The 72,089-nt window shown below is 46.8% G+C and overlaps 3 protein-coding genes across 4 annotated transcripts; all 3 read left to right on the top strand.

The window, feature by feature from the left end:
• Nucleotides 1–30,873: 30,873 nt before the first annotated feature.
• PELP1 (proline, glutamate and leucine rich protein 1) lies at nucleotides 30,874–48,801 on the top strand. Its single transcript, XM_075272484.1, has 17 exons — nucleotides 30,874–31,026; nucleotides 34,571–34,638; nucleotides 34,928–35,033; nucleotides 35,397–35,546; nucleotides 35,629–35,700; nucleotides 37,737–37,796; nucleotides 38,792–38,942; nucleotides 40,168–40,297; nucleotides 40,470–40,557; nucleotides 40,677–40,765; nucleotides 41,043–41,165; nucleotides 41,764–41,914; nucleotides 41,990–42,116; nucleotides 44,067–44,122; nucleotides 45,400–45,606; nucleotides 45,682–46,980; nucleotides 48,283–48,801. Exons 1-17 carry the CDS (start codon nucleotides 30,874–30,876, stop codon nucleotides 48,370–48,372), a joined length of 3,120 nt encoding a protein of 1,039 aa, XP_075128585.1. The 3' UTR covers nucleotides 48,373–48,801.
• A 3,183-nt stretch (nucleotides 48,802–51,984) lies between these two features.
• On the top strand, nucleotides 51,985–55,467 carry RNASEK (ribonuclease K). Its single transcript, XM_075276034.1, has 3 exons — nucleotides 51,985–52,138; nucleotides 53,417–53,499; nucleotides 54,845–55,467. Exons 1-3 carry the CDS (start codon nucleotides 52,061–52,063, stop codon nucleotides 54,987–54,989), a joined length of 306 nt encoding a protein of 101 aa, XP_075132135.1. The 5' UTR covers nucleotides 51,985–52,060; the 3' UTR covers nucleotides 54,990–55,467.
• Nucleotides 55,468–57,279: 1,812 nt separating this feature from the next.
• On the top strand, nucleotides 57,280–62,043 carry BACC1 (BPTF associated chromatin complex component 1). Of its 2 annotated transcripts, XM_075276032.1 has the most exons (6): nucleotides 57,280–57,509; nucleotides 57,956–58,050; nucleotides 59,558–59,659; nucleotides 59,812–60,011; nucleotides 60,096–60,200; nucleotides 61,892–62,043. In XM_075276032.1, the coding sequence occupies exons 1-6, from the start codon at nucleotides 57,489–57,491 to the stop codon at nucleotides 61,954–61,956; spliced, it is 588 nt and encodes a 195-aa protein (XP_075132133.1). In that variant the 5' UTR covers nucleotides 57,280–57,488; the 3' UTR covers nucleotides 61,957–62,043. The 2 variants fall into 2 exon arrangements, with proteins under 2 accessions (XP_075132133.1, XP_075132134.1); XM_075276033.1 differs by lacking the exon at nucleotides 59,558–59,659.
• Nucleotides 62,044–72,089: the final 10,046 nt, after the last annotated feature.

Below are 72,089 nucleotides of genomic sequence, written 5' to 3'. Positions count from 1 at the left end.
ACAGTGCTCCATAACAGTGACATCCACAGTGCCCCATAACAGTGACACCCACAGTGCCCCATAACAGTGACACCCACAGTGCCCCATAACAGTGACATCCACAGTGCTCCATAACAGTGACATCCACAGTGCTCCCATAACAGTGACACCCACAGTGCTCCATAACAGTGACATCCACAGTGCTCCATAACAGTGACATCCACAGTGCCCCATAACAGTGACACCCACAGTGCCCCATAACAGTGACACCCACAGTGCCCCATAACAGTGACATCCACAGTGCTCCATAACAGTGACATCCACAGTGCTCCCATAACAGTGACATCCACAGTGCTCCCATAACAGTGACATCCACAGTGCTCCCATAACAGTGACATCCACAGTGCTCCATAACAGTGACATCCACAGTGCCCCCATAACAGTGACATCCACAGTGCTCCATAACAGTGATATCCACAGTGCCGCCATAACAGTGACATCCACAGTGCTCCATAACAGTGACATCCACAGTGCCCCCATAACAGTGACACCCACAGTGCCCCATAACAGTGACACCCACAGTGCCCCATAACAGTGACATCCACAGTGCCCCATAACAGTGACACCCACAGTGCCCCATAGCAGTGACACCCACAGTGCCCCATAACAGTGACATCCACAGTGCCCCATAACAGTGACACCCACAGTGCTCCATAACAGTGACATCCACAGTGCTCCCATAACAGTGACATCCACAGTGCTCCCATAACAGTGACATCCACAGTGCTCCATAACAGTGACATCCACAGTGCCCCATAACAGTGACATCCACAGTGCCCCATAACAGTGACATCCACAGTGCCCCATAACAGTGACATCCACAGTGCCCCATAACAGTGACATCCACAGTGCCGCCATAACAGTGACATCCACAGTGCCCCATAACAGTGACATCCACAGTGCCCCATAACAGTGACACCCACAGTGCCCCATAACAGTGACATCCTCAGTGCCTCCATAACAGTGACACCCACAGTGCCCCATAACAGTGACACCCACAGTGCCCCATAACAGTAATATACACAGTGCCCCATGACAGTCACATCCACAGTGCCCCCATAACAGTGACACTGGTAATCTGACATTATTATATATTATACATTTAGCTCCGCAGACTGTATCCCACATGTTAGGCTTAGATACAGCAGGGTCTGCCAAGCCCAGACATTAGTGGTCAGGGAAGTTCTGAGCTTTGTGGTTTCTTCTTCCTCTTCTGTGTTGATTACAAGACTGATTCTATGTGTAACATGACAGGAAGTCGCACAACTGCGCAAGTGACAGCCCTGTGCCGCCATCCATACACTACTACACAAGTGACAGCCCTGTGCCGCCATCCATACACTACTACACAAGTGACAGTCCTGTGCCGCCATCCACACACTACTACACAAGTGACAGCCCTGCGCCGCCATCCACACACTACTACACAAGTGACAGCCCTGTGCCGCCATCCACACACTACTACACAAGTGACAGCCCTGTGCCGCCATCCACACACTACTACACAAGTGACAGCCCTGTGCCACCATCCACACACTACTACACAAGTGACAGCCCTGTGCCGCCATCCACACACTACTACACAAGTGACAGCCCTGCGCCGCCATCCACACACTACTACACAAGTGACAGCCCTGCGCCGCCATCCACACACTACTACACAAGTGACAGCCCTGTGCCGCCATCCACACACTACTACACAAGTGACAGCCCTGTGCCGCCATCCACACACTACTACAAAAGTGACAGTCCTGTGCCGCCATCCACACACTACTACACAAGTGACAGCCCTGCGCCGCCATCCATACACTACTACACAAGTGACAGCCCTGTGCCGCCATCCACACACTACTACACAAGTGACAGCCCTGCGCCGCCATCCATACACTACTACACAAGTGACAGCCCTGTGCCGCCATCCACACACTACTACACAAGTGACAGCCCTGCGCCGCCATCCACACACTACTACACAAGTGACAGTCTTGTGCCGCCATCCATACACTACTACACAAGTGACAGCCCTGTGCCGCCATCCAAACACTACTACACAAGTGACAGCCCTGTGCCGCCATCCACACACTACTACACAAGTGACAGCCCTGCGCCGCCATCCACACACTACTACACAAGTGACAGCCCTGCTCCGCCATCCACACACTACTACACAAGTGACAGCCCTGTGCCGCCATCCACACACTACTACACAAGTGACAGCCCTGTGCCGCCATCCACACACTACTACACAAGTGACAGCCCTGTGCCGCCATCCACACACTACTACACAAGTGACAGTCCTGTGCCGCCATCCACTCACTACTACACAAGTGACAGTCCTGTGCCGCCATCCACACACTACTACACAAGTGACAGCCCTGTCCCGCCATCCACACACTACTACACAAGTGACAGCCCTGCGCCGCCATCCACACACTACTACACAAGTGACAGTCCTGTGCCGCCATCCACACACTACTACACAAGTGACAGTCCTGTGCCGCCATCCACACACTACTACACAAGTGACAGCCCTGCGCCGCCATCCACACACTACTACACAAGTGACAGCCCTGTGCCGCCATCCACACACTACTACACAAGTGACAGTCCTGTGCCGCCATCCACACACTACTACACAAGTGACAGCCCTGCGCCGCCATCCACACACTACTACACAAGTGACAGTCTTGTGCCGCCATCCATACACTACTACACAAGTGACAGCCCTGTGCCGCCATCCAAACACTACTACACAAGTGACAGCCCTGTGCCGCCATCCACACACTACTACACAAGTGACAGCCCTGTGCCGCCATCCACACACTACTACACAAGTGACAGCCCTGTGCCACCATCCACACACTACTACAAAAGTGACAGTCCTGTGCCGCCATCCACACACTACTACACAAGTGACAGCCCTGTGCCGCCATCCACACACTACTACAAAAGTGACAGTCCTGTGCCGCCATCCACACACTACTACACAAGTGACAGCCCTGTGCCGCCATCCACACTCTACTACAAAAGTGACAGTCCTGTGCCGCCATCCACACACTACTACACAAGTGACAGCCCTGTGCCGCCATCCACACACTACTACACAAGTGACAGCCCTGTGCTGCCATCCACACACACAACAGACTGCTCTGTCTCCAACCCAGGGCCACCCTCCATCAAGTCCACTGTACATATCACCAGTACGGTGTCATAGTTATTAGTGATCATTCCATGAGAAGTACAGCATGGTGATAAGTGACCGGACACAGTCACCGCCATATGCTTTTCTGCTGCACCCTTGAGGGCCAGCACATCCCTCAACTGTTATAATCTCTCTGCCATGTGATTAGATCTACCACAGCCTGCAGTACTACGCCTCGTCTTCTTATAGACCTCGCAGTAGCCACCTAATGGTCACCACCCGCTTCCTGCATGTTCTATCCTACACTCAGTATAGCAATTTTAGGTGTGAAATCTTAAACGGATGTGGTGAGAGGAAACTACGCAAGTACTTTACATGTCAAAAGTAATATAAAGATAAATCCGCATCAATAAATAACATATACACTCACCGGTCACTTTATTAGGTACACCTGTCCAACTGCTCGTTAACACTTAATTTCTAATCAGCCAATCACATGGCGGCAACTCAGTGCATTTAGGCATGTAGACATGGTCAAGACAATCTCCTGCAGTTCAAACCGAGCATCAGTATGGGGAAGAAAGGTGATTTGAGTGCCTTTGAACGTGGCATGGTTGTTGGTGCCAGAAGGGCTGGTCTGAGTATTTCAGAAACTGCTGATCTACTGGGATTTTCACGCACAACCATCTCTAGGGTTTACAGAGAATGGTCCGAAAAAGAAAAAACATCCAGTGAGCGGCAGTTCTGTGGGCGGAAATGCGTTGTTGATGCCAGAGGTCAGAGGAGAATGGCCAGACTGGTTCGAGCTGATAGAAAGGCAACAGTGACTCAAATAGCCACCCGTTACAACCAAGGTAGCCAGAAGAGCATCTCTGAATGCACAGTACGTCGAACTTTGAGGCAGATGGGCTACAGCAGCAGAAGACCACACCGGGTGCCACTCCTTTCAGCTAAGAACAGGAAACTGAGGCTACAATTTGCACAAGCTCATCGAAATTGGACAATTGAAGATTGGAAAAACGTTGCCTGGTCTGATGAGCCTCGATTTCTGCTGCGACATTCGGATGGTAGGGTCAGAATTTGGCGTCAACAACATGAAAGCATGGATCCATCCTGCCTTGTATCAACGGTTCAGGCTGGTGGTGGTGGTGTCATGGTGTGGGGAATATTTTCTTGGCACTCTTTGGGCCCCTTGGTACCAATTGAGCATCGTTGCAACGCCAAAGCCTACCTGAGTATTGTTGCTGACCATGTCCATCCCTTTATGACCACAATGTACCCAACATCTGATGGCTACTTTCAGCAGGATAATGCAATGCCGTGTCATAAAGCTGGAATCATCTCAGACTGGTTTCTTGAACATGACAATGAGTTCACTGTACTCCAATGGCCTCCACAGTCACCAGATCTCAATCCAATAGAGCATCTTTGGGATGTGGTGGAACGGGAGATTCGCATCATGGATGTGCAGCCGACAAATCTGCGGCAACTGTGTGATGCCATCATGTCAATATGGACCAAAATCTCTGAGGAATGCTTCCAGCACCTTGTTGAATCTATGCCACGAAGAATTGAGGCAGTTCTGAAGGCAAAAGGGGGTCCAACCCGTTACTAGCATGGTGTACCTAATAAAGTGGGTATATAACTGATATAGCAGAAACTTCACAAATCAGCAACTTCATTACCATAAGAATATAACTACTATAATACTGCTCCTATGTACAAGAATATAACTACTATAATACTGCCCCCTATGTACAAGAATATAACTACTATAATACTGCTCCTATGTACAAGAATATAACTACTATAATACTGCCCCTATGTACAAGAATATAACTACTATAATACTGCTCCTATGTACAAGAATATAACTACTATAATACTGCTCCTATCTACAAGAATATAACTACTATAATACTGCTCCTATGTACAAGAATATAACTACTATAATACTACCCCTATGAACAAGAATATAACTACTATAATACTACTCCTATGTACAAGAATATAACTACTATAATACTGCTCCTATGTGCAAGAATATAACTACTATAATACTACTCCTATGTACAAGAATATAACTACTATAATACTACTCCTATGTACAAGAATATAACTACTATAATACTACTCCTATGTACAAGAATATAACTACTATAATACTACTCCTATGTACAAGAATATAACTACTATAATACTGCTCCTATGTACAAGAATATAACTACTATAATACTGCTCCTATGTACAAGAATATAACTACTATAATACTGCTCCTATGTACAAGAATATAACTACTATAATACTGCTCCTATGTACAAGAATATAACTACTATAATACTGTAAGAGGGTGAAACAGCCCCTGTGTAGTGAATGTGCAATGTGTAATTGAGTTGGTGTTTTCATAACCTGACATTTTGTTGTTTGACCACGAGAGGTCGCTGTTGCAAGATAACAAGTAAAAGGAAAAAGGCTGCATGCCCCTGGAAGATTGATGTGGAGACCCTGATCGTTGGAGGAAGGTTCTAGGAGCCATTTTGAGTCAGAGTGTGCTGGACTCTAGAGGAGAAGAGAGAGCTGTGGAGACATCACTGTGCAGAGAGGGTCCTTGGAGGGAGAAGCCACAGCAAGAATAGCTGAGGATTTGAGACTTTCAGAGTCTGTCCAGACACCATCCTAAGGAGAAGATTACTGTCAGAGACTTGGCTGAGAAGTGAGACTGCCAGTGAGACCGCATGCTGTCCGAGGAGCTCCTCTTCACCCTGATGCTAACAGAGACTAAAAGGTACCCAACAGAAGTAAGCGTGCACGCACCACACTGCAAGTTTTGCACCATATTGCTGGGACTGAGTAAAAAGCCTGTAGTTAGTTAGTTAGGTATAATCATCACCCCAGGCTACAATACTGGTGAACTATCTACCTGTCTGGTAAAAGGACTAAGTCACAGAGGATTTCTACAGAGTTATATCTCCCAGAGAGGGACTTGTAAGGAAGTCTGGGAGCAACATTTAGTTTAACTTTACACTGTTTGGCTTGCAAGCTAACTAACCATTATACTTGCTTAGTTGTACTTGGTTTGGGGGGAATTTAGTAGTATTGTGATAAGATTGTAAACCCTGGTGTTACACCGCCGGATGCCTGTGTCACACACACTGAATTGTTCCTGTGTAATAGGGTAATAACAGGTAACAGGCAGCTGCATAGGCGCAGCCTGCAGGTAGGTAAAAGCTTGGAGTATATTGAAGGCCACACTAGTGGGCACCGTGCTGTATAACACCAGGGTCCCAGCCTCTAGGCTGTGTAAATGTAATACCTGGGAGTGTTCTTTTGGACAAAAGAGGTTATCTAAACTAAGTAAAGTCCTATCTTGGTTAAATTGAATTGGACTCACTTCCTTTGTTCGTGACTTCGCTGTATCCTGGGGAGCCCACCTCGGTACACGGCTTACAACTTGGCGTAGTCGGCAGGATACAGCGACCCTCATGGACGGGAATGTGGTGGGAGAGAATCCCCTGGCACCAGCTGTGGTGGTCCAGGGTGCCCCTGCACAGCAAGCCCCAGCGCTGGTAATGCCGGTCCAAGTGGGGTACTTATCGGCCGGGGCACTAATGCAGCATCTGCCAAAGTTTGATGGTAATAATATGACGTTGCAGGACTGGACTGAAAGGGTACGAAGTATAGTTAGACTGAGCAACCTGATACCGGAACTGCGTGCAGAGATAGCATTAGGGGCCCTAGAAGGTGACGCTAGACGGACAGTGATGGTACGGCCCGAATCGGAAAGAGACACTTTAGAAAAAATATTTGCTCTGCTAGAGGGAGCTCAGGGAGGGCGTGCCAAGGTAGCGCAGTTGCGGAGCAACTTCTTCAATCGGTCACAGAGGGAGGGTGAGACTTTAACGCAATACTCTAACGCCTTACAAGAGATGCTGAATGAAGTGCAGCGACGGGACTCAGAGGCTATGGGAGCCTTCAAAGAAGTGGACCGGCTGCTACGAGATCAATTCATCCTAGGGTTATCCAATAAGTTGTTACAGGATAAACTGCAAGAGATGATCCGGGCAGATGCCAACCTGACATTCTATAATGTTTACCTGTCTGCTGTAGAGAGGGAAGAAGCGCCCGTGGCTGTGAATGTGAAGGCTGTGAGTAGCACCCAAGTGACAGGGACCCGAGGAGGTCCTGAAGACCCAGGGTCCTTAAAGGATGTAGTCCAGGCTCTACGGGCAGAAATGAGAGAACTCCGACTGGAGGTGTCCCAGATGCGAGCAGGTCAATCCATGGTTCCAGAAATGACCGCATCGTCCTACTCTCCCCCGCTGAGAGTACACCGTGGCCGAGGACCCACCAACCGAGGCTCATCAGCTGGGCAGGGATCAAGGGGACCCCTCTGCTGGAGTTGCAGACAGTATGGCCATATCGCCAGAGAGTGTAAGGGGGAGGTGGAACCCGAGCCGGCTTTAAACTCCCGACCACCGCAGTAACGGGGCGTCCTGTGGCGGTTCACCAACAATCAAGCCCCATACGTGATGAATGCGACCTATATGCTAGCAGCCCCGTTATGGAAGCTGAGCTGGAGGGCCAGAAGGTACGCTGCTTAGTTGATACTGGATCGGAGTGCACCCTGATGCCCCTGGAGTTCTTCGAGAGACACTTCGGACATATGATGGAGCCAGAGGATGGAAGTGTCATCCGGTTGATAGCTGCCAACAATGGTGCGATGGACGTACAAGGGATCGTCTGGATGCGGGTCCGGCTGTTTGGGCAAGACATTGGCAAAAAGGGGATCGTGCTGATAGACCATCCGTCCAGGAGAGGACTCGATGTGACGCTGGGCATGAACATGCTGAGAGACCTAGATCATCACCTTTATGCAAAGGAAGGACCTAAATACTGGCAGCGGGCCACCACACATCGGCCGACTCAGAAGGTCCTACAGCAGATGGTGAGGAGCTGTAGTTTGCAGAAGAGCACCATGGCAGGGCGCTCCATTGGATACGTGAAGGTGCCGCTGAGTGCCCCAATGAAGATTCCACCGCGACAGGAAAATATTGTGATGCTTCCGGTGGGGGCTGGACGACCATTAAATGGACTAGAGGTCTTGATAGAGCCTGCCCTGCAGGGAGAAACGCAGACCCGCCCTCTGGTAGCCCGAGCACTTGCCACTGTGAAGGATGGGTGTGTGCCTATACGCTGTCTCAACGTTCTGGACAGTGAGTTGTTCGTGCCTGGGAATACCCTGCTGGCTGAAGTTCACGTGCCCGGGGGTGACATCCTTCGCCGGAAGAGCTTCACGTTGCAGCCTGATGCGAGGTCGTCTTGGACCTATGCTGTGAAGATCCAGCAAAGGCAGCCTCCAACGGCAGAGTGGAATGGCCAAGTGATCATGTCTCTGATGGGAGTAGATCGCCGGTCTCTGACCCCGGGACAACAGAAGCTTCTGGAGGACACTCTGTGGGAATTCCAGGAGGCGTTTTCAAGACACGATGAAGACTTCGGGTGTGCTACCGCCATTGAACACGAAATCCCCACTGGCGACGCTGCGCCTATTCGGGAGCGGTATAGGCAGATTCCCCCCAAGATGTATCAGGAGGTGAAAGAAATGGTGGCTAGCATGCTGGAGAATCAAGTGATCCAGGAGAGTAAGAGCCCATGGGCTGCTCCGGTGGTCTTGGTGCGGAAGAAAGACGGAAGTCTCCGTTTCTGCGTAGATTACCGGAAACTAAATGCTAAGACCGTCCGTGATGCATACCCCCTTCCACGGATTGAAGAGTCACTATCCTCCCTCGGTCATGCCAAGTATTTCTCAACGCTTGACTTGGCCAGTGGATATTGGCAAGTGCCAGTGGCCGAGAAGGACAAGGCCAAGACAGCGTTTATCTTACCCATGGGACTCTATGAGTTTAACAGAATGCCTTTCGGTCTGTCCAATGCCCCAGGGACATTTCAGCGGTTGATGGAGCTCTGTTTGGGTGACCTAAACTTTGAGTCGGTATTGATATATTTGGATGACGTTGTAGTGTTTGGGTCCTCATTTGAAGATCATCTCGAAAAGCTGCGGCAGGTCCTAGGGCGATTGCGTGATCATGGGCTAAAAATCAAGCCCAAGAAGTGTCAACTATTCCAGCAGCGAATAGAGTACTTGGGACATGTAGTCACTCCGGAAGGGGTACAACCTGCGCCCAGCAAGGTGGAGGCCGTCCAGAAGTGGCCCCAACCAAGAACCCTGCGTGAAGTACAAGCCTTTCTAGGGTTGGCCGGTTATTACAGGAGATTCATACCCAAGTTCTCTCATCGGGCTGGCCCCCTAAATGAACTACTAAGAGGCACAGCTGGTGGACCCAAGAATCACCCCATTGAGTGGGGGCCACGACAGCAAGAAGCCTTTGAGGGGTTAAAGAAAGCTCTGACCAGTACCCCGATCCTGGCCTATGCACAGTTTGATAAGCCATTCCTGTTGTACACCGATGGAAGTCTACATGGTCTGGGAGCTGTGCTATCTCAAGTTCAAGATGGACGTGAGAGGGTGATTGCCTATGGCAGCCGGTCCTTAAGGGAGTCAGAGCGTAACCCCGACAACTACAGCTCCTTTAAGTTGGAGCTTTTGGCACTTGTATGGGCCATGACTGAAAGATTCACAGAGTATCTGACGGGTGCAGAAGTGATTGTGATGACGGACAATAACCCTTTAGCACACTTAGAGAACGCTAAGTTAGGTGCCCTTGAGCAGAGGTGGATGTCCCGCCTTTCCAAGTATCAATACCGTATCCAGTTCCGATCAGGGAGAGAGAATGGCAATGCTGATGCCCTCTCCCGAGTCCCTGTGGGGTTGCCAACCAAGAGTGGAGAGGAAGGGCTAGAAGACAGTGAAATCCCACACCTCGGCAGAATACCGCCATTCCAGAACATAACCCATTCAAGTGGGGTGGCTTCAGGGATGCCGATGGTGCTGGGGAAGACATTGGAAGATTGGGAAAGGGTTCAAAATAGCTGTCCGGACCTATGTAAAGTGAAAGAGTGGATCCGGACTAAGATCTGGCCACGGCCGAATGAGCGGGCTAGCTTAACCCAAGAGGGTCAGAAGTTACTGAGACAGTGGGATAAGCTGGTTGTCATCCAAGGACTCCTATGTCGGACCATATACATACAGTCAGAGCTGCAGCACCGGCAACAGATTGTCATCCCGATGTCATTGGGACCAGTAGCCGCTCAGGAAGCCCATGAGAGTGGGGCCCATTTTGGGAGTGCCAAAACGTACCAATGGCTCCAACGATTTGTGTATTGTCCAGATTTGGGAAAGATGGTGTCCAAGGCATGTCTTCAATGTCGGTCCTGCGGGCTGAGTAAAAGTCCCGAACAACGTGCCCCTGTACAAACTATTCAAACATCTGCCCCCCTGCAAATTCTAATGATTGATTATGTACAGATTGGGTACTCTACCTCAGGACATTCTTACTGTTTGGTTATGACGGACCATTTTACAAAGTATGCAGTAGCTGTACCCACCAGAGATCAGACGGCTGAATCCGCTGCCGAAGCGGTCTGCAAACACTTTATACAAGTGTTTGGGTGTCCACAGAAAATCCATTCAGATCAGGGGGCGTGCTTTCAGGGGGCTTTGATGAGTGAATTGTATCAACTCTATGGGATCGAACGTTCTCGCACGACCCCATATCATCCACAGGGGAACGGGGCATGCGAGCGGTTCAACCGCACCTTGATACAGATGTTGTGGACGCTAGAGGATAGTCAAAAAGCTCGGTGGCCAGAGTATCTACCTGAACTGATGTGGGCCTATAACAATAGAGTACACAACACCACTGGTTACTCTCCACACATGTTGATGTTTGGGAGGGCAGGTCAAGAGATTGAGGATCTCCACATGCCAGATCCAATGCAGCCTCCTCCAAGGAGCACTACTGCATGGGCGCAAGAACACAGTCGCCGACTGAGAGCAGTACATAAGGTTGTGGGCGAACGCATGAGACAAATAGTACACCCCAACCCAGGGCCGGTGCAGAGGGATGAGTACGCCCCAGGTGATCGTGTGATTGTCAGGGCCAAGAGGCCAAAGGGAAAATTGGATGGGCGGTGGGAGGCGGTACCATATGTTGTGAAGCAAAAGGTAGACCCTGATATTCCAGTGTATGAGGTACAGCCAGTAGGGACTGGAGGACCCTCAAGGAACCTTCACCGTAACATGTTAAGACGCTGCAATTTTGAACACTCGGTGGCCGACCAGGTGGTACAGGCTCCTAGTATTGTTACCAGGGAAACCCCCTTAGACGATGAGTGGTGGGTTGTCCCTGCCCCAGCCGATCCAGGGAACCAAGTCGAGTCTAGTTTGCCGCCCAGGGAGGGAGTTGTACAACCTGCAGAACAGCCATAATTGGGTGTGCCGGGTGCCCCTGATTCTGTGACTCTGCGTAGGACAGCCAGGTCCAATGCTGGGGTACCCCCACAGCGCTATGCACAAGATGAGTTTATATGGGAAAGGTTGCCAGGGACGTCAACCTCTAGTGGGGTGGCATGTAAGAGGGTGAAACAGCCCCTGTGTAGTGAATGTGCAATGTGTAATTGAGTTGGTGTTTTCATAACCTGACATTTTGTTGTTTGACCACGAGAGGTCGCTGTTGCAAGATAACAAGTAAAAGGAAAAAGGCTGCATGCCCCTGGAAGATTGATGTGGAGACCCTGATCGTTGTAGGAAGGTTCTAGGAGCCATTTTGAGTCAGAGTGTGCTGGACTCTAGAGGAGAAGAGAGAGCTGTGGAGACATCACTGTGCAGAGAGGGTCCTTGGAGGGAGAAGCCACAGCAAGAATAGCTGAGGATTTGAGACTTTCAGAGTCTGTCCAGACACCATCCTAAGGAGAAGATTACTGTCAGAGACTTGGCTGAGAAGTGAGACTGCCAGTGAGACCGCATGCTGTCCGAGGAGCTCCTCTTCACCCTGATGCTAACAGAGACTAAAAGGTACCCAACAGAAGTAAGCGTGCACGCACCACACTGCAAGTTTTGCACCATATTGCTGGGACTGAGTAAAAAGCCTGTAGTTAGTTAGTTAGGTATAATCATCACCCCAGGCTACAATACTGGTGAACTATCTACCTGTCTGGTAAAAGGACTAAGTCACAGAGGATTTCTACAGAGTTATATCTCCCAGAGAGGGACTTGTAAGGAAGTCTGGGAGCAACATTTAGTTTAACTTTACACTGTTTGGCTTGCAAGCTAACTAACCATTATACTTGCTTAGTTGTACTTGGTTTGGGGGGAATTTAGTAGTATTGTGATAAGATTGTAAACCCTGGTGTTACACCGCCGGATGCCTGTGTCACACACACTGAATTGTTCCTGTGTAATAGGGTAATAACAGGTAACAGGCAGCTGCATAGGCGCAGCCTGCAGGTAGGTAAAAGCTTGGAGTATATTGAAGGCCACACTAGTGGGCACCGTGCTGTATAACACCAGGGTCCCAGCCTCTAGGCTGTGTAAATGTAATACCTGGGAGTGTTCTTTTGGACAAAAGAGGTTATCTAAACTAAGTAAAGTCCTATCTTGGTTAAATTGAATTGGACTCACTTCCTTTGTTCGTGACTTCGCTGTATCCTGGGGAGCCCACCTCGGTACACGGCTTACAATACTACCTCCTATGTACAAGAATATAACTACTATAATACTACTCCTATGTACAAGAATATAACTACTATAATACTGCTCCTATGTACAATATAACTACTATAATACTGCTCCTATGTGCAAGAATAAAACTACTATAATACTACTCCTATGTACAAGAATATAACTACTATAATACTGATCCTATGTACAAGAATATAACTACTATAATACTGCCCCCTATGTATAAGAATATAACTGCCATAATACTGCCCCTATGTACAAGAATATAACTACTATAATACTGCTCCTATGTACAAGAATATAACTACTATAATACTACCTCCTATGTACAAGAATATAACTACTATAATACTGCCCCCTATGTACAAGAATATAACTACTATAATACTGCTCCTATGTACAAGACTATAACTACTATAATACTGCTCCTATGTACAAGAATATAACTACTATAATACTGTGCCTATGTACAAGAATATAACTACTATAATACTGAGCCTATGTACAAGAATATAACTACTATAATACTGCCCCCTATGTATAAGAATATAACTGCCATAATACTGCCCCCTATGTACAAGAATATAACTACTATAATACTGCTCCTATGTACAAGAATATAACTACTATAATACTACCTCCTATGTACAAGAATATAACTACTATAATACTGCTCCTATGTACAAGAATATAACTACTATAATACTGCGCCTATGTACAAGAATATAACTACTATAATACTGCCCCCTATGTATAAGAATATAACTGCCATAATACTGCCCCCTATGTACAAGAATATAACTACTATAATACTGCTCCTATGTACAAGAATATAACTACTATAATACTACCTCCTGTGTACAAGAATATAACTACTATAATACTGCTCCTATGTACAAGAATATAACTACTATAATACTGCGCCTATGTACAAGAACATAACTACTATAATACTGCCCCCTATGTATAAGAATATAACTGCCATAATACTGCCCCCTATGTACAAGAATATAACTACTATAATACTGCTCCTATGTACAAGAATATAACTACTATAATACTGCGCCTATGTACAAGAATATAACTACTATAATACTGCCCCCTATGTATAAGAATATAACTGCCATAATACTGCCCCCTATGTACAAGAATATAACTACTATAATACTGCTCCTATGTACAAGTATATAACTACTATAATACTACTCCTATGTACAAGAATATAACTACTATAATACTGCGCCTATGTACAAGAATATAACTACTATAATACTGCTCCTATGTACAAGTATATAACTACTATAATACTACTCCTACGTACGAGAATATAACTACTATAATACTACTCCTATGTACAAGTATATAACTACTATAATACTACTCCTATGTACAAGAATATAACTACTATAATACTACTCCTATGTACAAGAATATAACTACTATAATACTGCGCCTATGTACAAGAATATAACTACTATAATACTGCCCCCTATGTATAAGAATATAACTACTATAATACTGCCTCCTATGTACAAGAATATAACTACTATAATACTGCCCCCTATGTATAAGAATATAACTACTATAATACTGCCCCCTATGTATAAGAATATAACTACTATAATACTACCTCCTATGTACAAGAATATAACTGCCATAATACTGCCCCCTATGTACAAGAATATAACTACTATAATACTGCTCCTATGTACAAGAATATAACTACTATAATACTACTCCTATGTACAAGAATATAACTACTATAATACTGCTCCTATGTACAAGAATATAACTACTATAATACTACTCCTATGTACAAGAATATAACTACTATAATACTGCTCCTATGTACAAGAATATAACTACTATAAAACTACCTCCTATGTACAAGAGTATAACTACTATAATACTACCTCCTATGTACAAGAATATAACTACTATAATACTGCCTCCTATGTACAAGAATATAACTACTATAATACTGCTCCTATGTACAAGAATATAACTACTATAATACTACTCCTATGTACAAGAATATAACTACTATAATACTACTCCTATGTACAAGAATATAACTACTATAATACTGCGCCTATGTACAAGAATATAACTACTATAATACTGCTCCTATGTACAAGTATATAACTACTATAATACTACTCCTATGTACAAGAATATAACTACTATAATACTACTCCTACGTACGAGAATATAACTACTATAATACTGCCTCCTATGTACAAGAATATAACTACTATAATACTGCCCCCTATGTATAAGAATATAACTACTATAATACTGCCTCCTATGTACAAGAATATAACTACTATAATACTACTCCTATGTACAAGAATATAACTACTATAATACTACTCCTATGTACAAGAATATAACTACTATAATACTACTCCTATGTACAAGAATATAACTACTATAATACTACTCCTATGTACAAGAATATAACTACTATAATACTGCGCCTATGTACAAGAATATAACTACTATAATACTGCTCCTATGTACAAGAATATAACTACTATAATACTACTCCTATGTACTAGAATATAACTACTATAATACTACTCCTATGTACAAGAATATAACTACTATAATACTACTCCTATGTACAAGAATATAACTACTATAATACTACTCCTATGTACAAGAATATAACTACTATAATACTGCGCCTATGTACAAGAATATAACTACTATAATACTGCCCCCTATGTATAAGAATATAACTACTATAATACTGCCTCCTATGTACAAGAATATAACTACTATAATACTGCCCCCTATGTATAAGAATATAACTACTATAATACTACCTCCTATGTACAAGAATATAACTGCCATAATACTGCCCCCTATGTACAAGAATATAACTACTATAATACTGCTCCTATGTACAAGAATATAACTACTATAATACTACTCCTATGTACAAGAATATAACTACTATAATACTACTCCTATGTACAAGAATATAACTACTATAATACTACTCCTATGTACAAGAATATAACTACTATAATACTACCTCCTATGTACAAGAGTATAACTACTATAATACTGCTCCTATGTACAAGAATATAACTATTATAATACTACTCCTATGTACAAGAATATAACTACTATAATACTACCTCCTATGTACAAGAGTATAACTACTATAATACTGCTCCTATGTACAAGAATATAACTACTATAATACTACCTCCTATGTACAAGAGTATAACTACTATAATACTACTCCTATGTACAAGAGTATAACTACTATAATACTACCTCCTATGTACAAGAATATAACTACTATAATACTGCCCCCTATGTATAAGAATATAACCACTGTGACACTTCCTCATACAGCCATGTATCAGAATACTTTCTTTTTGGTACAGTATATACAGATGGTCAGGCAGGCGGTATAATTTCACTGTGTAAATATGTGTGTCCGGGTTATTTTCTGATTATTACCATGGCGAGGTCAGGACTCGTGTCTTGTGTATATACTGCAGTAATGAAATGTTTCTCCTTGATTCATCCTCAGTATTGTCCTCGGTACAGTCTTAGATCTGTGTTCTGAAGAATATGGATAATAACCAGTATTATAGGAGTACTACGGGGCTGAGGTGCGGTACTAGACACAGCCACAATAGTAATAGTGTGCACAGTGGTGTAACTACCACCATAGCAGCGGTAGCAGCTGCCACAGGGCCCGGGACATTAGGGGCCCGGTGACAGCCGCTACCGCTGCTATCATTATTCTCGGAGGTCTTTTCGGACCCCCGAGTATAATGATCGGGGCCCCCTGTTGGTGGAATACTTTCCACCAACAGGGGGCCCCGAAGCTGCAGCAACGGCTGAGACACAGGAGCTGCAGCTCTGGCTCCTGTCAGCGCTGCAGGACGCTCCCCCCTCTCTCCCCCCTCCCTTTCTCTGCTGTCCTCTGCCCACCAATGAGAGGAGGAGGCGGGGCTTATCCCTGCCGTCCAGCACAGAAGAGAAGAGGAAGAAGCTGCTCCAGGAAAATGAAACTGAAGCTACACAGGTACGTACTGGGGTTACTTATTACTATCAGGCATTTGGGGGATTACTTGTGTTTTAGTAACTCCATGTGCCTCATAGTAATAGCAGTTAACCCCATCATCTCCCTCACATTAACCCCTGTGTGCCTCACCATAAGAGTTACTGATATGGGAGGGAGGGAGATGATGGGGTTAACTGCTATTAATATGAGGCACATGGAGTTACTAAATTGTAATGCACAGGGCCAGATTTTTTATCCACAATTTGTCCTGGTATAGCAGTCAGCGGGTGACGTGACAGTATTTAGTCCTGTAGGGGCCACTAAGGGACATAATACTGTGTGCAGTGGCCACTATTGGGTATAATACTGTGTGCAGGGGCCACTATGGGACATAATACTGTGTGCAGGGGCCACTATGGGGGATAATACTGTGTGCAGGGGCCACTATGGGGGATAATACTGTGTGCAGTGGCCACTATTGGGTATAATACTGTGTGCAGGGGCCACTATGGGGGATAATACTGTGTGCAGGGGCCACTATTGGGTATAATACTGTGTGCAGGGGCCACTATGGGACATAATACTGTGTGCAGGGGCCACTATGGGGGATAATACTGTGTGCAGGGGCCACTATGGGGGATAATACTGTGTGCAGTGGCCACTATTGGGTATAATACTGTGTGCAGGGGCCACTATGGGGGATAATACTGTGTGCAGGGGCCACTATTGGGTATAATACTGTGTGCAGGGGCCACTATGGGACATAATACTGTGTGCAGGGGCCACTATTGGGTATAATACTGTGTGCAGGGGCCACTATGGGGGATAATACTGTGTGCAGGGGCCACTATGGGACATAATACTGTGTGCAGGGGCCACTATGGAACATAATAGAGCGCGCAGGAATGCGTAGGAGGGACTCGGTCGAGATCTTCGGTGTCGGGGGGGCCCCATGTCAAAAGTTCGCCACGGGGCCCCGCCATTCCTAGTTACGCCACTGAGTGTGCACAAGGTGTAGAGACGGCAAGAAACTAAGATTTTTGTCAAAATATATTTCAATGCAAAGCCCCTATAAGCCGTATTAACTGAAATCTACTGAACTAGAAAATCTGTCGGTCACTCCATATACTCCACTCTGCCATTCCCTCTTATCAGGAATATGGAGAGGTGGGTGTCTGAACTTGTGGTCTGAGATTTGATAAAGGTAATTTGAGGTCTGAGTTCAATACATATGCGACTAAAGCAAGGAGCTGTCACAGCTCAGTTCCTTGCTTTGCCGCGGCGCTCCGGCTAGTGGCTGTGTAAGCGCAATGTGATGACATCACATCGCACCTACAACTCTGTTAGTGAGACTGCGGAGAGAGCGGCGGGGGGAGCGAGGAAAAGGTGAGTATACGTGTTTTTTTTATATGTTAAACATTGAGTTGAAACATAATGAAGGGGGCCCATGAAACTGGGGGCAGATGAAGGAGGTGGGGGGGGGGAATGGAATGAAACTATGCAGAGATGGGGGGACATGAATCTGGGGGCAGAGATTGGGAGACATGAATCCATGAATCTGGGGGAAGAGATGGGGGACATGAATCTGGGGGCAGAGATGGGGGGACATGAATCTGGGGCAGAGATGGAGGGGACATGAATCTGGGGGCAGATATGGGGGGACATGATTCTGGGGGCAGAGATGAGGGGACATGAATCTGGGGGCAGAGATGGGGGGACATGAATCTGGGGCAGAGATGGGGGGACATTAATCTGGGGGAAGAGATGGGGTGAAATTATTCTGGGGGCAGAGATGGGGGACATGAATCTGGGGGCAGAGATGGGGGGACATGAATCCATGAATCTGGGGGCAGAGATGGGGGACATGAAACTGAGGGCAGAGATGGGGGGACATGAATCTGGAGGCAGAGACGGGGGGACATGAATCTGGGGACAGAGATGGGGGGACATGAATCTGGGGGCAGAGATGGGGTGAAATTATTCTGGGGGCAGAGATGGGGGACATGAATCCATGAATCTGGGGGCAGAGATGGGGGGGACATGAATCTGGAGGCAGAGACGGGGGGACATGAATCTGGGGACAGAGATGGGGGACATGAATCTGGGGCAGAGATGGGGGACATGAATCTGAGGGCAGAGATGGGGGGACATGAATCTGGGGGCAGAGATGGGGGGACATGAATCTGGGGGCAGAGATGGGGGACATGAATCTGGGGCAGAGATGGGGGACATGAATCTGAGGGCAGAGATGGGGGGACATGAATCTGGGGGCAGAGATGGGGGGACATGAATCTGGGGGCAGAGATGGGGTGAAATTATTCTGGGGGCAGAGATGGAGGGGGGGACATGAATCTGGGGGCAGAGATGGGGGACATTAATCTGGGGGAAGAGATGGGGTGAAATTATTCTGGGGGCAGAGATGGGGGACATGAATCTGGGGGCAGAGATGGGGGGACATGAATCCATGAATCTGGGGGCAGAGATGGGGGACATGAAACTGAGGGAAGAGATTGGGGGACATGAATCTGGAGGCAGAGACGGGGGGACATGAATCTGGGGACAGAGATGGGGGGACATGAATCTGGGGACAGAGATGGGGGGACATGAATCTGGGTGCAGAGATGGGGTGAAATTATTCTGGGGGCAGAGATGGGGGACATGAATCCATGAATCTGGGGGCAGAGATGGGGGACATGAAACTGGGGGCAGAGATGAGGGAACATGATGGTCTGAGGTCTGTATACAGGGACTGGTCTGAGGTCTGTTCCAGGCCCCTGCCCCCAGGGGTTACAGTGTGGACAGATAGCAGATGGAGTGACTCTTAAAGAAGAATTTAATGACCCATTAAACCACTGGTGTGGACAGATAGAAGATAAACAGGTGTGGCCGCGGGGACATGACAGCAAACATCCCTTTTATTGCCTCCATATGCTCTCAAAACCAGTGAGCAGCGCCCACATAACTGTATACAAGAGGGGCCTCCTAGAAAATGTCCGCACATGGTCAGGCAAGGACAAGGGGTCTTTTTGGTGCCCCCAACCCCACCTTCCCCACAAGAAGATGTACTGATCTTAAAGATGTTGCCAGGCAGGGCAGTCGGGTGGTGGCTCCAGCACAACAGGAGTATGGACCATGTCAAAGGGCGGCATAACCAAGAACATGGCCAAAAATGGGCGCCAGAAGACAACTGGGCACCAAGCCACGTGAAGAACTGGAACTAGAAACAAGTCAAGAAGTGGGACCAGGAGACGCCCCAGGAGTAGTCACTGAAGCTCAGGTAAGGCGTGCCCGTGGTGATCGGCAGAAGGAAGGTGTGGGAGCATATCTGTGCAGACCACACTAACCCCATCTTCTGCCCTACAGTTTTATGACTATGGACCTGTAGGTTTGCAGAGCATAGTCGTTTTACCTTAGAATAGCACATAAACTATAGCTAACACCGCCGCATGAAGTCTTGAGTTTGAGCTGGTCTTACACATCTGCCGATCCGGCCAAGTTCATGGGAATGGGCAAATTGTCTAATGTGAATGAGGCAAAGGACGAGGAAGGGTCAGGCTGTTCAATTTCAACATGCCTGATCCCTTTAGTAGATGTCCTCAGATAACCAGACACCCATATGCCGGTATTGTGGATTTATTAGTCCTCGTGAGCACCTGGTTGGCCCAATCCGGGCGTAGCCTCAGAACTACCCAGTGTCCTTTCCCCCACTGATGAGGTTCACGAGGCCGAACCAGGACCGTCCAGCCAACCCGGACAGCTTCTCCATAGACTTCTAGTGTGACCCATTCAAGGTGGTTTTTGTTGTGGATTTCGGCAGGTTTCTCGACAAATTTACACGTTAGATTTTTCGTGTAGGTGTTTTTTCGTGTGTATTTATGCCCTGTAAACATACCCTGCGTAGAGGCAGCTGTGGCCCTTGTGGAGGAACACGACCGTATATACATGGAACCCGCTGCTAAAGCCATGTCAAAATTTTTACTCATCGTGACCTTTCGAAACACAAATGTGAGAAGACAGAAGCCATTAGTCTCCTCCTCGTAGGGAAGCCTTACTCAATGAGGCCCCATGACCAGAAATACAACTCGGTGCCTATTGTTGTAACTGATATAGTGATGTAATAGTGCGCCTCCTACTGACAGCAAGGAGACAGAGTCAGAGAGGAAGACAAAATGTGCGCCGTGCTATGCACACCGCAGGAAATTTCATACCTCCCAACCGTCCCGATTTCCGCGGGACATTCACGATTTGGGTGACATGTCCCGCGGTCCCGGTTGGAGGGAGGTATGTCCTGATTTCAACTCAGATCTGCGTCCAGAGGACGCAGATCTGAGTTGAACACATATGCGGCTGAAGCAAGGAGCTGACACAGGTCAGCTCCTCACTTCGCCGCTGCGCGCCTCTCTCGCTGACACATATGAGGCTGAAGCGAGGAGCTGACCTGTGTCAGCTACTCGCTTCGCCGCTGCCGCCGGCTCCTGGCTTGTAGAGGAGCTGGCGGCAGCGGCGAAGCGAGGAGCTGACACAGGTCAGCTCCTCACTTCAGCCGCATATGTGTCAGCGAGAGAGGCGCGCAGCGGCGAAGTGAGGAGCTGACCTGTGTCAGCTCCTTCCTTCAGCCGCATGTGTCAGCGAGAGAGGCGCGCAGAGAGCGACGAGGGAGCGGAGGAGAAGGTAAGTTTAATGTGGAGGTGGAACGTGAATCTGGGGGCAGATGAAGGAGAGGACGGCATGACACTGGGGGCAGAGATGGGGGGACAGGAATCTGCGGGCAGAGATGGAAGAGGGACATGACACTGGGGGCAGATGAAGGGTGTATATGAAGCTGGGGGAGAGATAGAGGGGGGACATATAATTTACAGGTGACTGTAGGAGGATTATACTGTGTGCGGGCATATGAAAAATTTAAGAGTGGACGGAGTCAACACAAAAGTGGGCGGGGCTAAATTTTGTCCCTCTTTTGGTTCTTCAAAAGTTGGGAGGTATGTGCTATACTTATCCTCTGGTTGCCATGTGATTAGCAGCGGTTGCTATGGTTATGCACTTGTTGCTATGGTTTTCGTCCGGCGCTCATGTGACTACCGTTGGTTTCTATGGTTATACTCTGATTGTCATGTGGTTGCTATGGTATTGTACCAGCGGTCGTGAGATTTGCACGGTTGCTATGGTTATGGTCTGGTTGCCATGGTTATGTTCTGGTTGCTATGGTTATGTTCTGGTTGCTATGGTTATGGTCTGGTTGCTATAGTCATGTTCTGGTTGCTATGGTCATGTTCTTGTTGCTATGGTTACGTTCTGGTTGCTATGGTTCTGTTCTGGTTGCCATGGTTCTGTTCTGGTTGCCATGGTCATGTTCTGGTTGCTATGGTTATGTTCTGGTTGCTATGGTTACGTTCTGGTTGCTATGGTTCTGTTCTGGTTGCCATGGTTCTGTTCTGGTTGCTATGGTTACATTCTGGTTGCCATGGTTATGTTGTGGTTGCTATGGTTATGTTCTGGTTGCTATGGTTATGGTCTGGTTGCTATGGTTATGTTCTGGTTGCCATGGTTATGGTCTGGTTGCTATGGTTATGTTCTGGTTGCTATGGTTACGTTCTAGTTGCTATGGTTATGTTCTGGTTGCCATGGTTATGTTCTGGTTGCTATGGTTACATTCTGGTTGCCATGGTTATGTTGTGGTTGCTATGGTTATGTTCTGGTTGCTATGGTTATGGTCTGGTTGCTATGGTTATGTTCTGGTTGCCATGGTTATGGTCTGGTTGCTATGGTTATGTTCTGGTTGCTATGGTTACGTTCTAGTTGCTATGGTTATGTTCTGGTTGCCATGGTTATGTTCTGGTTGCTATGGTTACGTTGTGGTTGCCATGGTTATGTTCTGGTTGCCATGGTTATGTTCTGGTTGCCATGGTTATGTTCTGGTTGCCATGGTCATGTTCTGGTTGCTATGGTTACGTTCTGGTTGCTATGGTTATGTTGTGGTTGCCATGGTCATGTTCTGGTTGCTATGGTTACGTTCTGGTTGCCATGGTTATGTTCTGGTTGCCATGGTCATGTTCTGGTTGCCATGGTTACGTTCTGGTTGCTATGGTTACGTTCTGGTTGCTATGGTTACGTTCTGGTTGCCATGGTCATGTTCTGGTTGCCATGGTTACGTTCTGGTTGCTATGGTTACGTTCTGGTTGCCATGGTCATGTTCTGGTTGCTATGGTTACGTTCTGGTTGCCATGGTTATGTTGTGGTTGCCATGGTCATGTTCTGGTTGCCATGGTTACGTTCTGGTTGCCATGGTTACGTTCTGGTTGCCATGGTCATGTTCTGGTTGCTATGGTTACGTTCTGGTTGCCATGGTCATGTTCTGGTTGCCATGGTTACGTTCTGGTTGCCATGGTCATGTTCTGGTTGCTATGGTTACGTTCTGGTTGCTATGGTTACGGTCTGGTTGCTATGGTTACGTTCTGGTTGCTATCGTTATGGTCTGGTTGCTATGGTTACGTTCTGGTTGCCATGGTTATGTTCTGGTTGCTATGGTTATGTTCTGGTTGCTATGGTTACGTTCTGGTTGCCATGGTTACGTTCTGGTTGCCATGGTTACGTTCTGGTTGCCATGGTTACGTTCTGGTTGCTATGGTTACGTTCTGGTTGCTATGGTTATGTTCTGGTTGCTATGGTTACGTTCTGGTTGCCATGGTTATGTTCTGGTTGCCATGGTTACGTTCTGGTTGCTATGGTTATGTTCTGGTTGCTATGGTCATGTTCTGGTTGCTATGGTTATGGTCTGGTTGCTATGGTTACGTTCTGGTTGCCATGGTTACGTTCTGGTTGCCATGGTTACGTTCTGGTTGCCATGGTTACGTTCTGGTTGCCATGGTTACGTTCTGGTTGCTATGGTTACGTTCTGGTTGCTATGGTTACGTTCTGGTTGCTATCGTTATGGTCTGGTTGCTATGGTTACGGTCTGGTTGCCATGGTTACGTTCTGGTTGCCATGGTTACGTTCTGGTTGCTATGGTTATGTTCTGGTTGCTATGGTTACGGTCTGGTTGCCATGGTTACGTTCTGGTTGCCATGGTTACGTTCTGGTTGCCATGGTTACGTTCTGGTTGCTATGGTTACGTTCTGGTTGCTATGGTTATGTTCTGGTTGCTATGGTTACGTTCTGGTTGCTATGGTTATGGTCTGGTTGCTATGGTTATGTTCTGGTTGCTATGGTTACGTTCTGGTTGCCATGGTTACGTTCTGGTTGCCATGGTTACGTTCTGGTTGCCATGGTTACGTTCTGGTTGCTATGGTTACGTTCTGGTTGCTATGGTTACGTTCTGGTTGCTATGGTTACGTTGTGGTTGCTATGGTTATGTTCTGGTTGCTATGGTTATGGTCTGGTTGCTATGGTTATGTTCTGGTTGCTATGGTTATGGTCTGGTTGCTATGGTTATGTTCTGGTTGCTATGGTTACGTTGTGGTTGCTATGGTTACGTTCTGGTTGCTATGGTTATGGTCTGGTTGCCATGGTTATGGTCTGGTTGCCATGGTCATGTTCTGGTTGCTATGGTTACGTTCTGGTTGCCATAGTTATGTTGTGGTTGCCATGGTCATGTTCTGGTTGCTATGGTTATGTTCTGGTTGCCATGGTTATGTTCTGGTTGCTATGGTTACGTTCTGGTTGCTATGGTTACGTTCTGGTTGCCATGGTTATGTTCTGGTTGCTATGGTTATGTTCTGGTTGCTATGGTTATGTTCTGGTTGCTATGGTCATGTTCTGGTTGCTATGGTTATGTTCTGGTTGCTATGGTTATGTTCTGGTTGCCATGGTTATGTTCTGGTTGCTATGGTTATGTTCTGGTTGCCATGGTTATGTTCTGGTTGCTATGGTTATGTTCTGGTTGCCATGGTTATGTTCTGGTTGCCATGGTTATGTTCTGGTTGCCATGGTTATGTTCTGGTTGCTATGGTTATGTTCTGGTTGCCATGGTTATGTTCTGGTTGCCATGGTTATATTCTGGTTGCCATGGTTACGTTCTGGTTGCCATGGTTACGTTCTGGTTGCCATGGTTACGTTCTGGTCGCCATGGTTACGTTCTGGTTGCTATGGTTACGTTGTGGTTGCTATGGTTACGTTCTGGTTGCCATGGTTACGTTCTGGTTGCTATGGTTATGTTCTGGTTGCTATGGTTACGGTCTGGTTGCTATGGTTACGTTCTGGTTGCTATGGTTACGTTGTGGTTGCTATGGTTACGTTCTGGTTGCCATGGTTACGTTCTGGTTGCTATGGTTACGTTCTGGTTGCTATGGTTATGTTCTGGTTGCCATGGTTATGGTCTGGTTGCTATGGTTACGTTCTGGTTGCTATGGTTACGTTCTGGTTGCTATGGTTACGTTCTGGTTGCCATGGTTACGTTCTGGTTGCTATGGTTACGTTCTGGTTGCTATGGTTACGTTGTGGTTGCTATGGTTATGTTCTGGTTGCCATGGTTATGTTCTGGTTGCCATGGTTATGTTCCGGTTGCCATGGTCATGTTCTGGTTGCTATGGTTACGTTCTGGTTGCCATGGTTATGTTGTGGTTGCCATGGTTACGTTCTGGTTGCTATGGTTACGTTCTGGTTGCTATGGTTACGTTCTGGTTGCCATGGTCATGTTCTGGTTGCTATGGTTACGTTCTGGTTGCCATGGTCATGTTCTGGTTGCCATGGTCATGTTCTGGTTGCTATGGTTACGTTCTGGTTGCCATGGTCATGTTCTGGTTGCCATGGTCATGTTCTGGTTGCCATGGTTACGTTCTGGTTGCTATGGTTACGTTCTGGTTGCCATGGTCATGTTCTGGTTGCTATGGTCATGTTCTGGTTGCTATGGTTATGGTCTGGTTGCTATGGTTATGTTCTGGTTGCTATGGTTACGTTCTGGTTGCCATGGTTACGTTCTGGTTGCTATGGTCATGTTCTGGTTGCTATGGTTATGGTCTGGTTGCTATGGTTATGTTCTGGTTGCTATGGTTATGTTCTGGTTGCCATGGTTACGTTCTGGTTGCCATGGTTACGTTCTGGTTGCCATGGTTACGTTCTGGTTGCTATGGTTACGTTCTGGTTGCTATGGTTACGTTCTGGTTGCTATGGTTACGTTCTGGTTGCTATGGTTATGGTCTGGTTGCTATGGTTATGGTCTGGTTGCCATGGTTACGTTGTGGTTGCTATGGTTATGTTCTGGTTGCTATGGTTATGGTCTGGTTGCCATGGTTATGGTCTGGTTGCTATGGTTATGGTCTGGTTGCTATGGTTATGGTCTGGTTGCTATGGTTATGGTCTGGTTGCTATGGTTATGGTCTGGTTGCCATGGTTACGTTGTGGTTGCTATGGTTATGTTCTGGTTGCCATGGTTATGTTCTGGTTGCTATGGTTACGTTCTGGTTGCCATGGTTATGTTCTGGTTGCTATGGTTACGTTCTGGTTGCTATGTTTACGTTCTGGTTGCTATGGTTACGTTCTGGTTGCTATGGTTACGTTCTGGTTGCTATGGTTATGGTCTGGTTGCCATGGTTACGTTCTGGTTGCTATGGTTATGGTCTGGTTGCTATGGTTATGGTCTGGTTGCTATGGTCATGTTCTGGTTGCTATGGTTACGTTCTGGTTGCTATGGTTACGTTCTGGTTGCCATGGTTCTGTTCTGGTTGCTATGGTTATGTTCTGGTTGCTATGGTTATGGTCTGGTTGCTATGGTTATGTTGTGGTTGCTATGGTTACGTTCTGGTTGCTATGGTTACGTTCTGGTTGCCATGGTTACGTTCTGGTTGCCATGGTTACGTTGTGGTTGCCATGGTTACGTTCTGGTTGCTATGGTTACGTTCTGGTTGCCATGGTTACGTTCTGGTTGCTATGGTTACGTTCTGGTTGCTATGGTTACGTTCTGGTTGCCATGGTTACGTTCTAGTTGCTATGGTTACGTTCTGGTTGCCATGGTTATGTTCTGGTTGCTATGGTTACGTTCTGGTTGCTATGGTTACATTCTGGTTGCTATGGTTACGTTCTGGTTGCTATGGTTACGTTCTGGTTGCTATGGTCATGTTCTGGTTGCCATGGTTATGGTCTGGTTGCTATGGTTATGGTCTGGTTGCTATGGTTACGTTCTGGTTGCCATGGTTACGTTCTGGTTGCCATGGTTATGGTCTGGTTGCTATGGTTACGTTCTGGTTGCCATGGTTATGTTCTGGTTGCCATGGTTATGTTCTGGTTGCTATGGTTATGGTCTGGTTGCTATGGTTATGTTCTGGTTGCTATGGTTATGGTCTGGTTGCTATGGTCATGTTCTGGTTGCTATGGTTACGTTCTGGTTGCTATGGTTATTTTCTGGTTGCTATGGTTACGTTCTGGTTGCTATGGTTACGTTCTGGTTGCTATGGTTACGTTCTGGTTGCTATGGTTACGTTCTGGTTGCCATGGTTATGTTCTGGTTGCTATGGTTATGTTCTGGTTGCTATGGTTATGGTCTGGTTGCTATGGTTATGGTCTGGTTGCTATGGTTTTGTTCTGGTTGCTATGGTTATGGTCTGGTTGCTATGGTTATGTTCTGGTTGCCATGGTTACGTTCTGGTTGCTATGGTTATGTTCTGGTTGCTATGGTTACGTTCTGGTTGCCATGGTTACGTTCTGGTTGCCATGGTTACGTTCTGGTTGCTATGGTTACGTTCTGGTTGCTATGGTTATGGTCTGGTTGCCATGGTTACGTTCTGGTTGCCATGGTTATGTTCTGGTTGCTATGGTTATGTTCTGGTTGCCATGGTTATGTTCTGGTTGCCATGGTTATGTTCTGGTTGCCATGGTTATGGTCTGGTTGCTATGGTTATGTTCTGGTTGCTATGGTTATGTTCTGGTTGCTATGGTTATGTTCTGGTTGCTATGGTTATGTTCTGGTTGCTATGGTTACATTCTGGTTGCTATGGTTACGTTCTGGTTGCTATGGTTACGTTCTGGTTGCTATGGTCATGTTCTGGTTGCTATGGTTACGTTGTGGTTGCTATGGTTACGTTGTGGTTGCCATGGTTACGTTTTGGTTGCCATGGTTACGTTGTGGTTGCTATGTTTACGTTCTGGTTGCCATGGTTATGTTCTGGTTGCCATGGTTATGGTCTGGTTGCTATGGTTACGTTCTGGTTGCCATGGTTACGTTCTGGTTGCCATGGTTATGGTCTGGTTGCTATGGTTACGTTCTGGTTGCCATGGTTATGTTCTGGTTGCCATGGTTATGTTCTGGTTGCCATGGTTATGTTCTGGTTGCTATGGTTATGGTCTGGTTGCTATGGTTATGGTCTGGTTGCTATGGTTTTGTTCTGGTTGCTATGGTTATGGTCTGGTTGCTATGGTTATGTTCTGGTTGCCATGGTTACGTTCTGGTTGCTATGGGTATGTTCTGGTTGCTATGGTTACGTTCTGGTTGCCATGGTTACGTTCTGGTTGCTATGGTTATGGTCTGGTTGCCATGGTTATGTTCTGGTTGCCATGGTTATGGTCTGGTTGCTATGGTTATGTTCTGGTTGCTATGGTTACGTTCTGGTTGCTATGGTTATGGTCTGGTTGCCATGGTTACGTTCTGGTTGCTATGGTTATGGTCTGGTTGCCATGGTTACGTTCTGGTTGCCATGGTTACGTTCTGGTTGCCATGGTTATGTTCTGGTTGCCATGGTTACGTTCTGGTTGCCATGGTTATGTTCTGGTTGCTATGGTTATGTTCTGGTTGCCATGGTTATGTTCTGGTTGCCATGGTTATGTTCTGGTTGCTATGTTTACGTTCTGGTTGCCATGGTTACGTTCTGGTTGCTATGGTTACGTTCTGGTTGCTATGGTTACGTTCTGGTTGCTATGGTTATGTTCTGGTTGCTATGGTTACGTTCTGGTTGCTATGGTTATGGTCTGGTTGCTATGGTTATGGTCTGGTTGCCATGGTTATGTTCTGGTTGCCATGGTTATGGTCTGGTTGCTATGGTTATGTTCTGGTTGCTATGGTTATGGTCTGGTTGCTATGGTTACGTTCTGGTTGCTATGGTTATGTTCTGGTTGCCATGGTTACGTTCTGGTTGCTATGGTTATGGTCTGGTTGCCATGGTTATGTTCTGGTTGCCATGGTTACGTTCTGGTTGCTATGGTTACGTTCTGGTTGCCATGGTTACGTTCTGGTTGCCATGGTTATGGTCTGGTTGCTATGGTTATGGTCTGGTTGCTATGGTTATGGTCTGGTTGCCATGGTTACGTTCTGGTTGCTATGGTTATGGTCTGGTTGCTATGGTTACGTTCTGGTTGCCATGGTTACGTTCCGATTGCCATGGTTATGGTCTGGTTGCTATGGTTATGGTCTGGTTGCTATGGTTTTGTTCTGGTTGCTATGGTTATGGTCTGGTTGCCATGGTTACGTTCTGGTTGCTATGGTTACGTTCTGGTTGCCATGGTTATGTTGTGGTTGCTATGGTTACGTTCTGGTTGCTATGGTTATGGTCTGGTTGCTATGGTTACGTTCTGGTTGCCATGGTTACGTTCTGGTTGCTATGGTTATGTTCTGGTTGCCATGGTTATGTTCTGGTTGCAATGGTTACGTTCTGGTTGCTATGGTTACGTTCTGGTTGCTATGGTTACGTTCTGGTTGCCATGGTTATGTTCTGGTTGCCATGGTTACGTTCTGGTTGCTATGGTTACGTTCTGGTTGCCATGGTTATGTTCTGGTTGCTATGGTTATGTTCTGGTTGCTATGGTTATGTTCTGGTTGCTATGGTTATGTTCTGGTTGCTATGGTTATGTTCTGGTTGCTATAGTTACGTTCTGGTTGCCATGGTTACGTTCTGGTTGCCATGGTTATGGTCTGGTTGCTATGGTTATGGTCTGGTTGCCATGGTTACGTTCTGGTTGCTATGGTTATGGTCTGGTTGCCATGGTTATGTTCTGGTTGCCATGGTTATGGTCTGGTTGCTATGGTTATGTTCTGGTTGCTATGGTTATGGTCTGGTTGCTATGGTTACGTTCTGGTTGCCATGGTTACGTTCTGGTTGCCATGGTTATGTTCTGGTTGCCATGGTTACGTTCTGGTTGCCATGGTTATGTTCTGGTTGCCATGGTTACGTTCTGGTTGCTATGGTTATGGTCTGGTTGCTATGGTTATGTTCTGGTTGCCATGGTTACGTTCTGGTTGCCATGGTTATGTTCTGGTTGCCATGGTTATGTTCTGGTTGCCATGGTTATGTTCTGGTTGCCATGGTTATGTTCTGGTTGCTATGGTTACGTTCTGGTTGCCATGGTTACGTTCTGGTTGCTATGGTTACGTTCTGGTTGCCATGGTTATGTTCTGGTTGCTATGGTTATGTTGTGGTTGCCATGGTTACGTTCTGGTTGCTATGGTTATGTTCTGGTTGCTATGGTTTTGTTCTGGTTGCCATGGTTACGTTCTGGTTGCTATGGTTATGTTCTGGTTGCTATGGTTACGTTCTGGTTGCTATGGTTATGGTCTGGTTGCCATGGTTACGTTCTGGTTGCCATGGTTATGTTGTGGTTGCTATGGTTACGTTCTGGTTGCTATGGTTACGTTCTGGTTGCTATGGTTATGTTCTGGTTGCTATGGTTTTGTTCTGGTTGCCATGGTTACGTTCTGGTTGCTATGGTTATGTTCTGGTTGCTATGGTTACGTTCTGGTTGCTATGGTTATGGTCTGGTTGCCATGGTTACGTTCTGGTTGCCATGGTTATGTTGTGGTTGCTATGGTTACGTTCTGGTTGCTATGGTTACGTTCTGGTTGCTATGGTTATGGTCTGGTTGCCATGGTTACGTTCTGGTTGCTATGGTTATGGTCTGGTTGCCATGGTTATGTTCTGGTTGCTATGGTTATGCTCTGGTTGCCATGTGATTAGCAGCGGTTGCTATGGTGATGGTCTCCGGTTGTCATAGTTATTGTCTCGTTGCCATGCGATGATCCCCGGTCGCTAAGGCTCTCTGTCTGTTACCAGGGATACGGCAGGCGGCGCATACAGGTGACGTCACGAGGAGACGCGCCGGCTGATGACGTGCGGTGGCGGGAAGATGGCGGCGGCGTGTGTCGGGCTGCGGGTGATGGAGGCGGCGGTGAGCGGGCTGCTGGAGCGGGAGCTGAGTGCGGGGGAGCTGAGCGAGACTATCCGGGCGCTGCGGGAGCATGGAGGCCTGCGGGGAGAGGTGAGGAGAGGACAGCGCCCCCTGCAGGAGCCCACACTGCCGGCCTGTACTGTGCGGGGTGTAGTGCTGATGTCATATACCTGCCCCGGGTGTAAGACTGCTGACTAATACCGGTACTGCTGCTGCTACTACTGCCCCCAGTGTACCCCCAGATGTACTACTACTACTGCCCTCACCATAGACACTGCCCCGGGTGTACTACTACTGCCCCAATGTACCCCCAGCTGTACTACTACTACTGCCCCCAGTGTACCCCCAGCTGTACTACTACTGCTGCTACTACTGCCCTCATCATAGCCCCCAGCTGTACTACTACTACTGCCCTCATCATAGACACTGACCCGGGTGTAAGACTACTGACTACTACTACTCCCCTCATCATAGCCCCCAGATGTACTGCTACTGCTGCTACTACTGCCCCCCTCATAGCCTCCAGATGTACAACTACTACTGCCCTCATCATAGACACTGACCCGGGTGTAAGACTGCTGACTAATACCGGTACTGCTGCTACTACTGCCCCCCTCATAGCCTCCAGATGTACTGCTACTACTCCCCTCATCATAGACACTGACCCGGGTGTACTACTACTACTCCCAGTGTACCCCCAGCTATACTACTACTACTCCCCTCATCATAGACCCCCCCCCCCCCAGGTGTAAGACTACCCCCCCCCAGGTGTAAGACTACTGACTACTACCAGTACTACTACTACTGCCCTCACCATAGACACTGACCCGTGTGTAAGACTGCTGACTAATACCGGTACTACTGACTACTGCCCCCCTCATAGCCTCCAGATGTACTACTACTACTGCCCTCATCATAAACACTGACCCGGGTGTAAGACTACTACTCCCAGTGTACCCCCAGCTATACTACTACTACTCCCCTCATCATAGACCCCCCCCCCCCCCCAGGTGTAAGACTACTGACTACTACCAGTACTACTACTACTGCCCTCATCATAGACACTGACCCGGGTGTAAGACTGCTGACTAATACCGGTACTACTGACTACTACTACTGCCCTCATCATAGCCCCCCCCAGGTGTACTACCACTGATCCCCTCATCATAGCCCCCCCCAGGTGTAAGACTACTAACTACTACTCCCCTCATCATAGCCCCCAGGTGTACTACTACTGCTCCCAGTGTACCCCCAGCTGTGCTGCTGCTACTACTACTACTCCCCCCCCCCCCCCCCCCCCCCCGGTGTATGACTACTACTTCCCTCATCATACCCCCAGGGGTACTATTACCACTACCACCACTACTACTCCCATTGTATTTTTAGGTGTACTACTACTGCCCCCCTCATTGTCACCCCAGGTGATCGTAACATCAGGTGTCCCCCCATCCCCTTCTACTGACCCACCTGTAACCTCAGGTTTACCACAACCTGGTTGTCCTGTACATATCAGTATATTCCCGCCACCCCCTCCCCTTACTGTTACACCTACAATAACCCATTTTATTATTATTTATTATATAGCAACATTACTTCACTGCTGATATACGTAACAGATCTGTCCCTGATATATCCATTGCAGTCTCAGGCCTTACTATAACTCCTAGGCAGCAGGCCCGCTGCCTCGGGGTCATGTGTGACGCAGACCTTTCCTTCACCCCTCATATTGAATCACTCGCACGTTCATGTCACCTCCACCTCAAAAACATCTCCAGAATACGCCCTTTCCTTACCAGAGATACACTAAAGACACTTATTGTCTCTCTGATTCATTCTCGCCTTGACTACTGTAACTCCTTACTAATCGGTCTTCCCCTCACTAAACTCTCCCCTCTACAATCTATTCTGAATGCAGCGGCCAGGCTCATCTATCAGGCTAGACGCTACAGCGATGCCTCTGGTCTCTGCCAGTCACTACATTGGCTGCCTATTCATTATAGAATAAAATATAAAGTTATTACTCTCATCCACAAGGCTCTCCATAATGCCGCACCTCCCTACATCTCCTCCCTCATCTCTGTCTACCGCCCAACCCGTGCTCTCCGCTCACTCAATGACCTAACACTTACATCCTCTATTATCAGAACCTCCCACGCTTGTATACAAGACTTCTCCCGAGCTGCACCACTTCTCTGGAATGCTCTACCCCGGACAATCAGATTAACTCCCAATTTCTACAGCTTCAAATGCAAACTAAAGACACATCTTATCAGACAGGCCGATCACAATGTCTAACGTAAATCCTTCCGTACTATAATTAGAATCCCCAAAATCTAACCCTCCTCTGTCTCCGCTCCCACATGATACGATGTCATCAACTTCATAGGTCCAAGCTCCATCCACATGTTACAGGACACGACTGCTGACGGCTCATAAAGTCTTATGTCTGTGTAATGACAGTCACCTCTATTACAACAGTGTCTGACCTCTGTATAAGTAATACCGCCCCTGCTACCTCTTGTGTCACCCCCTCTACCTCATAGATTGTAAGCTCTTGCGAGCAGGGCCCTCAGTCCCATTGTGTGAAATGACATTCTTTGTTATGTATCTGTCTGTATTTGAACCCTGCAAATTGTACAGCGCTGCGGAATATGTTGGCGCTATATAAACAAAATTTTGTATTATTATTATTATACATTATACATTATATTCATTCATGGTGCTGTACATTATTATATTAATTCCATGGTGCTGTACATTATTATATTAATTCCATGGTGCTGTACATTATTATAGTAATTCCATGGTGCTGTACATTATTATATTAATTCCATGGTGCTGTACATTATTATATTACTTCCATGGTGCTTTACATTTGGGGGTTACATACAATACACAGAATATACAGGTAGATATAATACTAACAGTGATCGGCTGGCACAGTGGGGTAGAGGGCCCTGCCCGCGAGGGCTTACAATCTATGAGGGAAGGGGGTAGACACAGAAGGAGAGGGGGAGACTGTACAGATGGCACTGCGGTGATAGTGTTATTGGAGGTTGTAGGCCTTCCTGAATAGATGAGTCTTCAGGGCCTTCTTGAATCCTGTGATTGTGGGGGTCAGTCTTATGTGTCATGGTAAGGAGTTCCAGAGTATGGGGGATGGACGGAAGAAATCTTGGAGACGGTTGTGTGAGGAGCGGATGAGAGCAGAGCGGAGTAGGAGGTCATTGGAGGATCTGAGGTTACGTGTGGGCAGGTAGCGGGAGATTAGGTCAGAGATATATGGAGGGGACAGGGTGTGGATGGCTTTGTATGTTAGCGTTAGTAGCTTGAACTCAATTCGCTGGGCTATAGGTAGCCAGTGGAGGGACTGACAGAGGGGAGCAGCCGATGAAGATCGGGGGGTGAGGTGGATTAAGCGAGCAGCGCAGTTTAGGGTGGACTGGAGGGGGACGAGGGTGTTAGCCGGGAGTCCATGGAGGAGGGTGTTGCAGTAGTCTAGGCGGGAGATTATGAGGGCATGCTCCTCTTACTTTCTCTGTAGGGCACAGCCCTCAATATTCACGTCATTCTCTTCTCCTGTCAGTGTCACGTTGTGCTGGTGTTTGATCTGCTCCTTTGTCCTTCCTTTCAGGCCTCCTTGGGTGCAATCTCAGGTCTCCTCAGCTGTTGTAACGCTCGCCTGTCATCTGCAGATACGCGGTATGTGCCCAGTGATTCTCTCTTATATTGTTCAGTCCTCTAGGCGGCGCTGTGTCTCTGTGGTAGCGCTCTCTCTCTCTGGGTGACACTCAGCCTCTAGGTGGCACTGTCTCTCTCTGGGTGACACTCAGCCTCTAGGCGGCGCTGTCTCTCTCTGGGTGACACTCAGCCTCTAGGCGGCGCTGTCTCTCTCTGGGTGACACTCAGCCTCTAGGCGGCACTGTATCTCTCTGGGTGACACTCAGCCTCTAGGCGGCGCTGTCCCTGTGTGACGGTCTCTCTCTTGCAGGATGGAGGGTCTGTCGCTGCTCTCGCTGGTAGTAGAGGAGTCCTCCACAGACGTGTTCCAGCAGCACTGTGTCTCCTGGATCCGCAACGTCCTGCAGGTCATACAGGTGAGTGCCAGCGTGTGCCCGCTGGAGGAGACCCTGCGGTATAATCCTAATCGTAGTTCCCATGTCCAAACAAAACCGCCAGACGACTGTAGTTACTGTAACACAAGTAGGTCTCTGCACCCTCTTCCTGAAATGCTCTGTGCTGCTGTGACTGTCTCCATGATGAGGTCGGCTCATTCTGTTTTCAGACTAGAACGGATACAGATGAAGAGGAGGCAAAGAAAAGTAACATACAGGTCCCCCTGCCTGAATCTGACCCCTTTGTACCTCCCTGCACCCTGTTGGGCCCCCGCCACGTTTCTTAGACCACCACTGGGTGTCTGTATTGTCCCTGTATTACCATGTGCCATCTCCTTCCCACAGTCTCAGGACCCTCCGCGGGTGATCAGCCTGGCCGTGTTTGTGCTCCGCTCCCTTCTCGCCCATTCCTCTGCACTTCCCGAATTATCCCGAGAGATCTCCACCAACCAGATCCCAGGACTCCTCACCTCCTTACTGGGCCTGAGACGCCAGGTAAGTCTGATGCCTGTGGTGCCGTACGGGGGGCTGCGGCTGTACGTCTGCTCCGTAGCTTCAATGCTCCATTCTCTTCTAGTGTCTGATGCCTGCGCTGGAAGGAATCCGCTCGTGTCTGATCTCCTACCCCCGAGCCTGCGGGTCACTGCGGGTAAGAGATCCCTGAGGTGTACATGGTGTCTGTATTATGTATATATGTCCAAACCCTCTCAGTACATATACCACAGATGTACAAGATGAGGTACGGCAGGACATGGAGGTATATACAGGCTGTGTATGGTATATAGCAGTACATTTACCACAGATGTTACACCTGTAGTCTGGATACAAGATGAGATACGTCAGGACATGGAGGTATATACAGACTGTGTATGGTATATAGCAGTACATTTACCACACATGTTACAGGGCCTGTAGTCTGGATACAGGATGAGATACGGCAGGACATGGAGGTATATACAGGCTGTGTATGGTATATAGCAGTACATTTACCACAGATGTTACAGGGCCTGTAGTCTGGATACAGGATGAGATACGGCAGGACATGGAGGTATATACAGGCTGTGTATGGTATATAGCAGTACATTTACCACAGATGTTACACCTGTAGTCTGGATACAAGATGAGATACGTCAGGACATGGAGGTATATACAGGCTGTGTATGGTATATAGCAGTACATTTACCACAGATGTTACACCTGTAGTCTGGATACAGGATGAGATACGGCAGGACATGGAGGTATATACAGGCTGTGTATGGTATATAGCAGTACATTTACCACAGATGTTACACCTGTAGTCTGGATACAGGATGAGATACAGCAGGACATGGAGGTATATACAGGCTGTGTATGGTATATAGCAGTACATTTACCACAGATGTTACACCTGTAGTCTGGATACAAGATGAGATACGGCAGGACATGGAGGTATATACAGGCTCTGTATGGTATATAGCAGTACATTTACCACAGATGTTACACCTGTAGTCTGGATACAAGATGAGGTACGGCAGGACATGGAGGTATATACAGGCTGTGTATGGTATATAGCAGTACATTTACCACAGATGTTACAGGGCCTGTAGTCTGGATACAGGATGAGATACGGCAGGACATGGAGGTATATACAGGCTGTGTATGGTATATAGCAGTACATTTACCACAGATGTTACACCTGCAGTCTGGATACAAGATGAGGTACGGCAGGACATGGAGGTATATACAGGCTGTGTATGGTATATAGCAGTACATTTACCACAGATGTTACACCTGTAGTCTGGATACAAGATGAGGTACGGCAGCGCATGGAGGTATATACAGGCTGTGTATGGTATATAGCAGTACACTTACCACAGATGTTACACCTGTAGTCTGGATACAAGATGAGATACAGCAGGACATGGAGGTATATACAGGCTGTGTATGGTATATAGCAGTACATTTACCACAGATGTTACACCTGTAGTCTGGATACAAGATGAGATACAGCAGGACATGGAGGTATATACAGGCTCTGTATGGTATATAGCAGTACATTTACCACAGATGTTAGCACTACTAGTCCTATGTGATGGCTTCCCAGGTCATCGCACTAGCAGGGGGAAATGTGTTGCTCCACGGCAAATGCAGGATTGAACATGCCACTATGAGGCCGCCATACTTCATCCTGACAGTCATCATACACATAGTGAAGAGGCTCTGGACAGCCCAAGTAGTCCACTAGTCTGTCCTAGCGTAACCACTGTCCCCCGAATACCACCTAGACGGTGGATAGTTTGTCAAAAAGACCATCCTCCTTCTCTGTCACATGATGCGCCCCCTTGCATTATAGAGGCATGTATAGCCATCATTGATCTCTCATCAAGAGATACACTACCCAAAAGTAACCTCTGAAAGTCCTTTTTTATATGGCAGTGGGGGAAATGCTTTTACTTATTCTTGTGGCAAAGACCCAAACCTGGACTTTTATATAAGCCACAAATCTGTGCGTCAGGCAGATCTGTAAGGGACTACAGGACAGTATTACTAGGGATGTCCCGCTGGAGCGCCCCCTGTCTATATAGGAGAACAGCGCCTCCTCCTGCACTGTGTATTATATAATGTGACATGCCATGTTCTCCAATGACAGCCACTGATGGTTTCCAGTCCGATGTATTATGATCAGGGTTTCGGTCTCTCTTACAGGGGAAGCTTACGGCGTTTTTCCTCAGTCTCCTGGATGAAGAAAATGTGCAAATCCAAGAGGTAACTCAGATCTCCATGGTGGGGTTAAGAACTATGATGCTGGCCACTTGAGAGTAACATTTAAAGGAACATTTTTGCAGCTGGTCTCCATTTAAAGGGGATGTTCAGGAATTTGACAACTCGCAGAGGAAGCTAGTGAAGGGGAAACATTGAGGGAAAAATCTCCTGACCCCGACACTTCAGTTGTTTGTTCAGCTGCATGCTGTGAAGTGGCCACAGGAAAGGACCTGGTGGCCCTATGTGAGTTGTGTCAGCAGGTCCTTTCCAGCCACCGATTGACCTCATTGGTCATGTGATATGAAGGACTTCAAGCGGCAGCTTCACAATACTAGCCTGAATGAGGGGGGCAACATGGTGGCTCAGTGGTTAGCACTGCAGCCTTGCAGCGCTGGAGTCCTGGGTTCGAATCCTGCCAGAGACAGCATCTGCAAGGAGTTTGTATGTTCTCCCTGTGTTTGCGTGGATTTCCTCCCATACTCCAAAGACATACTGATAGATAGATATATATAATGTATGTTTCACCTTCCCTGGCCACCTCTGTGAGCTGTCAAATAAATGGAGTTTAAGCTGCAGTACATCAATGTGGCCTCTATACAGGGGATGGCGTCGTCTGCCTCCAGCTATGTCCACTGTATATAGCTCAGGCATCGGTGACTCTCCAGACCAGCTGATCAGTGAAGGTGCCGAGTGTCAGAACTTTACTAATACGATATTGTTGACCCGTCCGAAGGATAAGCCATCAATATCAACCACGTTGGATCGTGTCAGTGATGGGAGCAGCTGCCCCTGAAGGTTTGGTTTTCATTGGAGCCGTTCCGCCATGGGCAGCTGAGAGATATGAGAGGCTGGTTACTGCTCGCCCTGTAGCACAGACCACTCCTCACATCTCCACTTCCATTACCGATGTGAGTGTGACATGCACAGGGCTTCTCTGGGCTCCGGTCACCAGGTCTTTATTATTGACTTTCTGCTTTGGACCCCTCTGTCCCCCACAGCTGGCCTGTCAGTGCTTCTCCCTCCTGCCGTCCCTGGGCTCCGGCTTCTCACAAGGCGTCAAACACACAGAGAACTGGGAGCGACAGATCCAGAGCGTCCTCTGCTCCCTGCACGTTGTCTTCCAGCAGCTTTACCAGGCGGCCGAGACAGGTAAGTGTCCCCTGAAGTTGTAGTACACTGCTTGTAAGGAGGAGGAGGAGGACAGTTTTTGTATTGTTGTTTTTTGTTGTTGTTGTTGTTGTTGTTTTTATTAAATTACAGGAATAATTAAAAAATCCTATAGCTTTTAATATTTCCCACTGTTGACCACAAGAGGGCGCCTCTGCTATGTACTGTCAGTGCACACAGTCCATAGGGTTGGCTCCCTCCCATCTCTATCTCCTATGCTGCTGTATATTTAGTTGTGTAAGGACCTTCTTTGATGTCATCACAGGTCCTTAAGCAACAGTGACACACATACAGCTCTGCTACACTGGAGCTTGTAAAAGGCAGCTGCAGCAATCACATCAGTGTTTTTTTTTTTTTTTTTTAAGGTCTGCGACTAAAATCCCTTCTTCATAAGGACCTTGTTAGTCCCAACCACCTGGCATTGATCCAGTAGGTGGCACTGTCTCGGCCCTAGATGGGTTTGCTGCCTGATCTGACTGGTGAAGTCACCATCGTCAGTTGTTGCTAAAGCATGGTCCTGGGTAAACATGGCTACCCTAAGTGCAGCCCTCACCCACCTGGTTTTATGTGACACGGATATTACCTAAGGGGAACAGTCACAGGAGGGGGGGCGGGCACAGGGAGTGGTGCCTGAGCAAAGTTGCAGCAGCGGAGTGCTGTATAGGAGCCACTGTGATGGCTTAAGGACCTGTGATGTCATCGTCAAAGGTCCTTTAACAGCTAGAAATTATCTTTGCGGTGCATTGACATTACGCAGATGATGCCTCTAGTGGCCAACGGTGGGAATGTGACAAAACAATAATTTCGATGACATTTTTTTCTTTTGAAATGCACATTCCTGGGAGTGAATGGATGACCTTAATATCATCCTGATTGTGTGTCTGATGCCAAGACGATCTAGAAATACTTACATAAGTGCCCCCTCTTGCTGGCCCTAATAATCTTTGTGATCAAGGGAGTAAATGGTTAAGGGGATATCCTGGGACTTTAATACTTTTGCTGCAGCCCCTTTACCACTTGCCAAGCACAGCGCCCTCCATTGTATAGTTGCAGTGATTGGTATTGCAGCTCAGCTCCATGGCCATGTGACCAATGGATTTACTGGCATTGGTCTGAGAAGAGGAAGTGGAGCTCGGTATCATGGAATAACCAAAGTAGTTGTTAGATCTCCTCCATGTTGTCCATTTCCATCCTCTTTCTTGCACAGACATCACCCGCTATGAAGGTCCCGGCACAGAGCTGGATCTGCCTGTCCTGGAGGATGACGAGGCCTCCAGTATCCTTCAGCTGGTCCGGAGATTCAGTGCCTTGGGGCAGTGCGTCCGCCTGCTGTTGAGGTAATGGTATGACCCATTTCTTAAAGGCACAGTGTCAGCATTTAAAAGCATAACTATAGATAGAATTACACAATCCCTGAATCCGGACGAGATCATGTTTGTTGTGTTCTGTAATAAGGTTTCCCATGATCCTCCTTGCCCCACATAATAAGTTCAATCCTGTGTGTTGCAGGGAACACTTCCCAGCTCCTGTGCGGGTCCCGGCCTCCGACATCCTCAATCTGGTCTGTCGAGTGGTCAATATGAGCGCCAAGAACTTGGTAAGTCGCAGAAGATGCTGATGGCGGAGCCATTATCACGATCTGGGAGGGGCTTTGTGCAAGTGGGTGTGGCTTGTGGAGGCTGCCGGTTGCTGATCCTTCTGTTCTGCCGGTTATAGAGCTGGCAGGGAGAGGAGGCGCTGAAGCTGCTGCTGCTGCCCAGAGTACACAGGACCGCCCTGGACATCCTGGAGGCCGCCATCTTAGCGTAAGACTGACTCATTGTTTTATGTGGGGCAGCGTGTAGGTATCGCCTTTACCCTGTGTGTAAGTGTGGAGGTCATGCCTGGCCTTGTGCCATTGTGTGGGGAGGACAAGCCTCGTCCTGTGACTGCACGTCCTCTTCATCTCCCGCCGTGTGCATGGCTGTGAGTCTGTCTGGAATCGAGCCTGAGCCAGTGTGTTAGGGGGAATAATTCTTGAAGATTTATCCTATTTCCTCTTAAGAGATTTGCTCCTGATCCCCTCTCGTCTTCCTCTCACAGGTGCGGCTCTCGTCTCTTGCCCTTTTCTTCAGTCATCTGCAGGTTGTTTCCACAACTCCTCAGCTCCTGGGCATCTGTAAGAAGTGCAGGCGGGTTCCCATCTGGGCAGGAAAAGCCGTATAGGTGAGCAGTACCAGCCAGAGTCAGAGACTGGCTCGTATCTTATAGGACAGTGCTGTCAGATCCTTATGGGCGTCCTATTGATCACCTACCCGTGCTGTAGGTGATCGATAGTGTTGAGCGAGTAGTATTTGATTGAATACCTCGCTCCCATAGCAGTGCGTGTAACCAGCCGAACACCAAAGGGTTAAGCGCATTGAATATTCACTGCGCTTAACTGCTTGGCGTTCGCCCACTTACTCCTATGGGGGCGAGGTATTCGATGGAATATTACTCGCTCATCTCTAGGCATCAATATGCGATCATTGCATGTCCGGGACCCCCACAGATTAGCTGAATGAATATAATGCAGAGCGGCGACTGTGCTTGATTTTGCCATCCGGCCACATTCAGTTGCCTTTGTACCTTATGACCGATGGGCATGTCTTCAGCACAGGGAAGAGCTGAGCGCTGCAGTCTCCGCACACTGCTGTTCCCAGATATCTGATCACATATTAATGAGCGACCCAAGTCCTGGCAAATCCATTGAAAGGGCCAGACATTGGAAACACAGGCAGGGATACTGAATAATTTTTTTTTCAATTTTCTAATTCTCTCACAGCTCGCTCCGAGGGGCGGTGTACCAAGTTCTAGAGCGCTGGGTGACCATGTGTGGCGTCTCCTCCGGCGTCTTACAAGGCATGTCGCACCATTCGGATATCCTGCTGGCACATCTGCTCAGTGACATCACTCCGCCCGCAGACTCTGTGAAGGTAAGCTGGACCTGTGCCCCTCCCTCGCCCCTACTTTTTACCCCCGGGATCTTTAATTTCCGTCTCTCTCGGCAGATGTCCAGTTTTGTACAACTGGGAGCCAAGAAGCAGAAGGTCTCCGAGGTCGGGAACGGAGAATTTCAGAGTCACAGAAAGAGAGATAACAGTGCAAATACGGAGTTATGTACGGCAGCTCTGCGGGGTAAGATGGAGGGGCCCCTGTTTAGAAACTGACATCATATTAGTGAAGACGTACAATGTCCTGGTCTGCCAGAACATTAGATTGTGTAGGCGACTCCCCCAACCCCCCCTTGTGCCCCTAGGAAAAGCCGTGACCCTTCAAGGTGTCCTGTGGTTTCAAGACATTAGTAGCAGATTCATTGTAGAGTCTGTCAATGAACCCAAAGCATTCTGGATTAGTTGTGACCTTCGGTCTCGAGTTTGGAACCACCACAGGGCCCCCGAGTCACTCATTCACCTGCTGTGTCACTTACCGGTATCATAGCGGCTGGCTTCACTGATGTTATGATGTATCCAGCAGCCCCCTCCCCTCGTAATACAGGTAACTGTAGGTGACGTGAGAGGCAGATGATGGTTCCAGTCTCAAGACCTGGGGTCGGAACCTTTCTGGAATCCCTGGGTTTGTTGCATACAAGAAGTGATGACTGACTCCCTGGAGATCCCCTTTAAAGGGATTCTATCACTCAGACAACATTTTTTCTAAGTATCATGTCGGAATAGCCTTAAGAAAGGCTATTCGTCTCGTACCTTTCGTTGTCTTCTCCGCGCTGCCGTTTGCCTACAATCCCAATTCTTGTCAGTATGTAAATTGGCTCTCTCGCAGCACTGGGGGCGGGCCCCAGTGCTCAGACAGCACTGAGGGCGTCCCCAATGCTGCCAGAGAACTCTTCAGCGCCGCTTCTTCTTCAGCAGTATCATCTTCAGCCTCTTCTTCCGATGGTGGTTTATAACTTCTAGGCCTTGGACAGAACAGACTGCGCATGCCCACAGGCCACGAGAAAATGGCTGCTTGCATAGTATTGTAAGCGGCCTTTTTCTCGGGGCTTGTGGCCATGCGCAGTCTGCTCTGCCGGAGACCCAAGGCCTAGAAGTAAGAAGACACCGCCGGAGGAAGAGAATGAAGAGGCCGTTCGTAAGTCTGAGCGCCAGGGCCCGCCCCCAGTGCTGCGAGAGAGCTAATTTCATACCGACAAGAAACGGGATTGTAGGCGAATGATGGCGTGGAGAAGACTACAAAAGGTAGGAGAAGAATAGCCTTTCTTAAGGCTATTCCGACGTGGTACTTAGAAAAAAAATGTCGTCTGATTGGATCCCTTTAAATAAATGTAATGCTAACCACAGGACACCATCAAGGATCTTTTGGAGCCTGCATGCGCTCCCAGTCTGGAGATGGTTGTTCTGTGTCTGACCCCATGTATCACATAGTGATGACCTATCCTATGGGTTATTAGCATGAAATCTCCATTTGAGAACACCCCTTTAAGTCAGTGCAGCCTCCTTGGATTGGACTTCCCTCCGGCGATCGATGAGATCTGGGGGGGGGGATTTGGAGCCAAGTCCTCACCATCCTCTTTGTTGTATTTCTCTGCCATGGGTGGCAAGGTTGTTATCGTGCTGGAGGAGGCCACTGCCATTAGGGGTGCTGTTGCTGTGAAGGGGGCACTTGGTCTCTAGGTGGCCCAGAATTTGTAGGAGACCATTGCCCAGAGTATCACATTGTCTCCACCTGTAGTGCCCCCGGTGCCATCTCTTCCCCCATACCAGGTCGTCCACATGTTGCACCACACGATTCCTCAGAGCTAGCAGCTCCTTCCATTGCTCCATGGTCTGGATCTAATGCTCACATACCCATTGTAGGCGCTATTGGTGGTAGACATGGGTCCACTTAGGCGCTCTGACCCAGTCGCCATCACATTGACCCTTGTTGTGGCCGATCATATTGTACTAGTCCGTTCTTCCCGTTGCCAAGACCTTCACTTCTAGGACTGCCTGTTCACTCGCTGCCTCATATATCACACCTCACACAGTGGTATTCATTTTGCTGGTTTTAATGTTATGGCTTGTGGCTGTGGCTATAGAATAGGTGACTCCTGACCACAGGAGCTGACGCTTTTCTTTCTTTCCCGTATAGCCCTTTCCTCCATTATTCTGTACGGGGGATCCCTCATCAAGGAGGAGACCCATCGGGTGAGTAGATTTCTGGGGTCACTGGAGAGGGAGGCGTCTACTGTGTATTTTAAGGGGTTGTCCTGGGAGTGTTATTAGCAGTATAATTACCTGGATTGGGCAGGAAGGGGGCGGAGTAACCTGGGGGGGTCAGAGAATTAGGTTATTTCCCACAGGGGAATCTGAGGCAGTTTTTTGGTTCACCATGGAAACCTTGGCGCATATTCTCCCGCTCGATTGTCGCATTCTATATGAGACTAATCGCACATGCAAACTTATGGCGGAAAATGAAAAGGAGTCTGAGGCGGATTTTCCACTTCAAAATACTCTTCATTTTAAGTGTGAACGAACCCTAAACATTCTAGCTAAAGGTTTCGTTACACTGTATCAGGTAACAGATATTTTTCCTGGGAGGTCTTAGGGCCCGTTCACACGGGCACAGAGGGGGTGGATTATGGCGTGTAATCCACGTCATAATCCGCCCCCTCACAAAAGTGGTCTATGGAAACCATCAGGTTGCTTTTTTTCGTGAGTGGGCTGCCCTTTCTTTAGGCGGATTCTGCGGCTCGGTGAGCCCTGGCGGCAGCAACCTCTGGAGTTGGCCCATTCATTTGAGCTGGCTCCGGGGGGAAGCTGCGACAGTCTTGGCAGGCGGGTTTTGACCCGAGAGTGACGCGGCTCCCCATGTCACTCTTGGTGCCAAGATCCGCTATACCGCCCCCCCCGTGTGAACGAGCCCTTACCTGAACTGATACATTAAAACAACCTGTTACCTCTAAACAAGGGGAGGATTGTTCAGGCTCACAGTAAGCAGGGGTCCCAAACATGGTGAGGGTAGAAAATTATATTTACTGAATACGAAATCCTGTCAATTCACTCACACCTTTTGGGATAGTGGATTTGGGCAGGATTGTATCCTCTTCTGGGCTCTGCAGGGTGTATGTCTGGGTTGGTAGTACCAAAACTTATACAAAAATCACAAACGGTACCCCTCATTTCTAGTGATAACAGGCTAATACATAGCTTTTATTTCTAAAGGGTAAAATAAGGTCTTATGTCCCCCCCCCCCCATTAAAAACAGGACTCCATATGAACACCTGGGTTTCCCAATCCTTTTAGCATTGGACGGACCCCTACTATGATTGGAGGCTCCAGACTACACAACTCAGACCAGATCTCATAAACGGGACCCATCAAACTGTTTAGAGAACCCTTAGTGCATGCGACTGGTGCCACCTGCTGGATATATACAGTATTGCACATAATGAGGCTTCTTACACCCTGTTTGTCCCCCCCAGCGTCTCCAGGAGCTGTCCATCCCTCTTCTGCTTCGTCTCCAGCAAGGTCCAGAGCAGTGGATCGGTCCCTACGTCAGCAGCGAGTGTCGCAAGCATCTTTATCGGCTACTCCTGTCTCTAACGCTGTCCCCCAGCCCTCGTCTCCCTCCCCCGCTCCACTGTGCCATCAGGATCTTCAGACTGGGGTTGACCGAGGAGAATTTGCAGGTAATACGGCGGCCATGATGAATATTGGGGCCAACTGGTAACTGTAGGAGGACTCATCGGTATGTTTTATTGCAGGTGTCCATGTTCTGCACCGAGGCTCTTGCTATCTGTAGGCTTATCATACACCCCCGTGTGCCCACCCTCCAGCGCCCGCTGCCACAGCACGCCCCCCGACCTCCTATGCAAACAGATATTCCAGTCCAGCGCCCTCCGGCACCTCCACTGACCTTCCCTGCCCCGTTACCTGTAAATCACCTTCCCGTCAGGACCCCCCTCCCTCCACAGCCCACCGAGCCTCCAGCTTCTCTACCGGTCCCATCGCCTCAAGAGACTTTTGGTGGGAAGACCCCACGTCCCATCTTCATCCACTATGAGAAGGAAGAGACCTCCGATGTGGAGATCTCTTTGGAGAGCGACTCTGACGACAGCGTGGTCATCGTCCCTGAAGGTCTCCTACAGAAGCCCGCGCCAAACTCTGAACCTTCCCCGCCCTCCGCCAAACCTCCTGTCGAAGAACCCTCAGCAGCAGAGGTCCCTGCCCAATCTGTAGCCCCATCACCCACAACAGCAGCGGCGGCGGCAGTGCCACCCCCACCACCCGCCTGCCCTGGTCCCTCCCCTGCTCAGATGCCAGTAGCTGTAGAACTACCTCCACCACCACCGGCTCCGCCATCTTCTGCTCCATCAGAGGGCGACATGGTCATCAACATTAACAGCACCGATGAAGAGGAGGAAGATGATGACGAAGAAGGCATGTATGATGAGGAGGAAGAGGAATACTACGACGACGATGAGGAAGACTTGGAGGGACTGGATGAAGAGGAAGAAGAATTTGATGACGATGAAGGACTGACGGATGACGAGGATGAAGAGGAAGACCTGGATGCTGAGGTGGAAGAGGAGGAGGATGACGGAGAGGAGGATGATGGCTTAATCGCTGATGATGATCTGCAGATGGCTCCCTCCATGGACACCATGCCTGAGCCGGCCCAACCTGTCATGCACAATTCCGAGCCGGAGGAGGGTCCCCCATGTCTGTCGCCCGTCCAGGAGGATGACGGTGGTGACACGGAGGATCTCCTGATGCTGGTGGAGAGTGAAGATCGAGATACGCCTGTGGATGCGTCTCAGGACCAGCTGTCAGAGCCAGAAGTGACAGCCAGCCCCTCCCCGCCCCCTATACTGAGCCCACCACCAGCCGCCCCAACACACGAGGAAGAGTCTGCCGAACCCGATGTCATAGAAAGTGAAGCCATCCCCGAACCTGAACCCCCTGCTGTGGAGGAAGAACCAAGGAAAGAGGTGGAAGAGGAGAAGAGGCTGAAGCCACAAGTGATGGTGGAAGAGGAGGAGGATGGCCTGGACGATACAGAGGTGAGTGGTCGTCTTCTCCTCCTGTGAGCCTACAAGTGATGCTTCATAGGGTAGCCTCTACTTAAAGGGGTTGTCCAGGACTATGATATTGCACTCCACTTCCTCTTAGTCCTATGACATCACCTCCATGGTCACATGTCTGCTACAGCTCGAATGAGTCTGAGCTGCAATACCAAGCACAGCAAGTATCCTCTGTAGGGGCGCTGTGTTCTGTAAGTAGTGAAGAGGCTCAGTCATAGTCCTGGTTAATTCTTTGAACTCTTACACGACTGCGCCTCCTGGTGGTTTAGTGGTGCGATGTTTAACCCTTTCAATGCCACAGTGGTAGAATCCCCATGATACGATAGAGGCCAAGACAAGTGTGCGTGAAGTAGTAGCCGATTACTGGAGAAGTCTTTTATATTGTGTCTGCTTCAGAGCTGCACTCGTATTTCTGCTGGCAGCCGGACAGATTCACCCCGAACAGATAGATTCTATTCTACAGTCCTGGAACAAACTCTATATCTCACAGTGTACTATGGCAGAACATGCCCATACAGTGATACAAGAAGCAGAGTTATGAATGCAGCTCCGGCTGTGACTGAGGTGTAAGATGGGGTGTACAGAACTGCAATACGGATCGATATAGTCCAGTCCCTCCCGGTCCCCCTCAAATACTGTTAATCTGATTGCTGTGGCCTTAATGAGGACCTTTTGCCTCCTCCACCAATTCTAGTTCTTGGCATCTGTTAATAGTCGCTGCTCCACTGATTCCTGCTCAGTTGGAATTCTCTCTAGTCCCTACCCTTCCTGAGCAACAAGCGCAGGTAGTTTTGATGCCTGATGTGCGTTTTAAGCTCTGTAATGTCAGGTGGGCGGTGTCAGGCAGGGGGCGTGGTACAGAGCTCCAGTGTCAGAGCTCAGAATCCCACCCCCTTGTCTGCTCCTGCCTGACACCGCTCTCCTGACAATAAAGGACCTAAATAGTATATCAGGCACCAAAACTAACAGCACTGATATTGCTCAGCAATGGTGGGGACTAGAACAAAAATTCCAACACTTCTGGAATCGGTGTATTGGGGGCTATTTTTTTTTTTTTCTTGCCACTCTGTTTTTGAAACTGAAAAAAAGGCCTAAGTCACAGAAATCCCCCCCCCCCCAATAAAAAAAAAAAAAAAAAAAAAACCTCCTAAATTAAACCTGTGTGAACTAAGATACCAAATTGAAATACCAGCCCATTGCTGTCACTCTTGTGCAGGCTATTGTCCTCTGTTATCAGCCACTTCCCATAACGCTCTTCACGCTTTCTTCCTCCGTCTCCAGGATGAACTCCCTGATGCGGAATCCATGTTGGCGGACTTCATCGACTGCCCTCCAGACGACGACAAAGATGCCGAGCCCCTTGTCACGTGACATCATTGCCTCCCTCGCCCTAAATATGGCTGCTCATGACCATTTTTTTTTTCTTTTTAATATTTAAAGTGCCCACTGTCCCCCGCCCCCCACCCTGATGCCTGGCGAAAATACATCGCACTACAACTTGCAGAGCTCTGCTTGCCTTTGTTGGGAGTTGTAGTTCTCCATGGTTGTACATGAGGGGGCGCTGTCTCTTTGGGCCGTTTTGTTTGTTTTTTTTGTTTTTTTTAAACCCTTAGCAGTCCACCTCCACTTGTTTTTAGTTTGGCAGAGTGAATAATATTTTTGTAGGGTAGGGGGCGATGTTGGTGCAGATACTGACTGTCAGCAAGTGAAGGACGTCCGCCTTTAGTGATTGGATGCCGTCGCAGCTTTTCTTTTGTCTAACGTGACCGTTTGGGGATTTTTTTTTTTTCGCAATAAAATCTGGGAATCCTGTATGTTATTGATGGCGGATGCTTTTTATTATTTGGGGGGGGGGGGGGGCTCTGAATGCAGGTGGGTCATGTGTCCTGTTATAAGGTTCAAAGAAAACAAAAAAAACACTTGCCTGTCCCCGATGTCTGCCAGCACTGCCCAGTCCTGTTGCTGAGGGCCTTCGGAGTCTCTGCTGCCTGTGACCGCTGAAGCCAATCGGCAGCCTATGGAAAGAACATAAGATGTGATGTCACCACGTGGGGCGGGGACTTCTGCCGAAACGAGACATCGGAGCAGCAGGACTAGAGTGTGCTGGGAGACACTGAGAGCAGGGAAGTAGGCTTTGTTTTTGTTTTTTCACTTTTCCCTGATATATATATATATATATATATATATATATATATATATATATATATATATATATATATATAGTGAATATACTCTTTAAGAGTATATTCACATGCAGTAGATAAGTGGCACACTTTATTTTTTTATGTAAAAAGTAACTGCCTTGTTCACCTGATTGGAGGCTACAGCTGTCCCCACAACAACACTATTCAGAAGAAGAGAGATTTCATGTGCTGCACAAAGTCATCAGATGTTACTTATCCTGTACTGATCCTGAGTTACATCCTGTATTATACTCCAGAGCTGCGCTCACTATTCTGCTGGTGCAGTCACTGTGTACATACATTACATTACTTATCCTGTATTATACTCCAGAGCTGCGCTCACTATTCTGCTGGTACAGTCAGTGTACATACATTACATTACTTATCCTGTATTATACTCCAGAGCTGCGCTCACTATTCTGCTGGTACAGTCACTGTGTACATACATTACATTACTTATCCTGTATTATACTCCAGAGCTGCGCTCACTATTCTGCTGGTGCAGTCACTGTGTACATACATTACATTGCTTATCCTGTATTATACTCCAGAGCTGCGCTCACTATTCTGCTGGTGCAGTCACTGTGTACATACATTACATTACTTATCCTGTATTATACTCCAGAGCTGCGCTCACTATTCTGCTGGTGCAGTCACTGTGTACATACATTACATTGCTTATCCTGTATTATACTCCAGAGCTGCGCTCACTATTCTGCTGGTGCAGTCACTGTGTACATACATTACATTACTTATCCTGTATTATACTCCAGAGCTGCGCTCACTATTCTGCTGGTACAGTCACTGTGTACATACATTACATTACTTATCCTGTATTATACTTCAGAGCTGCGCTCACTATTCTGCTGGTGCAGTCACTGTGTACATACATTACATTACTTATCCTGTATTATACTCCAGAGCTGCGCTCACTATTCTGCTGGTACAGTCACTGTGTACATACATTACATTGCTTATCCTGTATTATACTCCAGAGCTGCGCTCACTATTCTGCTGGTGCAGTCACTGCGTACATACATTACTTATCCTGTATTATACTCCAGAGCTGCGCTCACTATTCTGCTGGTACAGTCACTGTGTACATACATTACATTGCTTATCCTGTATTATACTCCAGAGCTGCGCTCACTATTCTGCTGGTGCAGTCACTGCGTACATACATTACTTATCCTGTATTATACTCCAGAGCTGCGCTCACTATTCTGCTGGTACAGTCACTGTGTACATACATTACATTACTTATCCTGTATTATACTCCAGAGCTGCGCTCACTATTCTGCTGGTGCAGTCACTGTGTACATACATTACTTAGCTTGGTGTGGCAGTACACCCACTAGTCAGCCGCCATGTTATCTGTATGACGTTGCTCAGGCCTGTGCTCTCTATCAGCATCCGGAGTGGCCGTGTTGAATTTCCATATTCCTGATCCTTAAGGAGATAAGCTGCCCAAACTTTCCCCAAGTGACTGTGAGTAGTGACAGCAGAGTAGAGTTGTCAGTCTCCAGGCTAGGGTGATGACTATTGTATGAGCAGCGATCACTGTGTCACATTGTGTGACCCTGAGGGGGCTGTGCTGGGGCTTCAGGTCTCAAAAAAACAAAACAGCGTTGCTTCATCTTTTTGTGACTAGAAGCCCCAGTTGCCGCACCATCAGGGTCACGATGTGACTGCATTCACTTAGATTGGGGTGGGGTCTAGGGTGCCCTGCTAAGTATTTTATAGTCGGTGTAACTGTAATCTTAAAGGGGTTGTCGGGATTTAAAGGTATTCACAGGTCAGGATCAGATTATGGTGCTGGACTCCGTCACCATCATTGGTTTCAGGCCAAGAAGAAGCCCTGGTGTTAATAAAGGTAAAGAGAGAAGGGCTGCAGTACCAGACACCACCACTATAGTCTACGGCGCTCTGTACACTGTATACAGCTTCTGCTCCATACACTGTAATGGTGCTCTGTGGTACTACAGTCAGGATCATTCATTTCAATAGGGGGCTCCAAAAATCGACACGGCACCTAGGGGTACACAGCGACTTGGCCAAAGATTGGTTCGATCACGTGACAGGAGTCATGGCCAACGTGGCGGTGTACCCCTAGGCTAACACCTTATACACACGACCAAGGGGTGGCCGATTTTTATATCTGAGTGCAGTTGTATGACGTCTTTGTCACCCTCCCCCATTGATGTCCCTGATGCCACGGGGCAGGATGGCGCCTTCTCTATTACCATTGGAGTGTAGCATGGCTCCCGCCATTGGCAGAGACGCGACCTGCACACGTGGTCAAGTGCACGAGGCCTAGACGTCTTCTCCAAGACTTCATATATTCATATAGGTCATCAGACCGAGGGGGTCGCACACCTGCCAGGCCATTGGCTGTTTCTGCAGACAGCGCCCCATGTGTGCAGTGGCCATGTTGTGCTATTGCAGCGTCGTCGTCTTATATTGATGACCTATGCTAGGAAGGCGCAGACATCTCTGGCCGTAGTTTATCTCTCTGACAACCAAAGGATCGTTCAGTGAATAAGGCTATCGATCAATCACCATCACAAAACAAACCCCCTAAGCTGCACTATATATCATCACGTAAATAGATCGGCCGATAATCTAGTCACTGTCATCGGGCTGTGCAATCTATGGCGCAGGCAGAGACAACATCACGATCACGTGATCCCCGCCCCCTGTCATGTGAGGTACGACTTCTCTCGGATTGTCCCCTCCCTCTTCCTGTAGACCTGTCCCAGCGCTCTGACCACGCCCCTTTTCCGCCTACACAGCCAATAAGAGCGCAGCGCCGCGCTCCAGCCGCAGTCAGCTGACCGGTGCAGGTAGTCGGGGTTGTGCGGTGCTCGGTGTCGGTCATGGTGTCTCTGCTGTGCTGCGGGCCCAAGCTGGCCGCCTGCGGGATCGTTCTGAGCGTGTGGGGCGTCATCATGCTGGTGAGTGTGGCCGGCGCTGGTGTAATGGGCTCAGGCCATACATATCCAGATCTATACGATATCTATACGATGTATGGCCACCTATAGCACTGGGGGGACCTTATGACGTCATAGACCCTCTCTGGGCAGGTGATGGGTCTATTAGGAGTTCCCCTTTAAGCCTATTATATGGGAAGGTGCCCTTTAAGGAGGGACTTGTCTACATTCAACCTGGGGAGCTTCATTTTAGGGGGAGGGGGTAGACTTGCTTCTCCTTTCCATGCCTGCTGTCAATGAGTCATGTGACCCTGTCTAGTTCCCCAAAATATAGGAAGGGATTTAAAGGGGCAGATACAGAGTGTCTTACCCTGCTCCAATAACTGCTAGGAAGGGTTGGTTCCATGACGTTGGTCGCGCATGATCACAATAAGACGATTGTGTACGGTCAGGCGGTAGACGGATGTGCAATGCGGCCAAAGAATGCAAGCCTGGTGTCCTGACATTGCCCAGAGCTGATGTATCGCACAGCTGAAGGTTTGTTACAGTTACATGCTAAAATAAGAAACCAGACTGGTGCAAATAATCTGCACAGAGACATTGTAACAAACGGTCAGCGGTATTGGGTCTAGATCAGTAACCTATGGCACCTCTGCTGCTACTACATCTCCGAGCATGCTGCATTCACTTCACTAGGTAGCTCCAAGACTTGTAGTTCCACATCGGTTGCCTATCCTGGCCTAGAGATAAGGTTCTGCTCATATCTTAAGTAATGGACTGAAGCCGGGAGCAGAGGTCGTGCGAAACTGTGAAATAATGGCTAAATTGTGTGGAAATAATCATGATTTAATATTGGCTGAAGGTAGGGGGCGCCACATGGCAGGTTGTTATTGTCCCTCCTATTAGAAGCATTGAAGTGGTTGATACCAGGGAGTGATACATTGTATTTGGGCGGTGCGGCCTCAGGAATGTGGGCTGTAGTGTTGACTGTATACAGGAGGTGCAGAGCTTTGTATACAGTAAGCAGTGCGGTGTGTACATGTAAACCCTACAGCTGTGTGTACAGGACCAGGGCGCTGCCGTCCGGCTCTCTCCGGTACCGGGTACAGACAGCCCTGCCCTGGAGTCGCGGGACGCCTGTGACCGTTTTTGATGCCCAATGCCCTGACTCTATACTGCCCCCCCCCTATAACCTCCACCTCGTCACATGACCGCTTCTTCTACCCTCTGAGACCTTCTAAGATGCCGCCATAGACTTTCCAAGTCTCTTAACCCCCTCCCTTTTTGCCTCCATGTTTCTAGGTGCTGCTTGGAATATTCTTCAATGTCCATTCTGCCGTCCTGATCGAAGACGTTCCGTTTGTGGAGGCGGATCTGTTTGAAGAGTAAGTCCATGTAGACTGTCTGCGCCTTATCAAGAGACCTCTGCCCGCATAGACACTGCACCCTATGGAGCAGGGGTGTAACTACCAGGGTAGCAGTGGTAGCGGCTGCCACAGGGCGGGGACATTAGAGAGGTGGGGGGACATAAATACCCCTGGGTATGTATCCTGCAGTATACTCACCACAGATGTTACAGCTGTAGTCTGGATACAAGATGAGATACGGCAGGACATGGAGGTATATACAGGCTCTGTATGGTATATAGCAGTACATTTACCACAGATGTTACACCTGTAGTCTGGATACAAGATGAGATACAGCAGGACATGGAGGTATATACAGGCTGTGTATGGTATATAGCAGTACATTTACCACAGATGTTACACCTGTAGTCTGGATACAAGATGAGATACGGCAGGACATGGAGGTATATACAGGCTGTGTATGGTATATAGCAGTACATTTACCACAGATGTTACACCTGTAGTCTGGATACAAGATGAGATACGGCAGGACATGGAGGTATATACAGGATCTGTATGGTATATAGCAGTACATTTACCACAGATGTTACACCTGCAGTCTGGATACAAGATGAGATACGGCAGGACATGGAGGTATATACAGGCTGTGTATGGTATATAGCAGTACATTTACCACAGATGTTACACCCGGGCCTGTAGATCCTACACACTTGTAGCGCCCTCTTTGGTCCCATAAATGCTGAGTTGGTGACCAGGAAGGCCAGTGAAGTGCTGTAATCTGCTGTAGCCATCACTGAGCTGTTAGTGTCTTCCTATCACTACTACTAGCGCCGACTGACTGTCCTATGTGAGCGCTTCCCATATAACACCAGCAGGGGGCAGAGTGTCGCTCCACAGCACAGGAGACCTCCATACTCAAATGCAACCGCTGCTGGTGTTTGTCACTGGATCATACCATCTTCTCTACTGTTTGTGGGCAGCCCAGACAGGCCAAGTGTGCATGTTGTGTAACCGCTACACCTAACACCTAGGTCAGAACAGCTTAGATGGCGGTCAGTTTATTGAAATGACCATCCTACTTCTGTTTGGGCAAACTGCGCAAAATGTTTTCATCCGAGTCGCATGTCTAGTCAATGATCTCTCATCAAGTGGTACACTACCCAAAAGTAGCCTCTTTGATCCTTTCTGTGTCTTCCTTATTTGTACCTCCATGTAAATTCTTTTTGACAAACCCCCCCTCCTGTGTCGTCTCTCGTTGTCTTCCATCTATTGAGTTATTTCGCTGTATCCTCCATCATGTCCTTGTTGATTCTCATTGTCTCATGTCTTCTCCTCGTATCTCACAATGTCTTCTCTTCTCCAGCCCGAAGCCTCCCACCAAGCTGTACGGCCTATATGAGCAGGTCTCCTATAACTGCTTCATCGCGGCGGCCATCTACGTCCTCCTGGGCGGCTTCTCCTTCTGCCAGGTGCGGCTGAACAAGAGGAAGGAGTACATGGTGCGCTGAGGAAACATCCCAAATGAGCGAGCGTCCCCCACGGCCGAGCGAGCGTCCACCTCCTTCCCGTCACCAACACCTCGAGGACTGTTTGATATGAAGACATGGAGCCTTTACCCCCCAACGTTTCTTCTTCTCCCATATCTCGCTGTAGACCTTCACAACCAGGAGCCCCTCATCTTCGGGGTGGTCTCTCCTCATGGCTTCATTGTGGGGTCTCCACCGTTGTCCCCCCTTGAGCAGATGTCTCCAGCCCTCAGGTCCTCTCCGCAGCAGGGCCGGTTCTAGAGGTTGGTGGATACCTTGACTATGACTTGTGCACATTCCTCAGACCACCATGTTCCCGTCTTCTAGATGTCTCCTTCCAGTTCCTCGCTCCAGACCTTCGTCTACTCGTCGTCTTCAGATCTTCTTCTCTCCTTGATTGTTATTTAAGATATATAAGATGTAAATGTTTAATAAAGTGATGAGAGTTGTGTAATGTGAACGAGGACTGACAACAAACTGATACACAGAAACGTAGCTATCTTAAATACTCTGTGCTGCTCAATGTTCTTTCAAGAGTAGAAGGTATGGGATCTACCTCTCCTCGCTATGTCTGAGCCCCTGTGGGGACATATCTATAAGGTCAGTATACACATTACCTGAAATACTCTGTGCTGCAGGAGGATAATTCACCTTCTAAGGTGTGGGATCATCTACTTGTCTTCATTTTCATGCTCACTGTCCTCACCAATCAGTTTTCGTACTGGTGTAGATAGATTACCTCCCCTGAGACTAGTGTATTGCCTGAAATCCTCTGTGCTGCTGGTGAGTATTTCATGACATCAGGGCTAGGCTACCCCTCTCGCAGACAGTATAGAATCATCATATGCTTGGACAAGTCCCAATCTAAAAAAAAAAAAATACAAATAAAATACACACACCTACTCTCATGCCAACTCCCCTCCCTTAAATACTCTGTGCTGCTGGAATACCAATCACTCCTCCAGTTCAGGGTACTCACCTCCTTATCTATTGGCCTATGTCACACATTGCTGCCCTCCCTCCCATCTTATAAGTGGGCACTGTCTCCACTGCATCAGCACACTCCTCTCCTGAAATACTCTGTGCTGCTGGAACACCAACCGCTCCTCACATTCATGTACCTTCACCTCGACACATGTCGTCCCAAACCTCTCTACCCTTCGCAAGTAAATGAGACCTTTGTGGGATCAGCACATTCCTCTCCTGAAATACTCTGCGCTGCTGGGGGCAACCTTGAATTACATCATCATTGAACTACACGGGCGCCAGTTACTGTATAGCATAAGGCGGCGCTCTCTAACCTGTGGCTACACTGTAACGTCCATGTGCTGAGGGCTGATGGACATGCTGAGAGTTGTAGTTCTGCAGGTTTTGGTCATTGATAAGTGGATGTTTCCGAGGGTGGTGGCGACTCCCACTAGTATGATAAAGGGTCGTACTGGAGAGTGTTACACCGCCCCATGACCACGACTTCTGCCCCGCTCAGCTATGGTGTAGTGTTGCAAGTACCTCATCCACAAGAGGGCGCCAGTTCAAGAACTAATATGGTAGGATTCTTCCTAAAACACGAGCGTCACGTATCATTCTGCTGCAACGACAGCCAGCGTATTATTGTCGTGTATGAGGCACAGCGGGGCAACTCTGGGTACCGATAGGTAGTGGTGAACGTCCTAAAAGAGTAAATCAATAGAGACGGGAGTGATAAAGCCATTCATGGTGGCCATGGAGGATGCATTGCTTATACGTGGCGGTTTGATTGTGTAGTGAGATGAATACAATGCTAGAACTGCAGTGAATACTGACACATGGCCCATATAGAGGTCTGAGCTTTGGTGTCCATTCCAATGATCCATATTAATAGTATCATGGACCCTCAATACCCGGTCTGTGCCAATGATACTGCTGTGGGGGCACATGTTGGGTATCATGGGGGGGTGTATGGACCCGTCTGTGCCAATGTTACTGATTTGGGGCACATATTGGGTATAACTGCACTACTCTCTCCCCCCAGCAGCTGGAGCTGTTCATCTCACACATGTCTCCTATGTACAGATGTAGCAGAGCCGACTCGCCACAACGTAGTGGTCGCAAAACTCACTCAGCTCTGCTACATTCATCGCCCCAGTGCGACAACTAGCGCAAAGCATGCAACAACCAATAGGAGCGCAGCAAGAAGACTAATCCACCAATAGCAGGGAGGTAGAGGCGGGGCCTAGGACTTTGATGGACTATCGGCCGCAGCCTATCAGAGCGGGAGTTTACTGTGGGCGGGCTTTGGACTTTGTTGGCGCGTCAGAAGCAGCAGCCAATAACAGCGCGGCCCTGGGCGACGTGCAGCGAATAGGAGGCGGGAAGAGGAGCAAACCGGGGACGGTCACACAGCAGCGTAGTGAACCGGCGGGAGAACGGCTAGGCGGGGAGCTAGCGGCGGAGAGCTCGGCTCCGAATTACACCCCCACCACAGACATCTGAAGTGGCGCCATGACGTCAGCATCGACTAAGGTACCCGGGCTTCAGTGCTGGCACCTGATTGGTGGGGCGGAGTCATGTGATCAGCTACTGAGCGGCATGGCATGCCGGGAATTGTAGTCTGGAAGGCGTAAACAGGAAAAGAGGGCAAATACTAGAGATGGGACTACATGTCCCAGCCTGTCCTGTATATAGTATATCTACTTGTAAGGACTACATGTCCCAGCCTGTCCTGTATATAGTATATCTACTTGTAAGGACTACATGTCCCAGCCTGTCCTGTATATAGTATATCTACTTGTAAGGACTACATGTCCCAGCCTGTCCTGTATATAGTATATCTACTTGTAAGGACTGCAATGCCCAGCATGCCCTCTCATGCTGGGACATGTAGTTCCGCACAGTTGATCCCAACCTACTGAATAGTACATGAAATTACTATTTCTAGTTATAATAAATAATTTTCCATCATTTTCCAGGTCGGGGAGATCTTCTCTGCAGCCGGAGCCGCCTTCACCAAGTTGGGAGAGCTCACCATGCAGCTTCACCCCGTCACCGATTCCTCGCCCGCCGGGTAATTGTCACCGATGGCGACAGAACAATGAGAACAGCGATGGGCACTGGAGCCATGTTGTCCTACGGGATGGTGTCCATCATTGTAGGGAAAAGTATTTGCCCCCCCCCCCATGTTGTATTAGTTTGCAATGAGATGTTTCCCAACAGCCAGGCCCCGGGGGTGCACATACTTTTGGTGCATGTTTAGAACACACCTTGAGTTGCCATCTTGGTTCGGTAACCTTAGATCAAGTAGAACTTAGTGGGGATGTCAGATACTATTACACTAGTGCACGTTTTCGGTGTGTTCACTCCCCCCCCCATGCCCCTACTCCCATATATTAAAGGGTTTCCACGAATTGTATCCACAAGAGAGGTCATCACTTACAAGACCCAGAACCCCCACAGATCAGCCTCTTTTAGTTTACTTTTATTCATTATGAGGCCTGTGGACGGCTTTGTCTTATTCTAGTGAATGGGGCTGAGCTGCAATACCAAGCACTGCCACTACACAATGTATGGCGCTGTGCTTTGTAAAGAGCTACAGGGCTTGTCAAGTAGCTGATCGGTGTTGGACCCTTACCGATCTGATATTGATGACCTGTTTTAAGAAGTGGTCCTTGAAATCTTAGTGTTGGAAACCCCTTTAATGATTGAAGAGACTGACGGCACTGGAGGAAGTCGCCGACTACATACCAGGGGTGGTTAAAGGGATTCTACGATTGAAATCCAATTTTTCCTAACACGTACGGATAGCCTTAAGAAAGGCTATTCATCTCCTACCTTTAGATGTCTTCTCCGCACTGCCGTTCTGTAGAAATCCTGGTTTTTGCCGGTATGCAAATAAGTTCTCTCGCAGCACTGGGGGTGGGTCTCAGCGCTCAAACAGCACCGGGGGCGGCCCCAGTGCTGCGAGAGAACTCTTCAGCGCCGCCTCTATCTTCTTCTGGAACGAGGTCTTCTTCCGGGGGTTGGCTTCAAACTTGTAGGCCTCGGGCAGCTGACTCTGCATGCCCGCCGGCCACAAGAAAATGGCCGCTTACACAGTATTGTAAGCCAACCTCCGAAAGAAGACCTGTTCCTGAAGAAGATGGAGGCGGCGCTGGAGAGTTCTCCCGCAGCATTGGGGACGCCCCCAGTGCTGTTTGAGTGCTGGGGCCCGCCCCCAGTGCTACGAGAGAACTCATTTGCATATCGACGAAAACCAGATTATATACAGAATGGTGGCGCGGAGAAGACATCTAAAGGTAGGAGAAGAAAAGCCTTTCTTAAGGCTATTCCTATGTGTTAGGGACAAAAAATTTGATTTTAATGGTAGAATCCCTTTAATATGGTAGTGGTGAGACACCCAAATATGGGGGGGGGGATAAGTTAGGTGGGATAGAGAAGAGGGTCAGGTATAATAAGGACCATTTCTCCTTCCAGCCCATGCCTCATTTCCATGTGTGCCCCCCACCCCATTTCTGCTCACCCTTCCTCCTTTTGTCTCTGGTTTCACTCCCCCATCTCCCCTTGTGTCTCCTTAGGGCCCGCTGGACAGACACTGAGATTCAGATGTTACATGCGGCCGTCAGACGATTCGGGGAGGACTTAAATCAGATCAGCTCAATAATCAAGGAGAGGACAGTGTAAGGAGAGGGGGGTATAGGGTAGAATGAAGGAGAGTGGGGCGTGGTGGTGGTGGCTACAAAACCAGACCCTTTCTCTGTGCTCCCCATCATGTTGTTCCCCCATATTTTGCCCCTTTCTTACCCTACTTTCCTTACCTTGCATCCCCCAGAGCTCAGCTCAAGTTTGCTGTGAAGCGGAAGATCTACGATGACAACGGTGTCCCCCTGTCTTCAGATTCCCCTAAGAAAGTAGTGAAGAAAGTAGTCACTGTGCCCTCCTCTGTCATGTCTGTGCCAGCCCCACCGGCGGTGGGGGGGACGAATCTTCCAGAGGGATCTCAGGGCGCCATGAGGAAGCGCAAATCGTCCGGTGAGGAAGGAAGGAACATGGAGGGGGGGACAAGGTGGATTTAGGTGGCGGTAGCGTTCTTACTACTTCCTTCTTTCCCTACAGATGTGACCCTTAGTGCCTTGAATGACTCGGATGCCAACAGCGACTTGGTGGACATTGAGGGGCTGGGCGACAGGAGTACGGTGAAGAAACTCAACTTTGATCAGGGTGCGACATTCACATAAAAGATGGGTCAATGAGTGAAGAGGAAGGGACTTGTGGGAAGGGGATTCTCCTGCTACTAGTTATAGGGGTGTCCCAGGCTTAGGATAGGGCATCGAGCACAGTGCCGTACATTGTGTAGTGGTTGTACTTGGTATTACAGCTCAGCTAGGTTCACTTGAATGGGACTGAGCTGCTCACTGGCCGTGTGACTGGTAAATGTGACATCACATAGCCCGTTCAGGGAGCACCATGCCACTTAAAACAGCTGATCTATGGGGGTCTCGGGTGTTGGACCCCCACCAACCTATCCTAAGGAAAACCCCTTTAATCTGTGATCAGGCTCAATCATTGATATGGACAAGTATAGCTTGTATACACCTTGTTCTGCCCTTCTCGTCTCCTCCCCATCCTCTATCCCAGCTGGATACCTCTCTCTTGTTACTTCCACCAGATTTTGCTCTCCCTCTTCTCCAGCTGGGCCCAGCTCTCCATTTCTGACTTTGCATTCAGGTCCCTCTTTATGTATATCCTGCAATCTGAGCGTCCTCGGACCCTCTGCCCCAGCTGGACACATCTCTCCTTCACCTCCATCTTGACCTTGCTCTTCTTTTTCTCCACCCAGGACCCTTCTCCCACTCCTGCACCCCCTCTGCAGCAGTCAGACCCCTCTCCCCTGCCGGATGGATCCTTTGCTTCTCTTATCTTTATCACCTCTCTATAACCTGTTTGGGCCCTTGTTCTCCTGTAAAGTCTCGGCACCCTTTCCTCTGTCTTCCCTCCCGCTGTCCTTTCCTCCCTGCTGCAGTCAGATCCCCTCTTTCCCACCTCTCCTCTCACTAGACCCTGCTGTCCCTACTGGGCCCTTTCTCACCTTGTTTCTCTTTTTATGGCCTCTCTACATCCCTACATATAACTGGCCTATTACTTGTGAGGTTCTTGTCTTTCTGTAATGGCTTCTCTTCTTTTCCCTCCCAACAGACCTGCTCTCCCTCTGTCCCAGCTGGGCTCAGTTTTCCCAATTCCTATGACCAAGCCCCTCTGCACCTGGACCCCTCTGTCCTCCCACCTTCTTGCCCATTTGCCCCCTTCGGACCCATCCTCTCTATCTTTCTCCTTTTCGCCTTACCTTACTTCCTTTGACCTTTGTTCTCCCTCTGCCCAGTTTTCGCTCCCCTCTTGCCAAACCTTCCCTCCCTTTTGGGCCCCTCATTTTCCTACCATCCTTGCTGTCTGGGCTTGTCTCCCTTCCCCCACTCTCTATGATCTCTCCTCTTCACCGTTATCTCTAATTCGACTTCTCCTTCCTCATTGCAGAAAGCCTAAACTTGGACTCCAGTTTTATCATGGATTCATGCCATCGCTCTCCTTCTGTCCCTCTGTCCTCCCAGCTGACTCCATTATACCCATCTTCCCTGTCTCCAACTAGACGCACGTTCCTTCCCCTCTTGTGAGACCTCAGTCCCCCTTACTTGGCCCCGATCCTCCATCTATCACCCTTGCTCTTGAGATTTCCCCCCCACTATATAGCACCTGTTCCCTTTGCCCAACCCTAGGGGTAGGCAACCTCCCGAGTCCAGCTGTTGCTAACTACAACTCCCACCGTCCATCTGCTGGTTATGGAATAGTATAAGGAGCATTCTGGGAGTTGTAGTTCCACCATTGCCTCTAATCCTACTTCTCCTTCTTTATTGCAGAAAACTTAAACTTGGATTCCAGTTTTATCATGAACTCCAGTGACCTGCCGCTGTTATCGCGCTGACGCCGGCCCTCGCCTTGTAAATATTTGTATCCCCTGAAGATGCCCAACCTGTGCTCCCCTCTGTAGCCCCCAACCAATTATGTTTTTTTCTGCAATTTTTTTGTAATAAAATGCTTAAAAAAGTCAAAAAAGTTTCCGTGTCTGTCTTCATCGGGCCGTGACGATTTTCTTTCCAACACCCTGAAGCAGCACAAACAGAACTGGCAGCGAATACCACGAGGGCACTGCCAATATCTGTGTGCTGCTAGAGGGACATGGGCACTGGCGAAACCTCCGTTAGCAGAAGACGATTCGCTGCTGGCATCTGCGGATGACTCGTATACTCGGATACCCGTGCCGTACCGTCCCAGCAGCTGCGCTCTGTATCTACGTCTATGCAAAAAAAATTCTAATACAGATAATAAGACATTTTGCTATGCCTACAGTCCGGGCACTTTGCAAAGCATGGTCGCCAACTTCCCAATTGCCAGCCAAACCCTTGGGCCAGCCTGTGTGCAAATGACTACCCGGCCCCTATATTTGGTCTGTCTGATCCCTGTGTATTATACAGGACTTGGCAGGGTGATGGCGTGTGCCCGAGGGCTAATACGCAGCACAAATACCCGTCATTATAGCAAGGTTGGCACCGCATGCGTGCCCATGGAAAACACTAGTATTTATAGAAGCCGCTACTATCTTCTATATATAGTTGGCCACTGTATTGTCTATATTAGTAAAGCACACAACAACAAAAAAAACGGAAGGCAGATTGGGGATACGATATGACGAAATGGCTCAGAATATTAAAAAATCCATTCCAAAAAATTCCGGTCATGTGATCCCTGCAACACATAAAGCTCCACTTTTTGGGCATTCTTCTACAAAAAGAAAAACGTGACAAATTGGTGACACATCGGGCGATGCCCACGTCACCAGTTGCTAATGTACAGTCCATAGGACATGGGCACTATACACCAATGCATATTCCCCCAGCAGTGGGCACGGCCCTGTTCTATTGTGAAGGCTCGTACATGTGGGAGGCAGCTCGAGATGCCGAAAAAAAACAAACCCCATGGATGTGGGCTCCATGTTAATAGTATTAAGCAATCGCCATTCCGAATTCGTGCCAGTTCGATGTAAAAAAAAAAATAAAACGTTAAAAAAAAGAAGAAAAAAAAAATCGTAAGCTTCTTGACCCAGGATGCCAACCATTCACAGTCGGAGTGAAATAGAAAAGAGGGAGAATAAGAAAGGGGGTAGAGAGTGGAGACAAGAGGAGGACAAAGAAGCTGACCCGTGCCCAGACCTTACCCCTCTTGTCTACATAGCACCTTCTTTTTAACATCTCACTTGCAAAAAATCTCTCGCCCGTTTTTCGGGTCACCCGCCCCCCCTCCCCCCGCCTCGTTTGCTCACTTACCTTTTTGTGTACACCCCAGGTGTATAATTAATTTTTGGAGATTTGCTACCCACAGCTTTTTTTTTTTTTTTTTTTTAGCTCCCTCAACCCCCCCCTCTCCCTCTGCGCATCCTCTCTCTGAGACACATCAGACCAGGCGCCCATATCTTTCTTGCCCTCTTTGTTGCACCCCAATATTTAGGGCTATCGACTTCGGGGGACCGCTTAGGGCGTCTCCCTCGACCCCCTCACCCTGTGTGGAGAAGTTGCGTCCAAGACGAGCGCTCTCTCTCCCTTTCTGTCTTTCCCAGCAGAAAACTCTCTTCTCTCCCCCCACACAACTTTCTACACTTAAATCAAATGCGTTTGAGGCGGCAGAAAAATCTCAAAAAATTTGGGGACGTGGGCGAAGGGGAGAGGGGCACTGGGGCCAAATTTGGGGGACGTAGGTGAAACGGGGTGCGAGATAAAAATAGCGAAACGAGGGGAACATTTGAGGCCCGAAGTTAACTAGTCTGACTCGTGTTTTGACTTCGTGCCAAGATAGAACTGGAAGACGAGAACGAAGGGAGGGAGAGCAGAGGGGATAAAGAGCAGGAGAGAAAGTTGGGAAAAAAAAAAAAAAAAAGAGTTTAGGCCGGGGGAAAAGCAGAGGAAAAGGACGGGGCTGGAAAAAAACATCAGGGAAGGAAACGCAAAGAAAAACATTCCGTGAAGATTTATCTACGGAACACAAAAATAACACAATAAAAAATGTAACAGAGCGAGGAAGGAGAAGAGGAAAGATGGGAGAACGTCTGTCGTCACAAAGATATGGAAACGGATTACGAGGGCTAAAAATCGGAAAAGAAGTGTAGAGAAAAAAAGTATAAAAAAAATAAGGAAATATGAAATGAAAAACGTGAAATTCTAAAAAATATATAATAATTGAAAAAATAATTGTAATATTATTTAGAGATGAGCCAGTACTATTCGAAATTCCTCTTTCGAATAGCACGCACCCATAGGAATGAATGAATGCAGCCGGCGCGCAGGGGGGTTAAGCGGCTGGTCACTGGCAAAGTCTACGTGCCGGCCGCTTCCATTCATTCCCATGGGTGCATGCGATTCGAAACGGCACAACCACAACGTGAACGCATCGCGGTTCTTCCCGCAGCGCAATGAACAGAAAGTTCACAGTTTTCCTCCGCGGACTTTCTTTTACCATTATATCTACGGGAAAGCCACCGGCGTTTCCGTAGATACAATTGATATGCTGCGATTTTCAAAACCAGGACGGTTTTGGAAATCGCAGCGTGTCCGCGCTGCGATTTTTTCTGCAAAGTGGGCACGGGATTCACATAGATCCCATCCACTTTGCAAGAACTGTAAAAACACTGCGATTTTTCTCGCGGCGGAAACAAATCGTGGTGTTTCTGGCCTGTGGGGCCCCCGGCCTAAGTAGCTTTGTAGTATAACTCACTCCAGACTTTGGGTTAAAAAAACACAGCAACAAAATCTTCAACAACAAAGCTGCTTTTCCGCAACGTGGGCTCTCAGCCTAAGGGCTAGTTGACATGGGGTTCTGCGTGAACACATCCCGTTGCGGCTTTCCACTCCGGCTTAGGCCCACATGTATGGGCCTAGTCCGGAGGATGGTGTCGCGAGGCGGACGCGGAAAAAAGGACAACTCGCTTCTATTTTGCGTGAGCAGGAACAAACTGTATGAGAAGATAAGGACATCATGGCTGGTTATTAGGAGTACACTACATGTATGAGAAGATAACCTGACCACAATAAGGACATCATGGCTGGTTATCAGGAGGACACTACATGTATGAGAAGATAACCTGACCACAATGAAGACATCATGTCTGGTTATCAGGAGGACACTACATGTATGAGAAGATAACCCGACCACAATAAGGACATCATGGCTGGTTATCAGGAGGACACTACATGTATTAGAAGATAACCAGACCACAGTAAGAACATCATGGCTGGTTATCAGGAGGACACTACATGTATGAGAAGATAACCTGACCACAATAAGGACATCATGGCTAGTTATCAGGAGGACACTACATGTATGAGAAGATAACCCGACCACAATAAGGACATCATGACTGGTTATCAGGAGGACACTACATGTATGAGAAGATAACCTGACCACAATAAGGACATCATGGCTGGTTATCAGGAGGACACTACATGTATGAGAAGATATCCCGACCACAATAAGGACATCATGGCTGGTTATCATGAGGACACTACATGTATGAGAAGATAACCTGACCACAATAAGGATATCATGGCAGGTTATCAGGAGGACACTACATGTATGAGAAGATAACCTGATCACAATAAAGACATCATGTCTGGTTATCAGGAGGACACTACATGTATGAGAAGATATCCCGACCACAATAAGGACATCATGGCTGGTTATCATGAGGACACTACATGTATGAGAAGATAACCTGACCACAATAAGGAGATCATGGCAGGTTATCAGGAGGACACTACATGTATGAGAAGATAACCTGATCACAATAAAGACATCATGTCTGGTTATCAGGAGGACACTACATGTATGAGAAGATATCCTGACCACAATAAGGACATCATGGCTGGTTATCAGGAGGACACTACATGTATGAGAAGATAACCTGACCACAATAACGAGATCATGGCTGGTTATCAGGAGGACACTACATGTATGAGAAGATATCCTGACCACAATAAGGACATCATGGCTGGTTATCAGGAGGACAGTACATGTATGAGAAGATAACCCCGACCACAATAAGGACATCATGGCTGGTTATCAGGAGGACACTACATGTATGAGAAGATAACCTGACCACAATAAGGATATCATGGCAGGTTATCAGGAGGACACTACATGTATGAGAAGATAACCTGATCACAATAAAGACATCATGTCTGGTTATCAGGAGGACACTACATGTATGAGAAGATAACCCGACCACAATAAGGACATCATGGCTGGTTATCAGGAGGACACTACATGTATGAGAAGATATCCCGACCACAATAAGGACATCATGGCTGGTTATCAGGAGGACACTACATGTATGAGAAGATAACCTGACCACAATAAGGATATCATGGCAGGTTATCAGGAGGACACTACATGTATGAGAAGATAACCTGATCACAATAAAGACATCATGTCTGGTTATCAGGAGGACACTACATGTATGAGAAGATAACCCGACCACAATAAGGACATCATGGCTGGTTATCAGGAGGACACTACATGTATGAGAAGATAACCTGACCACAATAAGGACATCATGGCTGGTTATCAGGAGGACACTACATGTATAAGAAGATAACCTGACCACAATAACGAGATCATGGCTGGTTATCAGGAGGACACTACATGTATGAGAAGATAACCCGACCACAATAAGGACATCATGGCTGGTTATCAGGAGGACACTACATGTATGAGAAGATAACCTGACCACAATAAGGACATCATGGCTGGTTATCAGGAGGACACTACATGTATGTGAAGATAACCCGACCACAATAACGGAAACGGAAACCAGTTACAAGGTGTTATATACAGACAAGGTGCAGGAGGTGACACATCATTAAGATAGGCAAAAGCAATAAAGCAGAAGTAATTTATCAGACATGTAGGTGTAATAGACGTGAGATGAAAGTGCAGAGATCTGGAGTCAGTCTGCTGCAGTAAGGTAGTCTGGAATTATGTAATGGCTCAGGTGCTAGACTGACTCATTGTGTCAATAGATGAAAAGTTCTAAATAATTTGATTTCCCAGAATATCATCTCTCTGTCATTTATAGAATTACATTTCCTATCTATCATACTGTATCATGGTACAGGGAGTTTACTCACATTATATTCAGCTTCTGTTTTGTGTGCGTCTATGGAGAGTCAGCCTGGATTGTACTTGAAAATAAAACCCAATAGACACAAGAATACACACGTGGGCAAAATTGTTGACCCCTCCTCGTTTAATGAAAGAAAACCCCACAATGGTCACAGAAATAACTGGAATCTGACCAAAGTAATAAGAAATAGAAATTCTATGAAAATGAACAAATGAAGGTCAGACTTTGCTTCTCTAGAATCCCTTCCTAGTCTTGAGATTTCATTGTACCCTGCACAGATACAAGACACCCTGTGCCAGATGCAGAAAATCAGCCCCAGAACATAACAGAGCCTCCTCCATGTGTCACAGTAGGGACAGTCTTCTTTTCAAGATAGGCTTCATTTTCCATCTGTGAACATAGAGCTGTTGTGCCTTGCCAAAAACGTTTGATACTTGTCTGATCTGTCCATAGGACATTCTCCCAGAAGCTTTGTGGCTAGTCAGCATGTAGTTTGACAAATTCCAGTCTGGCATTTTTATGGTTTGTTTTCAACAATGGTGTCCTCCTTGGTCGTCTCCAATAAAGTCCGCTTTGGCTCAAACAACGATGGATGGTGCGATCTGACACCAATGTTCCTTGAGCTTGGAGTTCATCTTTAATCTCTTTAGAAGTTTTTCTGGGCTCTTGTGTTACCATTCACATTATCTGTCTCTTTGATTTGTCATCAGTTTTCCTCCTGCGGCCACATCCAGGAAGATCGGCTACAGTCCCAGGGATCTTACATTTCTGAATAATATGTGCAACTGTAGTCACAGGAACATTGAGCTGCTTGGAGATGTCTTATAACCTTTATCTTTAACAGGCTTGTCTATAATTTTCTATCCTCCTGAGATAACTCTTTCCTTTGCTTCCTCTGGTCCATGTTGAGTGTGGGACACACCATGTCACCAAACAGCACAGTGAGTATCTGTACCCTATATACAGTCCCCATATACAGGCTCTATGGTTAGGCTATGATTAAGGAGAATTGTGTCTCCGAAACGCATCAGCCAGACGCCACCGTCCAACATGGGCTACAACATTGTTTTAATCACTTTTTGCAAAGATGTTCCTTACATAAAATTAAAAGTTTCTGGATTTTTCCTTTTTCTCTACATGATCTACCCTCAGGCAGAAGAGGTCATCTCTTTCTGTGCATTTCCTTCTGAGGTACTAAGAAGCCGGCACGGATAAGAAAGACACCAGGAATTACCGTGAGTGCCCTGTGTTTTTTTGCTTATTTGTTCTGGCAACAAGGTGAGCTCATTCAGATGGGACGCTACACTACATAAACAGACTATTATAACTACTATAATACTGCTTCTATGTACAGGAATATAACTACTATAATACTGCTCCTATGTACAAGAATATAACTACTATAATACTACTCCTATGTACAAGAATATAACTACTATAATACTACTCCTATGTACAAGAATATAACTACTATAATACTGCTTCTATGTACAAGAATATAACTACTATAATACTGCTCCTATGTACAAGAATATAACTACTATAATACTACTCCTATGTACAAGAATATAACTACTATAATACCGTTCCTATGTACAAGAATATAACTACTATAATACTGCCTCCTATGTACAAGAATATAACTACTATAATACTACCTCCTATGTACAAGAATATAACTACTATAATACTGCTCCTATGTACAAGAATATAACTACTATAATACTACTCCTATGTACAAAAATATAACTACTATAATACTACTCCTATGTACAAGAATATAACTACTATAATACTGCTCCTATGTACAAGAATATAACTACTATAATACTGCTCCTATGTACAAGAATATAACTACTATAATACTACTCCTATGTACAAGAATATAACTACTATAATACTGCCCCTATGTACAAGAATATAACTACTATAATACTACCTACTATGTACAGGAATATAACTACTATAATACTGCTCCTATGTTCAAGAATATAACTACTATAATACTACCTCCTATATACAAAAATATAACTACTATAATACTGCTCCTATGTACAAGAATATAACTACTATAATACTACTCCTATGTACAAGAATATAACTACTATGATACTACCTCCTATGTACAAGAATATAACTACTATAATACTACTCCTATGTACAAGACTATAACTACTATAATTCTACTCCTATGTACAAGACTATAACTACTATAATACTGCTTCTATGTACAAGAATATAACTACTATAATACTGCTTCTATGTACAAGAATATAACTACTATAATACTGCTCCTATGTACAGGAATATAACTACTATAATACTACTCCTATGTACAAGAATATAACTACTATAATACTACTCCTATGTACAAGAATATAACTACTATAATACTGCTCCTATGTACAAGAATATAACTACTATAATACTACTCCTATGTACAAGAATATAACTACTATAATACTACTCCTATGTACAAGAATATAACTACTATAATACTGCTCCTATGTACAAGAATATAACTACTATAATACTACTCCTATGTACAAAAATATAACTACTATAATACTACTCCTATGTACAAGAATATAACTACTATAATACTGCTCCTATGTACAAGAATATAACTACTATAATACTGCTCCTATGTACAAGAATATAACTACTATAATACTGCCTCCTATGTACAAGAATATAACTACTATAATACTACCTCCTATGTACAAGAATATAACTACTATAATACTGCTCCTATGTACAAGAATATAACTACTATAATACTGCTCCTATGTACAAGAATATAACTACTATAATACTGCTCCTATGTACAAGAATATAACTACTATAATACTGCCTCCTATGTACAAGAATATAACTACTATAATACTACCTCCTATGTACAAGAATATAACTACTATAATACTGCTCCTATGTACAAGAATATAACTACTATAATACTGCTCCTATGTACAAGAATATAACTACTATAATACTGCTCCTATGTACAAGAATATAACTACTATAATACTACTCCTATGTACAAGAATATAACTACTATAATACTGCCCCTATGTACAAGAATATAACTACTATAATACTACCTACTATGTACAGGAATATAACTACTATAATACTGCTCCTATGTTCAAGAATATAACTACTATAATACTACCTCCTATATACAAAAATATAACTACTATAATACTGCTCCTATGTACAAGAATATAACTACTATAATACTACTCCTATGTACAAGAATATAACTACTATGATACTACCTCCTATGTACAAGAATATAACTACTATAATACTACTCCTATGTACAAGACTATAACTACTATAATACTACCTCCTATGTACAAGAATATAACTACTATAATACTGCTCCTATGCACAAGAATATAACTACTATAATTCTACTCCTATGTACAAGACTATAACTACTATAATACTGCTTCTATGTACAAGAATATAACTACTATAATACTGCTTCTATGTACAAGAATATAACTACTATAATACTGCTCCTATGTACAGGAATATAACTACTATAATACTACTCCTATGTACAAGAATATAACTACTATAATACTGCTTCTATGTACAAGAATATAACTACTATAATACTGCTCCTATGTACAAGAATATAACTACTATAATACTACTCCTATGTACAAGAATATAACTACTATAATACTGTTCCTATGTACAAGAATTTAACTACTATAATACCATTCCTATGTACAAGAATATAACTACTATAATACTACTCCTATGTACAAGAATATAACTACTATAATACTGCTCCTATGTACAAGAATATAACTACTATAATACTACTCCTATGTACAAGAATATAACTACTATAATACTGCTCCTATGTACAGGAATATAACTACTATAATACTACTCCTATGTACAAGAATATAACTACTATAATACTGCTCCTATGTACAGGAATATAACTACTATAATACTACTCCTATGTACAAGAATATAACTACTATAATACTGCTTCTATGTACAAGAATATAACTACTATAATACTGCTCCTATGTACAAGAATATAACTACTATAATACTACCTCCTATATACAAGAATATAACTACTATAATACTGCTCCTATGTACAAGAATATAACTACTATAATACTGCTCATATGTACAAGAATATAACTACTATAATACTGCTCCTATGTACAGGAATATAACTACTATAATACTGCTCCTATGTACAAGAATATAACTACTATAATACTACCTCCTATGTATAAGAATATAACTACTATAATACTGCTCCTATGTACAAGAATATAACTACTATAATACTACCTCCTATGTACAAGAATATAACTACTATAATACTGCCCCATATGTACAAGAATATAACTACTATAATACTGCTCCTATGTACAAGAATATAACTACTATAATACTGCTCCTATGTACAAGAATATAACTACTATAATACTGCTCCTATGTACAAGAATATAACTACTATAATACTACTCCTATGTACAAGAATATAACTACTATAATACTACTCCTATGTACAAGAATATAACTACTATAATACTGCCCCTATGTACAAGAATATAACTACTATAATACTACCTACTATGTACAGGAATATAACTACTATAATACTGCTCCTATGTTCAAGAATATAACTACTATAATACTACCTCCTATATACAAAAATATAACTACTATAATACTGCTCCTATGTACAAGAATATAACTACTATAATACTACTCCTATGTACAAGACTATAACTACTATAATACTACCTCCTATGTACAAGAATATAACTACTATAATACTGCTCCTATGCACAAGAATATAACTACTATAATTCTACTCCTATGTACAAGACTATAACTAC

Source organism: Leptodactylus fuscus, chromosome 5, assembly GCF_031893055.1.
Source record: "Leptodactylus fuscus isolate aLepFus1 chromosome 5, aLepFus1.hap2, whole genome shotgun sequence".
NCBI lineage: Eukaryota > Metazoa > Chordata > Amphibia > Anura > Leptodactylidae > Leptodactylus > Leptodactylus fuscus.
The sequence above is the reverse complement of the archived record's forward strand: the minus strand, read 5'-3'. Positions and strand labels throughout refer to the sequence as shown.

Coding starts and splice junctions, on each gene's coding strand:
- PELP1 (XM_075272484.1), top strand. CDS start 30,874: ATGACGTGCGGTGGCGGGAAGATGGCGGCGGCGTGTGTCGGGCTGCGG. Junction 38,943..40,167: donor TTACCAGGCGGCCGAGACAG/GTAAGTGTCCCC, acceptor TTTCTTGCACAG/ACATCACCCGCTATGAAGGT. Junction 40,558..40,676: donor ATATGAGCGCCAAGAACTTG/GTAAGTCGCAGA, acceptor TGCCGGTTATAG/AGCTGGCAGGGAGAGGAGGC.
- RNASEK (XM_075276034.1), top strand. CDS start 52,061: ATGGTGTCTCTGCTGTGCTGCGGGCCCAAGCTGGCCGCCTGCGGGATC. Junction 52,139..53,416: donor TGTGGGGCGTCATCATGCTG/GTGAGTGTGGCC, acceptor CCATGTTTCTAG/GTGCTGCTTGGAATATTCTT. Junction 53,500..54,844: donor GAGGCGGATCTGTTTGAAGA/GTAAGTCCATGT, acceptor TCTCTTCTCCAG/CCCGAAGCCTCCCACCAAGC.
- BACC1 (XM_075276032.1), top strand. CDS start 57,489: ATGACGTCAGCATCGACTAAG. Junction 60,012..60,095: donor GAGGAAGCGCAAATCGTCCG/GTGAGGAAGGAA, acceptor CTTTCCCTACAG/ATGTGACCCTTAGTGCCTTG. Junction 60,201..61,891: donor GAAACTCAACTTTGATCAGG/GTGCGACATTCA, acceptor TCTTTATTGCAG/AAAACTTAAACTTGGATTCC.